Raw genomic sequence first — 54282 nt, 5'->3', positions numbered from 1 at the left:
AAGTGGCTGGGGTTGCAGGTGTGTACTACCATGCCTGGCAGATAGCCCCCCTTTTAAATATGATATCCTTTTTTGTCTCTTGTAGCAGTTTTTGGCTTAAAGTTCTTGCCATCTATCTCTGGGTACTGGTTGTGTGGAGTATGCCTTCCGTCCTTTCACTTGCAACCTATTTGTGTTTTAGGCTCTAAACGGCATGCCCTGCTGTCAGTATAGAGTCAGATCATGTTACTATTCGCCAGTCTCAGCCTTTGAATTGGAAATTTTATTCCATTGATATTTATTTACACTGACCTTTGTCTCTCACGTTTTATGTCTTTATTGTTTTTCCTCATTTCTTCCATTATTGTTTTGTGTTTTTTATTTTGTTTTGATAGTGTATCAGTTTGGTTCCCTCCTCAATTCCTTTTCTGAGTATCTTTAGAAATGTGTATTGGTTAACATATTAGCTTTCTTCAAATATAGCAAATGTGTAAGATAATCGTGTTATAAAGAGAAATGACATACATCAGTTCATAGTTTACAAGGTTCCAGTCCAGGGTTGATTACCCCATGTTGTCCTCATTGCTTTATGCCTTTGGCAAGTGGCACATCATGGTGAGTGTATGTGACAGAGCAAAAGCACTTGCCTCATGGAAACAAGTCAAAGTGGAAGAGAAACAGGAAGTGGCAGCACACTCCAGGTCCGGTTCCGGTTCCGGGGTTTGCCTCTGTGACCAAAGTACCCCTCACTAGGCCACACCTCTTAAAGGTTCCAGCCCCTCCCAGGGGCACCACTCTGGGGGTGGCCTTTAGCACATGGGCCTTTGTGGGGCCTCCAACATGCAAACTTTAGCACCTAATCTGGAGGTGCCAATTAAATCTGAACTATGCAACAATTTAGTTTAAATTAATACAAAATAACGTCTGATCCTTGGCATAGAAAATTTGAATCTGAGTGTTTTGTTTTGGTTGCCAGCTGCCGGGGGGGGGGGGGGGGGGGGGGGGGGGGGCGGGGTGAGCTATGGCCTACTTCTGTGATGCATCTTTGGAACATGTGAGCAAGAAATGCCCAAGCACAGGAAATGAAAAGAGCAGGCCCAGGCACGTAGTGGAAGCATTGGCTTCTGGTGAACGGCTTTGGGCATTATTTGCCCTGTGGCCATGTCACCCCTGCTTCTGGCTTCTTGTGGTCTTTTCCTCTGTGTTGCACCACCTGTAACCTCTTCTAAGCATCCTTACTGCTGGGTTTGGGGCTCACTTGGGTGACCCTGGATCTCATCATGAGATTCTTAACTGAATTATACCAGCAAAGACCCTTTTTCCAAATCAGCTATATTCATGAGCTCTGGCAGTTAGGATGTGGACGTAATATGTGGGCCACCACTGAACTCACCATTGGGAGTCAGCGAGAATGGATTCTGTAGCTTTCACCAAGTGGATACACTTGGCCTTAGAAGTTCAGGAACTACCGGAACCTACAGAGTCTGGAGGACATTCCAGATACACGTGCCTGGAGTGAGATTTTCCCTTTCGTGTCATTATAGCACTTTAAATCTAGAAAGGACCTCAGAGAGGAGCATCACATACTACTTAAGATGTAATGGTAGTCATAGTAACCACAGCAGGAGGAGCCAACATGTACTTAGCACCGATTGGACACCTGGCCGTGTTCATATATATTTCATATATATTCACTCATGAAGTCCACCCAGCAAAGCCAACAGGTGGGTGTTATCATTACCATATTTTATAGAAAAGAAAATGGGCACAGAAAGGTTGGATACTTGTTCAAGTTGACACAGCAAGGGAGTGGCAAGGCTGGGATCAGAACCTCGACCATCTAGCTCCAGAATCTGCGCTCCTAACAGCTGCACAGGCAGCAGAAAGGAGCCTTCTGGGTTTTCCCAGAATACATCTCAGCACAGCCCCTTTCCCCAGGCCCAGAAGTGAGACTCCCTTCATCCTGAGCATGTGGACTGCCCAGACTAGAGGGATTCCCGCAAACCTTCTCCACTCTAGGGTTAGTGATTTTCATGGCAGGGAGGAAAGGCAGGAGCTTGTCTTCCAAACTCATAAAGGACCTTGAAGATACTAGGACCAGGGTGGAAGCATCTGATTGGCCCATGTTGGGTCAGTCATGCTGAGATGAATCAGCATTGACTTTGTGCCTAGTTCTGTGCTGGACAGAAGGTGGGAAAGGAGAGGCAGTGAGGATACTGTCCCTCTTGAGAGTTTGCCATCTTGGGAGAGATGAGATTTCTGAGCTTGAAATTATCAGCTGTTTGTGTTCGCTAGTGGCAGTTGAGGCTATACTGCTGTATAGCACAGTGCAGGCAGGCATGGAAATTCCAATGGGGCCTGGACATTTTAGCTTGGGGATTTGTGAAAGGAAGCAACCCCATTTAACAGATGGGAATACTGAGGCCAGAAGGCATAGGTGCCTGAACTGCAGGGCGTGGGCTCCCAGATCTGGGTTCAAACCAAACTTCGCTGAGCTTCTGTGTCCTCTTCCTGTGGGTTACAAGGAGGGAGTGATGTGAGCGCTGAGTGAAATAAAGACAAGGAAGGTGATTATTTCGGCTGGGCTCCCCAGAATCAGGCTCCAGATGAAAACCTGGGGATGTGTACTTTATTTGGGAGAGGCCCTCAGTGGGCCTTGGAAGAGGTTGGGGAGCCAGGTGGGACGCCTGGGACCTGCTTTCCAGTGTCCATGCTCACCCTTGCAGCCTCTTTGCAAGTCCGCACAGCAGAGACAATGGGAGCCCCCTGGCCTGGCAGTCTGTCACCAGAGAAGGAAAGGAACGCGGGGTAATTCCTTTCTCTCCCAGGATGAGTTCGGGGGGCATCCCCTCTGATGTGGGCTCAGGACTTGCCCTGTCCTGTGTCCTTGTCCCACAAGCCTATGATGATAAAAGGGAAAGTCACATTTATGAATATTTTATTAACACATGATTGTGGCAATAATTTCTCCCCCTTCCCCCTCCTAAGTTATTTATTTTAAGAAGAGCAGCTGTTGGTCTGCCTGGCGGCCCTGCCCAATGATCTATCCACTATATATTCTGCTTTGGAAGGTTTCGTGATAGGTTGTTCCAAAGTCAGCTATTAAGAATTTCACAGTCATATATAAATCTCTGTGCTTTGTGTCATAACGGATCATTTTGAATTACATTAAGAATCATCTTCAGGGCCAGGGATTTAGCTCAGTGGTTTAGCTGCCTGCTTTGCAAGTGCAAGGACCCAAGTTTGATTCCCGGCACCCCCCCCCCAAAAAAAGAATCATCTTCATTAATCAAGCCTCTTTTTTTTCATGAAGATAGTGCTCTCTTCCCAGTGTGCCTGGCTTCCTTAACTGAGTTTGAAAGCCCTGGTCCTATTTTACAAAACCGGTATCGTCCCTGTGGGGAGATGTGGGGCCATATAACCACAGTCAGGGTTTTTGAACCCATAAAGGAATAACAGCCACTGCTAGTGTGGGTTTAGTGTTTGATGTTTTCAGAAGCACTTACACCTCAGTGATGTCTGTGATCTGATCAGACTCAGGCAATAATCCAGTGAGAAAAACTGCCTCCCACTAGCTGGGGGCAGGTCTGAGCCTGTTTCCTCCTCTGCACAATGGGGCTCCTGCTGGTGTGATGGCCTACCCGACTCCATCTTGTGCCTCAGTGCCATTTTGTACCTGTGCTTGAACAAAGTGATTGCACATAAACAAAGCACCCAAAGCCCCCCGCATCCTGCTTTGCAGTAAACTTGCTACAGTTGCAGAATGTTTTGTAGCTCACCTAGTGTGTGTGAAACTTCCTTGAACCCCCCACTAACCTGGCATGATTCTGCTTCTATAAGATTCCGCTTGCTCTCCCCTGAGCCCTCCCCAACTGAAAGCATGATTTGAAAGGTGAAATCAAACTGCTTCCCATTGCCGAGGAAAGATTCTGGGCGCTAGTCCCCCGCGGCCGCTGGATATAATACATGGGCTTGAATCTGGCACAGAGTGTGGCACATCTCTATCCGAACTCGCTCATCCACAACAGCTGGAGGCCCCAGCGAGATGGCCACAGTGGGTGGACTGGCCTCGCTGTGATCCCTCCCATCTGCAGCAGCAAACTACAGGGGAGGCGCCCCCTGAGATGTTCCAGGGCCCCGTATTCTCACTGCTGACACTGAAGGGACTGCACACACCTGAGTCGCCCTCCAAATTTTCTGGAGCTCATCTGGTCTGGTAAGGATCCTTCTGGTTCTGGTGGGGAACAGTAGTCCTTGAGGAAAGCATTCCCTGGGCCCCTCCGTAAGGTCAGGACGCTGACTAAGGTGGCCCCCTGGTCTGGTCTGGTCTGGCTATAAGCCAGCCAATCTAGTAAATCCCTGGGAATAGGGTTGGAATGTCTTTACCCTCTGAATGATTGCTGTATGAGTGAATGAATGAATGACTGGCAACAGGCAGTGCAAACAGTAGACTGTTCCATCCATGTCCCACAGCACAGTGGGGGATTCCCCGCTCAGAGTTACGGGACTTGTTTGGGGTCATACTGTGGTTCCTTGGATGTGTCTAAGAAAGGCCAAGTGGGTGCTCTTGCAATGAGATAAATACACCCTACAGCCTGGGCGGTCCTTAAAGCGGCTGAGAGGCCCTCAGCCAGTCCACCGACTGAGGGCTTCCTCCCACAGAGGAACACCCCCTCCCTTGTCTGTCACAACATCATTCAAGGGTGCACCACATAAACACTAAGGCCTCTTTCCTTATGTCTGGACGCCCCCACTGTCCCCAAACCCTTGGACCTGTCTTCTTTCTCTGAATTTCGACTGACCTCTTGGAGCCGGGACTCCCCCGACTGCTCTCCCACCTGTCTTATTCTCCCCAGCACTGTCCCTCCTGGGCCTCACACATCATATTTTGGGACAGACCTCACGGGCTCCCACAGGGCCACATTCTCTATCTTCTGGCCCAATGTCCTCGGCATTCTTCCCTTGACCCCAGGCCGACTGATTGACATAACAATGGTGCCTTTCAGTTTTGAGATCAGCCCAACTTTGAGTCTTGTCTTCTGGTCCATCTCTTTTGTCACCTTTCTGTCTTCCCTGTGTCCTGCCCGCAGCTGAGCATAGGTGAATATTTAATTCAGTCCGTTTTCCCTCATCTGCTTTTTATTGACCTCCGTCTTGGGTGGCCCCTGCCTGACTATGTTTGTCAGTGCTTTCCCTCCTGGGTTTTCGACTCCTTAAACAGAGTTTTGAGGACATCCTCTGACCACCGGTGGCTTTGTTGTCCTAAGGGTATTTTTCCCCTCCCTCTGAACCCCACACCCATATTGACCTTGCAATTGAGGCCACCCTACGACCCTTACAGGAGGAAGCATTTTGGAGCCTCTTCACCTTTCTCCAGTGGAAACATCAGTGGCTTCTGAGCCTTCGACGTCAATACAGGGGTCCTGGTCCTTTCCTTTAAGCCCCAATCGATGTGCAGTCAGGCCCCTCTAACCAGTGACCCTTTTGATATCCTCTCCCTCGTGCTGCTTTGTCTTCTTTTCTTTTTATTCGTTCTTGCAGCTCCTGTTCTTGGGCATCTCCTGCCTGCCCTAAGTCTCTCTACCATGGGGGTCACCATCTTCACAACCCGTTACACCCCTTGGTCTGCATGCTTAGAAATTTTCCTCAGGGTTTTCTGAAAATTATGGAGTGAAACTGTCAAAGGACAAACTGTGCACTTTTTGTGAGCTAATTGGCCCTCTTTTGGTGTGGGCTGGCCCTCCGAGGGCTCCCTGGACCCCGCCTTTGTTCAAGCAGTTTGGAAGGTAGTTACCAAGTCACCAGGACACACCCATCAGTTGTTCCCTTACATTGATTCCTGGTTTACTCTAGTGCAGCACCCTTCTCCATGGCTAAAGGCTTGTGCTGTAAAAGCCTATTCAAAGCTGCTTGTTTCTAAAAGCTGTTCTCCCCCTCACAGGCGAACTCAGGAGAGGCAGAAACCAGTCAGATGCTGAGGAAGTCCTCCCCAGTCCACCTCCCTATAACCCTAGTTCACCCCCCTCTCCTGTCCGTCCTGACCCATCTGCCCCCAACTCCCTCCTTTCTTCCTCTACTTCCCCTGCCACTTCTCCCCCCATATAAGAGTGAGTAGAGCTAATGTCTCCGAGGTCACCACCTCAGGAAGACGCAGTCCAGAGATTCTCTTACCTTTGAGGGAGCCCCCTCCTCCGGATGGAGCAGGACTGGGAACCAGCCTGTTCCTGGTATATATCTCCTTTTCCACTTCTGACCTCTACAACTGGAAAACCCAGGACCCACCATTCTCTGAGAAGCCCCAGGTTTTGATGTCCATGATAGAGTTGATCTGTAGCACTCATCTACCAATTATATGTGATTGCCATCTCTAGGTGCTCATGTGATCTTTGCACAAATGTATGGAAAGAGAGAGAATGAGTAAGCTGTTTTGTGTCACTTTTGGGGCAGAGGTACTAGGAATTGAACCCGGGGTGCTCTACTCCTGAGCTACATTCCCAGCCCTTTTTATATTTTACTTTGCAATAGAGTCTAAGTTGCCCAGGTGGGTCTTGAACTCACAACCCTCCTGCCTCAGCCTCCTGTGCTGGAATTACAGGAGTAACTGAGGGAAGAAATGGGGGGGGGGTGCATCTGAAAGAGTCTATTCTGCCATGTGCCCAGGATGGGGAGAGGCTGAGTCTGTGGGGTGAAAGGGTAGAGAACTCCAGAGGAAAAGGTTTTTTCTGTGACCTCCTAAAATAACCTGAAGCCATAAAAGCCTCAACTCTCAAATTAGCCACGCTGGGGAGAAAAGTCACAGAGAACTCACCAATTAAGGGAAACACTTTGTTTTTTGATTTTCTACCCTGAATTATTCAAAGATGCTGTGAATTTTTATGGAGTCTCAGTTCCTTTCAGGTGAAGACACGGATACCAGAAAGGACAAACGTGGCCCAGGAGAAAGTGGTCAAATCAGGAAGGAAATTTGGTCTGTGGAGTCCTGGTGTGGTGTGATCTCCTTGTCCCCAGTGGGACTCCGGGCTGCACTCCACTGGCACCTGCTACACCATGGGTTCCTGCCTCAGTGGCACACACCTGACACAGCCTCTGCATACCCATCTGCTTGAGGATTAAGTGGGTGAATCATCCAAAGAAGGCCGTGAGTATGATTCAGACTGGTTGGTCTAAATTCTCCGGGCTGAGTGTCCCAACAGGTGAAACCCACCCTTTCTGAAAAATCCTTTGGAGTAGCCATGAATGGGTTTAAACTTTAAATCTTCCTGCCTCAGCCTCCCAGAACTGAGCTTAGAGGCGAGCACCACCATATCCAGCCAATTCTACTCTTTCAACATCCCGTCCCTCCAGTGACTTAGTTCAGGGCCACTATTCTACCCAAAATGAATCAGCTTACCGACTGCCATCCCAAAGTCAAATCTCGCACCTTCACATGCGTCTTGGAATTGGTTCCTTTCAAATGACTCCTCTGTGCCTCCAAGCACTATCTCTGTGAGGCCAGATTTTCTTTATGCATCTCAGCCAAGGCAACGTATTACACCACACAGGATGCAGAAGCAGATTCAAATAAAAGAGGAAACAACTGCCTTGTGTCAAGCCAGACATTAGATTTGCAGATTGAAAACAATACCGTTTGTTTTTAATTCTTGAACACTTTAAATATACACTTACATGTAAATGATTTCATAGTATTATGTACAGTTTAATACATAAACATTCCGTTTTAATTTGAATATTGTGGTATATTATCCACTTAAAAGCTTTTTGAGATCAGTAACTTCTCATAGCATGAAAGGATCCTGAGACAAAAATTTGAGAGCCGCTGAGCGAGGAAAGATATTTACACAAAAAGGAACCAGACACTTTGCCCAAGTGGTGAGATGTTTGATGATAATCCTTTCCTCTGGGTATGCTTTTTTCCTCAGGTACTGAGGTCGAACCATGGCTTTCGCACCGAGCTACATTCCCAGGCCTTTCATTTAGAGACAGGACCTTGCTAAGTCGCTATGTTGCCCAGGCTGGGTTCGAATTTGCCAGCGATCCTCCCGCCTCAGTGATAAAATTCATAAACGATGGACGAAGGGCGACCCTACGGCCCGCCTCGCGTCTGAGGGCGCCCCCTGCTGCCCATTGTGACGCCGGCCGCGGTACGAGTCCCTGCCGGGGGCCGGGGTCTGGGCACGGCCCTGGGAGCCATGGCCGAGGCGCAGGAGCAGCGGCTGCAGCTGCAGAAGGACAACTGCGACGGCCGCCTGCGGAAGCAGGAGCTGGAGGAGGCGGTGCGCGGCCTGGAGGCCGAGAGCGAGAGCCTCGCCGGGCGCCTGCACGAACTGCGCGAGCAGGGGCGCAGGTGGGCGGGGGGCGGCGCTCGGTGGGGCGATCGGGCTGGGGGGGGGGGGCGACGGCCGAAGACGGTCAGGCTGACCCGCCCGGCCCGCACCTCCGACCTAGGCCCGGGAAGGGAGGCCGGCGCCTGGTACGACCTGGACCCGGCGGGTTCTTCTTCGGCTCCAGCTCTCAGCCCACGCTGGTCCTTCCCGGGGGCGACAGGAGCCCCAGGATCTTGAGCGCCCCGCACCCTTGCGTAGCACCGGCCTCAGTTTCCCTTTGCAGCTTGCAGCGGAGGCGAAGCCAGGCGGCACCGGCCGTACGAGGGAAGGTGCGCGGAGCGGGCGCAGAGACTGCTGGAGGCTGTCCAGCAGCGCCAGCTGGAGCTGGTGAGGGGCGGGGCGGGGCGGGGTCCAGGTGAGGCGGGGCTGGCGGAGAGCCCAGGGCCACTCCCTCCACCCCGTCCGCGGGAGCAAAGGCACAGACAATTGCGGGAACAGTGGGAGGAGCTGTCCAGTCAGGTACGCAGGGTATGGGACGGCCTCTGTCTCTGGGTTCCTCTCCGAGGTCCCGCTCTGGTCCCCGTCCCCACCCGCTCTGGTCCCCGTCCCCACCCGCCCTTGGGAACCCAGTAAACCCCGCCCTCACAAGCCCCTCCCCCAGCCCTTTTACTTTGGCGGGGAACAGCTGAGTCAGCAGCACGCGGAGCAGGTGGGGACTCAGCTGGTGGAGCTGCAGGTGCTTGGGAGGGGGCCTGAAGGGCGGGAGGGGCGGGGCCAGGACCACCAGGGGCTGCCGCGGGCGGGGCCCTGAAGGGCGGGGGCGGAACCCTGAGGCACAGCGTGGCTCCCCGGCAGTGCTGGTTGCTGATTCTTGGCTCCTCTCGAAGCAGCAGCTGGAGCTGGTGGAGTCCAAGTACGCCACGCAGGCGGAGGGCCTGCGGCAGGTGCGAGCGGAGGCGGGATCTTGGGGAAGGGGGTCGGCGCCGCGCCCCCCCCCCCCCCCGCCGCTGAGTCTGATCGAGGCTCCGGTACCTCAGGACCTGCAGCGGACGGAGGAGGCCTGGGCCAGCTTCCAGAAGCAGAGCGGAGTCCTACAGGTGCGGTCGCTTTCCACCCTGAGAGCTGGTCACCTCCGATGGCACTGCGGCCCCTCCCCTCGCCACCGCCCCCCCCCACCTGCGGCGGCTGGGACCGGGAGCCCCCTCGCCTCCCCTCCCCTCTCCTCTCCCTGAGTCCTCTTTCTCTCCCGCCAGAGAGAGTAAAAGTAAGAAAAGAAGTATGCCCTACAGCCTGAGGATGGGCCGCTATGGATAGAGAACACAGTTGCAAAAACTCAATAGCGACTGTCGTTTGTGTATTACCCACACTTCAGGCTGACATCAGGTCTGGGCTATCCTGTAGAAAACCTGCTCAAGTTCTTGTAAGAAGTCTACGTGCAGGGTTTGGGGAACTGTTCTGCACAGGTGTTCTGGAATCTTGCAATTAACAGGTCACACATACATCCTTAGCCAGCTTTGCCTTGCCCTAATCTCCTGTCTCATTTCCCCCTGAGGGACACATATCTCCATAATTCTTTATGGGGTGCTGAGGGAATGGAGGCCTCTGTCTTCTATAGCTTCTTCCAGCTGGCAAGGCTACCTTCCCACTGGGGATCATGTGCTCTCCAACTCCCTTGGGGTGTTGTGGCTTGCTGAGTGGGTCAAAGGGGAAAACCCGTCAGAAGACAATGAGAAAAGAATTAGTGACCATTGAGCTGCCTGTTTGATGGGAGAAACTTTACTCTTACCCCAAATATGAGAAGCAGATTTCCACACTTCTTATGGAGGACAAAGTGTGGCAAAGAGGGAGGTCAAATAAATTATCGAGAGCCTAGGGCCGGGGCTTTAGCTCAGTGGTTCTGCTGCCTGGCTCACAAGTGCAAGGTCCCAAGTTCAATCCTCACTACCAAAAAAAAAAAAAAAAAAATTCAAGAGCCTGAGAGCCACAGCCTTACAAGATTACCCATATAATGCATCTGATTAAAAATGGAGCCTCAATATAGGTGCCCATTTAAGCTATGGTGAATTAGGGTCATTAGTGATTATATTTATCTGTACCCTGAGCAGTACTAGAATCTTGCTCTCTAAAGAGAAGGCTAGAGTCATCCAGAGGTTCTGAAGAATAGCTTTCTTCTTAGTCCTGTGAAAATTCTAGTGACCATTTACCATGTAGGCTTTTTATAGCTTGTCACTGCATTCCTTGAGGAAGGATGAAATGGTTCCTCAGGTACTGGGAATATTATCTCTAGGGTCTTAAAAGGCTGTAGGGCTGCCCTTCTTGCCTCCCTATCTGCCTTTTGATTTCCCAAGGAGATTTCAGACATGTGACTTTGGGATCCCTTACAGTACATGACTGCAAAGTGCTTGGGAAGATGGACGGCCTCTAGCAGTTGTAGAATTTCCTGCTTGTGTTTTATAAATGATTGCTTGTTAGTCAGTAAACTCCTTCTTTCCAAATTGCTGCATGGGGGCATGTAGTGCCAGAAAGGTGTATTTGGAGTCTGTATAGAGCAGTAATGGATAGGTTTGCCACCACTGATATAGATATATAGCCTAATATCAATGCCTAAGTAGGAGCTATGAGCTCTGGCTTTTGAGGAGAGGTCCCTGGGTGAACTTGGCCTCAATGGCTTATCGTGGACTGACAACTGCATAACCTGCCTTTCAATGTTCTTCTTGGACAAAGCTACTTGCATCAGTGAACCATACCTCCTTAGGGCCTTGAAAGGACAGGTCACTGATATCCTGCCTGCTTGCATAGGTCTGGGAGATTACTTGTTCACAAGAGTGGCTAACTTCTAGGCCTGTAGACATCAAAGAGGCAGGATTATGAGTAGTGCCAACCTCAAGGGTGTCTAAGAACAAGGGTGTCCTCATATTTGGCAAGCCATTCTCCTGTTAACCACAAGTAATCTTTAGTCTCAAAAATCACTCTGACCTGATGGGGAGTCAGAACTTCTAGTTTCTATCCTAAAGTTAGTTTTGTAGCTTCCTCCATTAGCATAGCTGTAGCTGCTACTGCTCACAGGCAGAATGGCCATCCAGCAACTATTCCATCCAACTTTTTGAAAAGCATACCACAGGGAAAACTCTAGCCTCTTTCTTTGTCTTCTATAGGTTACCTTTTCTGTTCCTTAGGTCAGAGTATCAGCCAACATGGTGTGCACATCTGGGTACCTGTTTTGGTGAGTTGACTTGGGATGGGTTAGCTCTGGCCTTTTGGTCATACCAGCACTGCTGGATGGATGCTGCGCTCAGGCTATCTCTTCTTGAGTGGGTGTTAGCCCACACCAAGCTCCCTGCCTGTATGTTGGGCTTTACTGTCTATTTCAAAGGAGTCCATTCTAAGCCCTTGCAGTAATTCAAGCATGAATTTCAGCCATCACCATGCCACAGCAGGGCTGAGGCTCTTTCAGGACAGATAGGATGATCGCAGTCATTTCCCAGTACATGAACCAGCTACTCATATATGGGACCTCAGTATTTCACATTCCTGACCCCCCATCCTCCATCATCCCTGAACTCTTATCTATATTAGGAGTTCTTACACAATTTATTAGTTTTGATTCAAAACTCAAATCCACTCTATACATTAAAAAGATAACTTATTTCTACTTAGTGTGTACTGTTTCCTGTACTAGTCAGCCCCACCTCTTATTATTCCGGAGTGAAAGGCTCTCAGGTATTATGAAAGTCTACATAGTGAGAGACTGTTAGAAACATTGTTTTCCAAAAGTAAATCATATGTGACAATGTCACTGTGTTGGAGATCTTTGCTATCATCTTCCTTTGAGCTCCATATTTCATTTATTTTTTTATTCTTGTCTTTTGTATTAAAAGCATTTCTGTAAATAAATGGGGACAAATTTCTGATCTAGGACCTTCTGTTACCAGGTTAGAGCAGTTTGGACCATTTCCATATAAGAAAAATATTTCTAAAAAACATTTTGTATTTAGCCTATCTTAATACTGACCAGGTTAACTGATAAAGTATTTGAAATATAGCAGTAGAAGTAATTTTATAGTGCTGAAAAAACAGTATTTGTGTTTTTTCTTAAATTCTTTTATTGGTAAATTTTAGGTATACATTTACATTTATCATTGGGAACTTGTACCTTTACATCATGTATCTTGGTTCTTATTTTTTTCCCATTCCCCTTCCCTCCCTTCAACCTCTCCACGGCTCCCTATTTACAAAGACTTTGTTTCCATTTTTTTCTTTTCTCATATTTTTTCTTTTCCTTTCTTTCCTTTCCCCTACTCCTCCCACTTCCCCTTCCCCTTTGGACCTTTTCTTCCTATTTCACATTATCAGTTATTCATTTTAATCCTTATTTACACTTTCAGTTTCGCATACCAGAGAAACTATTCATATTTATACATTTGTGTCCTATTTATTTCACTTAAGAGTATTTCTTCATTGTGCATCCACTTAGCTATAAATGTCTCTAGTTTCTCGTTCTTTATGGCTGAGCAGTACTCCATTTGATTAAAAAACCACATCTTCTTTATCCAGTCTCCAGTTGATGGGCACTTGGGCTGTTTCTAAGCTTTAGCTATTACAAACTCTACTGCTATAAACATGGGTGCGCATAGATCGCTGTGATATGATTCTTTTTCTTTTTTTTTTTTCTTTTTAATTCTTTAGGGAAGATACCCAACAGGGAATAGCTAAGTCGAATGGGACCTCTAATCCTAGTTTTTTGAGGTATCTCCATATTGATTTCCACAGTGGTTGCACCAGTCTGCACTCCCACCAACAATGGAGAAGGGTTCCTTTCTCTCAACAACCCCGCCAGCATTTGTTATTGGTTGATTTCTTGATAGCAACCATTCTTTCTGGGGTGAGGTGGAATCTCAGTGTTGTTTTCATCTGCATCTCTCGAATGACCAGTGATGTTGAACATTTTTTCATATGTTTATTTGCTGCTTTTACTTCTTTGTCTGAGAAATGTCTGTTCATTTCAGAAGCCCATTTTTGAATTGGGTCTTTGAATTGGGGGGGGGGTCTGATTTTTTTAAGTTCTTTATAGATTCTAGATAGTAGTCCTTTGTCTGAGGTACAGCTGCTAAAATTTTTTTCCCACATTGTAGGTTGTCTCTTCACACTGCTGGTGGTTTCTTTTGCTGTGCAGAAGCTTTTTAATAAGAGATCCCACTTGTTGATTCTTTGTGCTAGTTCCCATGCTACTGAGGTTTTGTTCACAAAGTCTTTTCCTATGCCAATGTCTTGAAGAGTTCTACCTCACTTATCTTCCAGCAAGCTTAGTGTTTCTGTTTTAATATTTATCTCTTTAATTCACTTCAATTTTAGTTTAGTGCATGGTGATAGATATGGGTCTAGTTTTAATCTTTGGCAGGTTGAAATCCAGTTTTTCAACACCAATTATTAAATAAGCTATCTTTCCTCCAATGAGGGTGGTTGGCTCATTTGTCAAAGATGAGGTGGCTGAGTATGTTGGAAGTCGTTTCTGCATCTTCTAATCTAGTCCACAGGTCCTCAGGTCTGTTTCTTTGCCAGTACTATGCTGTTTTTATCACAGTAGCTTTGTAGTATAGTTTCAAGTTGAGGATTATGATACCCCCCTGTCATGTTTCTGTTGCCTAGTATTGTTTTTGCCATTCTAGGTCTCTTCTGGTTCCAAATGAATATTTGGATTATTTTCTGTAGTTCTGTGAAGTATACTGTTGGGATTTCAATTGGGATTGTATTAAATCTATATAGCAGTTTTGGAAGTGTGGCCATTTTCACTATATTGGTTCTTCCTACCCAGGAACAAGGGATGTCTTTTCATTTTCTTGTATCTTCTTCAATCTCTTTTTTCAGAGTGCTCTAGTTTTCAGGGTAGAGGTCTTTTGCTTCCTTCATTAGATTGATTCCTAGATATTTCATTTTTTTGGATGCTATTGTAAAAGGAACTATTTCCCTAATTTCTCTCTCAGTCTGTTATTTGTGTACAAGAAGGCTATTGATTTTTGAGTGTTGACCTTGTATCCAGCTACTCTACTGAATCTGTCGATTAAGTCTAGAAGTCTTTTGGCAGAGTTTTTTGGGTCTTCTATGTAGAGTATCATATCATCACCAAATAATGACAGTTTAACTTCTTCCTTTCCTATCTTTAGTCCTTTTATTTCTTTCTCTTTTCTAATTGCTGTGGCTGTTTCCAGAACTATATTGAACAGGAGTGTCTTGTTCCTGATTTTAGCATGAAAGTTTTCAGTTTTTGACCACTTAGTACGATGTTGGCTGTTGGCTTTTCATAGATAACCTTAATCAGGTTGAGATAAAGACCTTCTATTCCAATTTTCTGTAGGGTTTTTATCATGAATAGGTGTCCCTTCCATTTTCTAATACTTGCTTCTTTAAAAAGTAATTGTTAATTTGCTGAAAATCTTATACCTCAGGGATTTCTTGCTAACCATACAGTAAGAAAATGCTTTATCACCAGGTTGTCAGCCTCACTGAATACTTATGCAATTGTTTTAACTTTCTAAATAAAAAGAAAAACTTACCTCACATTGCAAGATAAATTGCTTCCCTTCTTTTATTCTAAACAAGATGCACTTTTTGTCTTTAATCTGAGTTTCTTCCACAGAGAGGATCTGTTCCATGGTCAGTAAATTTTGCTAACCATAAAAATAAAACTTAAAAATTACTTAAAATTATTTCATGATCTAAGTTATGTTAATACGTAATGATACCAAGAACTCAGAATAAGTTAAAAATGACATTTTGAGGTGATATTTTATAAGTGAGGGGGAAATGGCTATAAAGGAACATGTAGAAAAGTTTAAATTATAACATTTCAAAGAAAAGTGCAAAGAAAGCAACCTTTCTACTACAGAGGAAAGCAGTAAAGTGTTCTGTCTTCACAAAAGTGATTGGAATGATGTTAGGATTTGCTGGTGAGCAGCTTCCTGTGCTCTCTAACTGTTCTCCATCAGGTCAGGAGGGGACAGTGACGCACTATGTGAGATTCTCTCCAGCAAAAGGGTGCGGCTCTGTTGGAACCCAGCAACTCAGAAAATGCCTGGTGATGCTGGCTTGTAAACTAAGAATATTTTGATAATATCAAAATGAAGCTCTAAGTACAGGTGACATCCTTCAAAGATTGTCACACTAGGTCTATAGCATGCTATAGTATGATGAGTTCCTTACCATTTTATGGGTTTTTTGGATAAATACTCCAGGAATCCTAAATGAAAAACAATACCATCATAAACTCTCAAGTTTTCTTTTTTACTTGTTTATTCTTAACAAACCAACCTATGTACTAAGTGCTAACTCTTTTAAAAACCAAGATAAGTTTCTGTATCTGATGTTAAAGTAAGTCTTTTTTAAAAGTTGTCAAATATTCTGAAAAGTGGGACAATTTCCCTTTCACCTGCCCAATAGTGACTTGCCAGTAGACAACACAGTGAGTGAATGAATAATATCCCCAGGTCCACTCATTATCTGGATACAGATTGAGCTTTGAGGAGCTACTGTAATACATACCAGCCCCGAGTTAGAACTCAGAGCCCCCAAAAGAGTCTTATTAATTGTAACTCAGATCTAGACCTAGATATAGTCTTTTTTTTTTGTATTAAATTCTTTTATTGGTACATTGTAGGTATACAACACAATTAGATTTCTCATTGGGAATTGTACCTTTACATAATGCATCTTGGTTCTTATTTTTTCCCCATTCCTAGCCCTCCCTTCACGCCCTCCACCCTTCCCTATTTACAAAGACTTTATTTCCATTTTTTCCATTTCTCATCATTTTTTCCTTTCCCTTCTTTCCTTTCCCCTGCCCCTCCCACTACCCCTACCCCTTTGGACCTTTTCTTCCTATTTTACATTATCGATTATTCATTCTAATCATTGGTACATTTTAGGTATACAACATAATGACATTCATCATTGGAAATTTGCACCTTTACGTAGTCTCTTTTGGTTATTTTTCACCCTTGCCCAGCCCTCCCTTCAACCCCTCCAGTCCTCCCTATTTACAAAGATTTTGTTCCTATTTTTCCATTTTCTCATATTAATCCCATTCCCTTCTATCCTTTCCCCTAGCCCTCCCACTTCCTTCCCCTTTGCCCCTTTTCTTCCTATTTCACATTACCTATTATACATTTAGTCCTTATTTACACTTTCAGTTTCTCACACCAGAGAAACTATTCGGTATTTACACATGTGTGTCCTGTTTATTTCACTTAAGAGTATTGCCTCAATGTGCATCCACTTAGCTGTAAATGTCTCTAATTTCTCATTTTTTATGGCTGAGTAGTACTCCATTTTATTAAAAAACCACATTTTCTTTATCCAGTCTCCAGTTGATGGGCTGTTTCCAAGGTTTTTTTTAGTTTTAGCTATTACAAACCGCTGCTATGAACATGGGTGCACATATATCACTGTGGTATGATTCTTTCAGTTCTTCTTGCTCCAAATGAATTTTTGGATTGTTTTCTCGAGGTCTATGAAGTATGCTGCTGGGATATCAATTGGAATTGCATTAAATCTATATAGCAGTTTTGGAAGTATGGCCATTTTCACTATATTAATCCTTCCTACCCAGGAGCAGGGGATGTCTGTCCATTTTCTGATATCATCTTCAGTCTCTCTTTTCAGAGTGCCATAGTTTTCAGAGAAGAGGTCTTTGATTTCTTTCGTTAGGATGATTCCTAGGTATTTCAGTTTTTTGGATGCTATTGTGAAAGGAATTATTTGCCCTATTTCTCTCTCAGTGAGTCTGTCATTTGTGTAGAGGAAAGCTATTGATTTTTGTGTGTTGACCGTGTAACCAGCTACTTGACTGAATTTGGTTATTAAGTCTAGAAGACTTTTGGTGGAGTTCTTGGGGTCTTCTATATAGAGTATCATGTCTTCTGCAAATAATGACAATTTGACTTCTTCATTTCCTATCTTTCTTCTTTTTATTTCTTTCTCTTGTCTAATTGCTGTGGCTAATGTTTCCAAAACTATATTGAACAAGAGTGGTGATAGTGGACATTCTTGTCTTGTTCCTGATTTTAGTGTGAAGGATTTCAGTTTTTGACCATTTAGTATGATATTGGCTATTGGTTTTTCATAGATGGCTTCTATCAGTTTGAGGTAGAGACCATCTATTCCAATGTTTTGTAGGGTTTTTATCATAAATGCATGTTGGATTTTGTCAAATGCTTTTTCTGCATCTATGGAGATAATCATATGGTTTTTGTCCTTGGCTCTATTGATATAGTGTATTACATTGATTGATTTTCGTATATTGAACCATCCCTGCATCCCTGGGATGAATCCCACTTGATCAGGGTGTATGATCTTCTTGATGATCTTCTGCATTCTATTTGCCATTATCTTATTAAGGATTTTTGCATCTATGTTCATTAGTGAGATTGGCCTGTAGTTCTCTTTTTCAGTTGGGTCTTTCTCTGCTTTGGGGATCAAGGTGATGCTTGCTTCCAGGAATGAATTTGGGAGTATTGCTTCCCTTTCAATTTCATTGAAGAGTTTAAACAGTAGTGGCAGCAGTTCCTCTCTAAATGTCTTGTAGAATTCAGCAGTGAAGCCATCAGGGCCTGGGCTTTTCTTAGTTGATAAGTTTTTAATTACATTTTCAATTTCATTGGTTGATATTGGGTTGTTCAGAATTTTTAGGTCTTCTTCGTTCAACTTCGGTAATTCATATTTATCTAGGAATCTGTCCCTTTCTTCTGTGTTGTCCATCTTATCGGCGTATAGGTTTTGGAAGTAGGTATTGATGATCCTCTGTATTTCTGCTGGGTCTGTTGTAATTTCACTCTTTTCATTCCTAATTGCATGGATTTGGGCCTTTTCTTTCCTTTTTCTGACAAGGTTGGCTAAAAGTTTGTCAATTTTGTTGATTCTTTCAAAGAACCAACTCTTGGCTTCATTGATTTTTTGTATCATTCTCTTAGTCTCCATTGCATTGATTTCTCCTCTGATCTTTATAATTTCCTCCCTTATATGAGCTTTGGGGTTGTCCTGCTCTTCTTTTTCTAGAAGCTTGAGGTTCAGCATCAGGTTGTTTAATTGGGCTCGTTCTGTTTTCCTAATATGCATATTCACTGCTATGAATTTCCCTCGTAAGACAGCTTTCATTGTGTCCCATAGATTCCGATATGTTGTATTGTCATTGTCATTTAATTGAAGGAACTGTCTGATTTCTTCTTTAATTTCCTCTGTGACCCAGTGGTTATTCAGAAGTGTGTTGCTCAATTTCCACATGTTTATGAAATTTTTTGAGTTTCTTTTGCTATGGATCCCCAATTTCATCGCACTATGGTCTGATAATGTACAGGGGACAACTTCAATTCCTTTGCACTTACTTAAACATGTTCTATGTGTGAGTATGTGGTCTATTTTGGACAATGACCCATGTGCAGCTGAGAAGAATGTGTATTCTGATTTTGTGGGGTGGAAGACTCTGTAAACATCTGTTAAGTTCATTTGTTCAAGAGTTCAATTGAGTTCTAGTATTTCATTACTTATTTTTAGTCTAGTTGATCTATCTATTTGTGACAGTGGGGTGTTGAGGTCCCCCACTACAATTGTATTAGTGCATATATGACTTTTCATGTCCGTTAGTATTTGTTTTATATAGTTGGGTGCACTAGTGTTTGGTGCATAGATATTTATGATTGTCATCTCTTCCTCTTGTATTCTTCCCTTTACAAGGATGTAGTGTCCTTCTTCATCTCTCTTAATCAGTGTTGATTTGAAATCTACTTGATCTGCCAAGAGAATAGCTACTCCTGCTTTTTTTTGGGTTCCTGTCACATGGAGTATTGTTTTCCACCCTTTAACTTTCAGTCTATGAGTTTCCTTTTGAATTAAGTGTGTTTCTTGTATGCAGCATATTGTTGGATTTTGCTTCTTGACCCATTCTGCCAGTCTATTTCTTTTGATTGGTGAATTGAGACCATTAACATTGATGGTTATAACTGAAACATATTGACTTGTCATTGCCATGACTTTTTCTTTTTGTTGGGTTCTCCCCCTTTACATTTAATTTCTTGTCATGCCAGATGGGTTCATTCTGCTTTGCTTCCTAGGGAGTTGTGATCCTCAATGTCTGTTCCTAGGATATTGTGTAAAATTCTTTGGAGTGCTGGTGTGGTATTCACGAAGTTCCTAAGGTGCTCTTTGTCATGACAGTATCTTATTTCTCCATCCATTTTGAAAGATAGTTTTGCAGGGTACATCAGTCTGGGTTGGAGGCTGTTTTCTTTTAGGTCTTGGAATATGTTGCTCCAAGCTCTTCTTGCCTTGATGGTTTGTGTTGAGAAGTCTGCTGTGATTCTGATGGGCTTTCCTTTGTATGTGATTTGTTTCTTTTCTCTGACTGCTTGGAGAACTTTGTTCTTCTGTTGTGTTTCTGGAATCTTAACAATTATATGCTTATGTGTAGATTTTTTTTTTGATCAAGGCTATTTGGAGTCCTATATGCCTCACTTATCTGTATGTCAAGCTCTTTTCCCCTGCTTGGGAAGTTTTCTGCCATTATTTCTGTGATGAGGTTTTTTATGTCATCTCCACTCTGTCCTGTTTCTTCATTGAGCCCAATCAGTCTTATGTTATTCTTCTTTGCATCATCTAGCAGCTGCTGGATTGAGTTCTCATGTTCCCTTATAATTTTGAAGCAATTTTTCTTTTCCTGGTCACTGATTGCAATCTTATCTTCTATATCTGAAATTCTGTCCTCACATTGGCTCATTCTGCTGTGTAGACTTTCAATGGAGTTTTTCATGTCCTGGAAATCTATTTACATCTGTTTTATGGATTCCATTTGTTTCTTATGTTGGGATTCCATCATGTTCCTGAGCTCCTCTCTAGATTTATTAATCATGTCTTGCACTAGGGGCACAATTTCTCCTGTTATCTGAGAAATTATTTCTGATTTCATTTTTTCCAGATCCCCTTTTGTTGCCAGTTCAGTGGGTCCAGGTGGTTGAGTATCAGAGTGTTCCATCTCATTTCCCTTTGGGGTTGCTGTAGGTGATCTGGAAGTCTGGTTTTGAGACTTATTTATGTGTTTTCTCATTTAGACTGGGTTGGGGGGCTGTTAGCACCTGCATGGATTACCTCCTCTGAGGTGGGTGAGGTGGGACAGGGGCCTCGAGCAGTGGTAGGGATGGTGACCCAAAAGCCCTTTCCTGTGGGCTGGGAGCAGCCGGAGGGATGGTGGCTGGGAAACCCCTTCCTCTGGACCAGGAGCAGTGGGATGGTGGCTCAGAAGCCCCTTCCTCTGGGCCAGGAGCAGCGGGACAGAAGGTGGCCCAAAAGCCCTTTCCTCTGGGCTGGGAGCAGCGGGAGGGATGGTGACCGGGAAGCCCCATCCTCTGTACCAGGAGCAGTGGGACAATGGCTCAGAAGCCCCTACCTCTGGGCCGGGAACAGTGGGACTCAGTACCTTGGTCTGGTGGTCTGGTGTCCTCTGCGTCTTTGTAGTGTGGAATCAGGTGGCTGTCTGTCTGCAGTGGGGTGATTCGGTGTCTTCCGCATCACTCAGGACCTCGGTAGGGCGTGCACAGACCTGCCTGTCTGCAGCAGGCTGATTCAGCTTGTTCTGTGCGACTCAGGACCTCGGTAGGGCATGGGCAGACCTGCCTGTCTACAGTGGGGTGATTAGGCGTCTTCCGCGTGACTCAGGACCTTGGTACGGCATGCACAGACCTGCCTGTCTGCAGTGGGCTGATTCGGCCTGTGTTCCGTGCGACTGGGGACCTCGGTAGGGTCGATATATTCATTTTTAAGAAATGACATTATGGCACAAGGAATATTGAGATGATCTTGTTGATTTTTAAAGGAATGTAGTAATATGCAATCACAATCATTTGTACCAAAATGGCAACTTTCCCAGCAAGGGTTAGAAAACAATCCCAAGGGCCGGGGATTTAGCTCAGTGGTTTCGGCACCTGTTGCGCAAGCTCAAGGACCCGAGTTCAATCCCTGGTACCCAAAAAAAAAAAAAGAAAAGAAAACAATCCCAAGTCTAACACACAAGGTCTAGGGCTCCCACTTTCCTCACTTTTGTTTTATTTATTTAATTTTTTATTGGTGTACTTTAGATACAATGATCACATCCATCATAGGGAATTTGTACCTGGAAATGATATTTCTTGCTTCTTTTTTCCCCATTCTCCTCCTTTCCCTTCAACCTCTCCTCCCCTCCTTATTTACAAAAGCTGTTTCCCTTTTTTTCTTTCTCTTTTTTCTTGTCCCTTCCTTCCTTTCCCCCTTCCCCCTCCCTTGTTCCCCTTCTCATTTGAACATTTTGCAATATCTATTATACATTTTGGCCCTTATTTATACTTTTGGTGTTTCACACCACAGAAACAATATGGTATTTAAACATGTGTGTCCGATTTATTTTACTTAAGAGTATGGTCCCAAGGTGCCGCAGACCAGCTGCAGTCGATGTCGATGCAGGGTAGGAAGGGGAGGTGTCCTGGGCCAGCGATGAGAAAAGAACCTTCTCAAGCAATGTTCAGGTTCCCTCTGAAAAGTCTCAGGGTCTGATTTATTTTTATATCTTTAAGCAATAGCTGGGAGGCATTGGGCGGAACATGTTTACATTTTAAGTTGCCTTAGCAATTTCTATTGAAGTAAAGGTTATTTTTTGTTAAACAAAGTACAATTCCTCTAAGCTGTTTCATTTCATTGAACATCACGAATACATATTTAAAAATTACAATTGTCCCCTTATTTACCCACACCTAAACAGAACAGAAAGTAACTTAATCAAAATCTTTATATCAGCGGGGGTACAAGCAAGATTTAATCAACTAAGTGTCAAACTTGTGGTCACCAGCTGGCCCTTGAGAAACTGCACAGTGGTTAATATAGTTTGCTATTAGCTCTTTATTTTTCTATACCTCTATTCATCTTAACTAAATGTCATTTAGGTTCATAGTCCATGAGCAGGAGATATTTACAGCACTTTGAGAAATATTGAGTAACTTCCCTCCTTAATGCATTTACCTGTCTTAACGTTCTTTCTATTTCCCATTTTCCACTATTTCTTACATCTAAAGTCTGTCCTTTCAACCTCTTCATAAGACCCCTTTAGTAAAAAGAATGTCAGCAATAAGAGGGGGAGTCGTAGTGGGGGAAACAGGGGGTTTTAGGAGAGGTTTTTTTAGAAGTGGATGTGGCAATAGAACTAAGAGAAACTGGAATTTGGGACTTGTGAGCCAGATCAGATTTCAATACATCATTGCCAATTTGCCTCATGGAGAGTTTGTTTTTAGTCACAAACACAATGACTCCTATGATCAGAGTAACAATTATAAACATTATGGCAAGAAAAAATAAAACATGAGGGTACGATGTGTTCCACCCTTTCTTTCCCCCAGCTGGAACTTTGTCAAGCAGCAATGGAGGTTGGTTGGGCTTTGCCACCAAGGTGCATCCATTTAGCTAAATATGTCTAGAGCTTATCCCTCTTTATGACAGAGTAGAACTCCATTGGGTGAAAAAGCCCACATCTTCTTTATCTATTCATTGGTTGATTTTCTCTACTTCTGACTTCAAGAGAAATGATGGGCAGTATCCACATCACTAATACATAAACTCTGTGCCTGACACTGGAGACCACTGTCCTCCCCAGGAGTAGACAAACTGCCCTCCACCAGGGTTGGCTCTGTGCATGAGGACCAGTCCTGGCACCACACACAGTAGCCGCTTACTAAATGCTGCTTGAGTTGCTAGCAAATACAGCATGGATTAGAAAATTTTCTATCTTGTTCACCAGCATGAGCTGTAGAAGGAACCCAACAGGGCAGCTATGTCCTCCTACAGGACCCACCCATAGGTGGGTTTGCATAAGTTTCCAACAAGGTGCAAAGGGAGATACGGTTTGATGCCCTCACCTCCCCAAGTCAAGTATCGCAAATGACATTCTATCTGACTGGACTTGAGAGACCAAGTGCATAGGCAGACCTGGGTTCCCATACCTCTGCACCCACATCTGTCCAGCTATGGCCCCTGGGTGCTAGACTCTGCCTCTTTGAACTTTGGTGTCCTCTTCAATAATCTAGAGTTGGACCTTCAAAGGTTGCTAAACAGACTGAAGGTTGTGTGTGTGTGTGTGTGTGTATTTTATAGCATCTGGCCTCAGATAAACATGTAAAAATTATAGTAGTCCTTGTGATTTCTGTTCCTTCTTTTTCCCACATGAGGAAACTGAGGCTCTGAGGGGCAATGGAATGGGCTCCACGTCTCAGAGGCACTAAGCTGTGGATGTGAACCTGTCTGACCCCACTGTCCAGCTGTCCTTTTCTCCTGTGACCTACCAACTGCTCAATCCATCTGAAGACTCAGGGATTTTGACTGGTTCTCTCTAAAAGAAGGAAATATTTCAGAGACTACATAGCCCTTCTCTGATGTGGACCTGGATGTTTAACAGTGAAAGTTTGAATGCTGCAATCTTGTGATATACATTGAGATACACAGGCCTTAGGGAGATGCTTTGGAAAACATGTTGGCAACATGAGGTCACGGAACATGCTGGAAGCAGCGCTGGGCGCACCCCCCTGGGACTCACCCGTGACTCGCCTTCTCCTCTCCACTCAAGCCTGTTTGGGAAGAGGTAGGAGTAGTGGTGCTGCCACTGCATAAGGAAGGGGTTGCCCAGCTTCAGCATGTGCCCGTGCATGATGCAGTCCTTGCCCAGGGCATAATCTGAGGGTGGAAACACTGAGAGTTACCCAGGGCCCAGGCCAGGTAGGCCTTGAGGCAGGTGTATTCTCAGGAATACAGAATGACATGCTTTTGGGGAAAGTCACACTTCTATGACTCTAACACATCACAGAAACCATTATTTTCATTTGTAAACATGTGGGAACTGGGCATCTAACTCAGAAGTTTCTGACTCACTCTCTATTAATGTTACTCAGTTGCTTCTCAGGATTCCAATGAATTCCCAGTGCTCATTTATTCCTTAGAGAGGTCCAAGTTTGTTCCAAACCTTTTTTTTTTTTTTTAAACTGTATATAAATAATGAAGACATAGAGTCAATGTGAGCTATCCCTGAAGTACGCTGGCCCTTTTGGGGCACCGAGATTGTCCCTTTAGTCTATCTTTCATCCTATAAATACTATTAGAGTGGGGACTTGTCCCAGTCAGCTGAGGTCAAATGTGGTTCATCCCTTAGCTTAAGAACAGGTTTGTTTCCCAGTCACGCGGCTGTGTACAGAGACAAGTCACTTTCATGTTGAGACCTGATTACCTTGAGATACTATCTCTTAAAAAAAAAAAAAACACCTGATTTTTAGCTTTCACAGAAAGCTTTGTGATTATGTTGAAATCAGCCAGTTACTGAAAAATTTATTCATTCAACAAGTAGTGTGTGAAAGCCCAACAAGCCTGGACATGTTCTGTATTCAGCAATGCACAAAAAGGACAAAATCCTGCCCTCGTGGAGCTCACAGTCTAGTGTGAGCTTCAGACATTAAGCAAAGAGGCAAACCCATGCTGGGTCATCAGGCCACAGGAGAGGAGAGGACCCAGGAAAGAGGGGGGTAGGGAGGGTCACTGGGGACCAGGTGCGGCTCTTGGCATTGCCATTTTAATCTGAAACATGCTTACATTTCCAAAGTAGTTAAAATATAAGTATATTTTTTCAGAGATCTAAGCCTAGACTGTAGATTTTTCTAAAGAACAATTTTTGAAATCATTAACCAAGATACATGCAAAGTATTTACTAACATTATTAATATATAAAAAATCAGTTCACTCATTTGTTACATGTTCTGTTTAATTACAGTTCTAATTAAAGGAATACATTCAGCAGTCATTAGAAGACATATTTTTCCTGGGCTATTCTGTCAGGATCCTAGGACCATCACGGCAAATGACTGCTGGTTCAAGTTCCCTGGGACATCTGTCATGGCAAGCACACACGAGTGTGACCTCAAGGACAGGTACTCTGAAGAGCAGCTCACACACAAAGGCTGTGTCCCCTGGAGAACCGAGGTGGGGGACAGTTAAAGGTGTGCAGCACTCCCTTGTTATATTCTGGCAGCAACCATATAAGGAGTAAGTCACCCAGTACTGAAGCCCTGGTTCTAGGTAGATAATAAATGCTCCTGGGAGTGTCAAAGAGGACCAGACACTCCTACACCAAGAAGCTTCCACCAAAGTAACCTTTAATACAATGAAAATGTCTTTGGTCCTTCTTATGCATATGTGATCTCACCTGTGCAGGTCTTAGCTGAGAGAGAAAATGAAATGACATTTTACCTTAATCATCAACTATAATAAATTTAAATGTCTTACAAAAATAAGTAAATCTTAGACAAACCAAGAGTAACAATATTTAGTGAATCAAGAATGAGTCATTTTTAATACTTGATGTTATCTTCCATCTTCAAACTCCTATTTGGCTATTCATAAACACATTTTGTAATATAAATATAATCACACATTTCTCTCTCCTGAAAAGTGACAGGTCATACCAAGTTCCTCCCCAGGACCAGCTACCCGTGTCAGGGGCCCTGTGCAAAGTGAACATGCAAACTCTTCTTCAAAACTCTGCACCCAAGTTTGCACTTTGAGACACTCAAGATGGTGATGGCAGAGCATGCATCCTGTGCCCTGGGTGACTGCACAGGACACACACCAGTTAGGCTGGCCCTGTTCTCAAAGCTGTCCCACTCTATTTTCAAGGAACAAGCTTCCTACCTGGCCCCCACTACTCCCTGATAGATGACCTAGATGAAATAAGGCTGGCTGTCTCAATACACTTTTGTTTATATGTTGACTGAAGACTGATACTAACCAAACTCTTCCAATCCACATAAAACTATAATGACCAGCCTTTTTTTTTCCTCTGCTGGGAAATACTTTATGACCCAAATGGTTTTTTAGCTTCATAAGAAATTGTGAAAGTTCCTTGCATTTAAAACATATCAAGACACAAGAGCTATTTCACCTTCCTCATGACCAGGTTGCTTATTTTTTGTTCTCTTCCTGGCTTCGATTTTATCAGTGTCTGCGTTTACTGCCTCATAAACTGTCTCCATCACTTCCTGTTGCCAGCGCTCAGAGACAACCAAAGGGAAGTTCTTGTAGAGTTCTTGGTCACAATCAAGCAGCTTATTAGGAAATAAAATATTTGTGATTTACCATATTTTCAAAGACAGTGGGTCAGGAGCACCACACCCATGGTGACTCACAGCTGTACACAGGAAGACAGCTAGAAGATAGCACATAGTCACTGAGAGCTTTTAGCTGTGACAGATCTCCACTGACAATGAGTCAAGCCACCAGGACTTAGGGTTACAACTGACTAGCACGTCACTCCACCTGGGTCAGGTAGACTGGGCCTCATCTTCTGTACCATCTTCATGGCATTTTTGTCAATGAAAACTAACACACATAGGGTTCTATTCAAGTATTAAAAGATTCTGATGACTAAGTAAAATTTTAATTATCGAGGATATATTATTTATAAAAGTAGGAACATGGTTTTAGAAACAATTGTAGCACATATTATAATATGCTTACAATTATGAGGGCTTTCCAACCTGCCTTCATTAATCTGTAAAGTTAGGAAAATACAAGCTAAGCTAGGCTGAATTTAATAGTCCACCTAATTAAACACTACAATCACGTGTATAAATAGAAGGTGCAAGACACATGGAGTTTAGGCAACATGGCCTCCAAGCGTTGCTGTAATAAAAATTACATTTAACGATAGCATTTTTCTTTCCAGTAATTACTGAGATTCTTCATTCTGCCCTTTTAAGTGAGATTGCACTTTGAAAATGAGCTTGTTTTAGGCATCAAGCAAGTTTTCTGGGAGAAGACTGAGCCATTCTTCTGATAGAAAACACACATCTTGTCAGAAGCACAATCTCTGTAGAGTCTTGATCTCCTTCATAAGCCATTTTTGTCTGGGAGAACAGACAGACACAGGTGCTGTAGCAAGGTATTTAGAAGGAAAAGACAGGACAAGGAGGTGGTACCTGCCCTGGTACCTCAGCAAATCAGTGAACATGAAAAGCACCAGTGTCTTGCCATCCCCCATGGGCCATTGCCTCTCCAGTCTGACGTCTGTTATAACAAGGTCCCCTTTTGGTCAGCTGGATTGGCAGAGCCTTCCCCCTTTCTGCTTTCTTCTAATCTCCAAACCATGCCTAGAGCAGACATCCTCCATAGTTATGAACGGGAAGAGAGGCATGTGCACACCAGTGTGTGAGTGGGAGTGAGCTGGGGAGGTGTAGACACCAAGCCTGCAGGTACCTGTGCTGGGCGCACAGATGCACATTTGTAAAGGGCATGGCCTGAGTCCACATGGACTCCCTTCATATTCTTTGGGTTGCTTAACAAAGATAAAGAATAGATCATTTTGTAAGATGTTACTCGGATGGGTGTGGTATGCATTCCTGTAACCTCAGCTTTTCAGGAGGCTGAGGTAGGATAGTAAGTTTGACCCCAGCCTGGGTAACATATCGAGACCCTATGTCAAAAAATGAAAAGCACTGGAGATATAGCTCAGTGGTACAGTACCCCTAGGTTCCATCCCAGTTCCACAACAAACAAACAAACACCAACACAGATCCCTTCACTGGACTGAGCCTCCACACTCACGGTTGCATAAGGAATGGCCCAAATTTATTCTGCTGCCAAGTGGCAGCTTTGAGCTAAGTCTGTTGCCTGCAAAGTTTAGATTCTTGTTTATAAAAATTTTAAGTATGAGAGACTTTTTTTTTTTTGGTACTGGGGATTGAACTCAAGTCCTTGTGCTTCCCCAACAGGCGAGGAAACCACTGAGCTAAATCCCCATGCCAGAGACTCTTTTTATTTTTTATTTTTATTTATTTTTAAATTTTATTTTATTTTTTTCCAGTACCAGGGATCGAACTTGGGTCCTTGCGCTTGTGTAGCAGGCGGCGAAACTACTAAGCTAAATCCCCGGCACAGAGACTCTTTTTAATATGAAAACATTTGGTGAGATCTCACATTAATAGCAGTTTTATTTTTAGTACCCTTTGATGGGTAGTAGCATGTCTGATGACAAAGTTCTACCATGACAGGAGCAATCCCTTTATGTAGTTCTGTCCATGCCTTACTCCCCATAGCCTACTGTGCAGCAGGCCTTACACTCCCAGGTACTGACCACTGAGGCTGCAGATGATGCCCAGTGATGCTGGGTCTAGGCTCTGTTCTTGCTGCTGTCCCTGGGACAGCTACATCCCAGATTACAGGTGTCTCTGAGCCACTCAGCAGTCCCCCACCCCTGCCCTGTGACCTCAGCTCTCCCCACTTTGCCTGCACCCAGCCTCACTTCCTGGAAATTGCTCCTGGGAATATCCTGATGGTCCTTCTGGCTCAGCCCTCCTCTCCGGATGCTATCACCAGCTCTACCCAGCAGCTGCTCCCTTCCCCAGCCACTCAAGCACTTGGTGTCTGTGTGCCACTTCCCCCACTTTCCCATCTGCCTATGTGGTTCTAGATGTTTGTAGTGACAACTCCTGGTAGGCCCTTGCCTTTTACAGCCCTCCTTTTCTTTACATCTGGAAGGTGAGTGTTACCACAATATCCCAGTCTTCTGGGGAGTAGGTACTTGGAGGGACAAATGCAGGGATCTGCAGAAGAGGATAAAAGAAGGCAGCTGAGAAGAGACAGGGGTTCAAGACAGTGGGGACACCTGGAGAAGCAGTTAGAGTGGGGACAGATAACAGTGTGACATGTAGTGATACACTGACTTAGCATTCTAAAAACAGTGATTTTTCTCTCATGACTTACCATGTGTAATTATGTCTTGTCTCTTCTTGGAAAAATAATGGTATGAACAGAAGTTTGAAAAATGCAGAGGATGATGTAAAAAACAGTGATTATTTTATCTTTGACTGACAAGTGCAAAATGATTCATGTTGACTGTACTTTTCATCCTGACACAAGGAGATCCAAGTACTCAGCAGGATTCAAACAACTGGCTCTTTTGCACTAGGTGAAATATGTTTGATACCATAGCTGTTTTTCCCTGCTTTATATATGTTCAAGTTTTCTTTTGATCACAAATATTCCAAATCAATAAAGATTTGACCATTTTGTAATTCATTAAAGATAAAATTATTAGTACAATGAAAGCATTCATGGTTTCTCCCTAATTTAGGTCTTTTTTTCCTCCAGTACCAAGGATTAAACCTAGGGCCTTCATACTGAACTACATCCCAGTCCTTTCTATTTTTCATTTTGAGGCAGGATCTCACAGACTTGCCCAGATAGGACTCTAATTTAGGTCTTAAATTTACAGAGTTTCAAATATATGATACTCATTCCATAAAGAGCCCAGATCTAAAACAATGACTAAGTTTAACTGATTCTCAACAGAAACTTCACACATAAAATAAGTAAAGCAAAAACTGTCACATATGTACCTTAATGCCTTTAGTATCCTCTTCATCAAATGAGCCAATATCAAAAGCATCCGTAGCATCGACTTCTCCCCAGGGAGGAATTGGGGGGGGGTGGATACTGGAAGAGCCAGAGAGGCAGGGCACAGTTATGAGAAGGCCTTTACAGCCCAGTCCCCCTAATGGTCTGACATCAATCTGCCCCACTGTACAGTGCTCTACCCGGCTCCTACAGCCACACTGCACATGTCACACTTGAGCCTTGGCAATGAAGATGGAGAAGACTGTTAAGAAAAAAAGACTCATGTCCAAAGCTTAAATAATTTTTAAACATGATGAAGCCTCCAGACTATATACCCACAGCTGAGTTATGAGGAAGTGGCTGATCCTGGACAAGGGTTGCAACATGCTTTGGACTTGCTGGGGCCGCACAGAGCACCACCCCACAATCATCGGGTGGCGCTACTGAACGTGTGGACATGCACTGATTCTAATTCAGCAGGACTAGGAGCTCACTCTTTCTTTACTAGGGGAAGTCCTCACTTCTCTGCAGGGTTGAGTTCATGTAGAAAGGAGTCCAAAGATGATAATCAACATTTAAAAAAAATTTAATTTCAGGTGTTTCTTGTATCAGTGAGAATATAATAAAGCTTCAATAAGGGAAGTGGCTGAGGTATGGCTCAGGGGTAGAGCATGTGCTTAGCATCCATGCAGCCCCGCGTTCCATCTCCAACACCAAATACAAAAATAAAGAATAAGGGGCCGGGGATTTAGCTCGGTGGTTTTGCTGCCTGCTGCACAAGCGCAAGGACCCAAGTTCGATCCCCGGTACCAAATAAATAAATAAATAAATAAAAAGGGAAGATAATTATTTTGATATAAAAGCATGTTAATTCTTAAAATTATGTGGTGCTGGGCTAGCAAATATATATAAATTTATATCAGAAGTATCTGGAATACTTTTATATAGGTTTGTGTAAAAATATAGTCACATTTTGAGAGAATTTAAAAGATAAGTAAAAAGCTAAAGAAGTCTCAATTACATGGGTATTTGATTAATTTATAGAAATGACATTTTCAGAATTTTTATAGTTGTCCCTCAGTATCTGTAGGGGATGGATGGGCTCTAGGACTGTCAGACACCAAGATTCATACATGTTTAAGTCTCTGATCTACTATGGCATAGTATTTGAGTATCACCTACACAAGGCTCCAATATACTTAAATATCTCTAGATCACTTATGTCTAATACACTGCAAATGCTGTGTAAGTAGCTCTTATGCTATATTGTGCAGGGAGGGATAATGACAAGAAAAGGTCTGCACATATTGGATACAGATACAATTTTCTTCTTGCGTTCCACTTGTGGCTTGGATGAATCTGTGGATATAGAACCTGCAGATACACAGGGGTGACTGTACAAAGAAGTGAGGAGGAATGTTGCCCCTAGGGAGTTGGGGAGTGGTAACACTCGGTGGCAGAACTCTGTGCACATGGGAAGCTGAGGTGGAAACCCTGGGGGACAGAACCAGGAAGTCAGCAGAGATAGAGAGGAGAGGAGGGTGCAGAGGGACCTGAGGGAGTACCTTTTGTAGATAGATGTGCTGCCAGTCGACGCCCTTGAAGAAGCTGTGCTTTTACTTCCTGTGCGCTGGTGAAGAAGAAGTTCTCAAAGTGGTGAGCACGCATTTAGAAATACAACAGAGACTTTGCAAAAAGTGTCTCCTGTTAAGAACACATAGGAATTATCTCCCACTCTTTAAGGAAGCAAATAAAGAAGGCTTCTTTCCAAGCAGCACAGGAAGTGCTGCAATGTTCAGGAACACTGCAGGCTGCACCTGGGACTACTGTTCCATATGATCCTTTATGTGGGATGCTTCTTTCAGTTTGGGATAATACAGTAGTTTTCACAAGCATATACACATATGTCTCTCTCACATATCACATGGATACATATATGTTATATGTAAAACCCTTAAAAGTGGGCAGTAGAATGCACATATATATATAATTATATATGATGCATATATATATGATAATTCTGTGGCTGTTAGAATGTAAGTGAGAATTAAACTGGAGATCCACACATTAAAGAAATTTATGGCAAGTAACTACAAGTTTGACAAAGAAAATAACAGGAAAATGACAGGAATATGAAACACCAAGTGTTTAAGTGCAAACTAGAAATCTAATAACACAGTGCACGCCAAACTCCTTTATGGGATAAACCCCAAATTTCTTGAAGGTCATAATTAAGACCCAGTGCATTCAGAACCAAGGTTGTAGGCTGAAGCAAAGCCCATGTCCTTGTGGCCCTAGCAAGTTCCTCTCAGTTCAGTCTGTGTCATATAGCCCAATGCTGCACCTCAGCTCCATCCTCCAAGCTCCTTGGGGCATCTGGCCCAGCCCAGGCTCTTCTGGGCCTTTATTTGTCTTTATATGATTCCCCATATCTCCATGGCAAGCACCCTGGCTCCAGAAGGTGCATGTATCCAAATGCCCTACACACCTTGCTACTGGGCCATGTGGACAGAGGGGAGCGACTGATGGCAGAGTGGCAGAGCTGCTCCCCTGAGGACAAGACCAGTGTACTGACCTCCTAACTCATCACAGTTCATGTGTGTGTGTGTGTAAGACACAGGACTGGAACTCAGTGCATGGAGGCTTTGACCTTGGTGGACATGTGAGCATGTATGAAAACACACACACACACACACACACACACACACACACACACACACACCCCAAACCTCCTTCCCCCCACCCAGTGTCCAAGTACCCACAGCTGGGTGTTTAATAGGAGGGGGAAGAATTTCTGAAACCTGTTTTTAAGAAATTAAATTTGCTAAAGATTTTTAAAAAGAAATCAGTTAAGGATTGAACATTTAAAAAGTCAGAAAGTAAAACAAAGAACCAAAGCAATGATAATGATAAAACAGAAGGTCAGAAGCATAGAAGACCTGAGAAATCCCAATATTCATCTAATAGGGGTTCTAAGGGAAACAGAGGAGAGGAAATGTCAAATTAGTAAAATAAAAGTATTCTCCACACTGAAGGACATGAGTTTTGGAATCAAAGTGCCTGACATCATGAGGGTTGTGATAATTGAGCTGTGACCAGCACTGATCATTCATTTAAGTGGGATAAAGCGCCATCTTCACAGTTCTAGGGTAAAAGTAATACTGATTTTGAGTTCTCTATCAAGCCTAGAGAGCAGTCATGTTTGAGGACAACAGGAAGACATTTCAAATAACTAAGATGCAGGAACCTGAGCCTCTCACACATCTCTCTATGGACTGACTTTGGAATGAGCTCTGGCTAGAAAGGAGGGGACCCCGAAAAGCAGAAAGCATGGGGTCCAGTAAATGGTAGTCAAATGAGGAGCATGAAAAGGAACGATGCTGATTAGAGGGGAGAGAGGAGAAAGTAGGGAGGAAGAGGAGGGGAGGGGAAGGGGACAGGGGAGAGGGGAAGAGAGGAGAGAGCTCTGTTCTCAGCAAAGCTGGTAGACTGCGCCCATCACAAAAGAAAAATAAGGTAAAAGTGAAAGTACACAATTGTGACACATACATAATAGCTTAAGATACATTACTAGCAAAGTAGAAACTATGGAATGAACAACATGGACATACTACTACTTCATTTTTATGCAGAGCACAAAAATTGATTATGATCCACTATGCTCAAAGAACAGGGAGAAAACCATACCAAGTCAATATGGCAAAAGTAAAAAATAATATGACAAAAATGAATGACAGAGAAGTAGACAATGAATGACAAGAATATCAAAATCCCTTCCCCCTCAGCATCAAGTAGGGACTCAAGAGACACTGTTAATTGTTGACGGAAAAGACACAACTGGCTAAATACATAACTTAGAAGTATAAGGTAAACACAAGAACCAAATATAACATTTCAACTCTTGAGAGGTGAGGGAAAAGGAAGGCTGTAGAGAGTGTAATAAGTGAGCTACATCTTTATTTGTTACAATCTCCCAGATAAACTAATAAATAAGCAAATACACATGAGGATAATATTTAGCTATCTCTATAACATATATATACCATACAGGTGTAATACGTGTACATACATACATGCTACTCTAAAGAATACACACATACACACATGTGGCACACACACAAGTAACATGTTAATGGTGGCTTCCATGTAAGGCAAGCCTGGGTGTGAGAAGAAATGGGAAGAATGAGTGTAAGCTCTTCTCTATAGGCTTTGCAGGTATGACTGGGGAGGGAGGAGGGGCAGAAAGCACGTATAAGTTGGCAGTTAGTTGGTTATGCATGAGAGAATATATGTGAGAACCTGATAACATCAACCTCCCAAAATGACAAATAAAAGCATGACTAAAACTTATGGAGATGGACTATAAAATATCAGAATTCATCTCCATCATCTACAAGTTTGATTGTTCCAGTTAAAAAGTTATTGACTCCTTCCACCTCTTAATTATAAAACACATAGGGAAATATATATATATATTCCCTGTGTGATTTCTCCCCGCTTAGGTCAGAATGGAATTTTAAGGACTATGAATGCCGTCTGGTATATTAACAATAATTGTCCTGCTTTTGGGGTAGAGACTAAAAGGCAGGTACAGGGCCTACCTGCCTCCATGGCAGCCCAGCCGCTTGCCCACTTCACGCTGTACCAGGCCCTCCAGTAGTGACTTCAGCTCGGGGGAGAAGGCGTGAGAGCTCCACATTCTGGGAAAAGAAGAGAGAGACCTCATAAACCCTCACGCCAACTAGATGCTATGCTGCTTCTTGTAAGTACAGCAGGAAAAATTGCAGATTCATTATGGATTAATACTGCCACACAAACAAAAAGAAACATATAGGGCCAGGGATTTGGCTCAGTGGTTCCACCGCCTGCCTCGCAAGCTAAGGACCCGAGTTCAATCCCTAGTACCAAAAAAAAAAAAAAAAAAAGAAACATATAAAGATTAGTAATTGGTTTCAAAACTGGTCAAGAGTCTGGAGCCAGATCTGAAGACTCATATGCCACCTCCCTGTTCTGCATCACAGTAATTGCTCCTTGTATTTGATTTCCTTGGTTTCTTTTTTTAATGTCTTTTTTATGCAGTCTGTTTGCAAATCTTGATTTTTATCCTGGGATCTAGTTCATTTTATTTTCCTTTTAAGATTCTTCCAGGAATTTTATCTTCATTGATTTACTTCAGGAAGGCAAATTTTTATGCTTTCTATATTTACATATTATATATATTATTTTTAGCCTATTTTTTATAATATAGTAATTTTAGTATTGGTGGAATAAAACATGAAAACACTATGATGCAAGTAAGAATATAGTTTTTAATCCTCTTACCACGGTGAGTGTCATTCAGTCTACCTCATGCTTATCTTTGGTTTTGAGTTGTCTGAAAGGGCTGTGACTGTAGAAATAAAGAACACTGTTAAAATATGGCAGCAGGGTAAGTTAGCACATGCACTAATATTTGGGTGAAGTATTATTTGAAACTATAGAAATGCAAAAGTCATAAACACTTATCATTCCAGAAAAAAACTGGTGAGCAAATATATTAGGCCCTGAACAAGCAAGACTCCACCTCACCTGATTTGTCTGATCTTCATGTCAGTGAAACTGTGGCACTGAAATGTGGTTTTCTAATTAAAATATCATTAGAGGGAAAATCAGTCAACAGATAACCATGAAAATATGAGTCATTTACAGAAAGTGTCATGAGCGTTTAAGCAAGCAATAACTTGAATACAATTAGTTTAGCAAAGGGGACACTGGCCCTTAAAACAACCCACGGAAAGACAGTCAATCTAAAGCAAGATCAAGATGAACAGGAGTCACCCACCCCTAAAGGCCAGTAAAGTTAAGCAATCCATTCCTTTATTGACAACAGAGATAAACAGTAATACACCACCAGGTACCTGGAGACCTGGGCTCACTCTTAGGTTTTGCTCATGCAGAACCCTGGACTTCAGAGACAGAAAAGTTGGGAAAGTTGTGACCCAGCTGTTTACTGGTTGTGAGCCAGGAGTTATCCTTCAGTACTAATGTGTTTATCTGTAAAATGGGAATCATGCCTCACACTTCACAGAAGAGAAGGGAAATTAAAAAGGGAAAGGGAAGAGAAACTAAAAAGTGAATGTTTGAGTATTCAAGATGACAGCAGTATACAGTAGGCAACTACTATAGTAATCACTTATAAAATTAATAAACAACTCTTACTTTATAAAATGAATCTTCAACTTGGTAAACTATTTAAAACAGATTAGCCTTACTCTCTGCCATGTTTAAAAAACTCTGGAGAAGCTGACTTTTATGGAAAATTCTATCATTAAAAGACATGCAAATTAGAACAGCATAGCCTATTTACTTGAAAATTAAAGGGATACAGTCAAGTTTCTTATACTAAGTAACACATGCCTGCAGAGTGACTAGCCCTGTCAGTTTATTGATAAGGTATTTATGATATAACCTGAGGCAAGGTATTATAAAGTATTTTAATGTTAACTTTACAAATGGATTGGAATGTTGAGCACATACATTAAGGGGATTTGAAAAGAAAACAGAAATAGAAACAAAGGCTCTGTAAATAGGGAGGGGTGGAGAGGTTGAAGGGAGGGCAGGGGAATGGGGAAAGAATAAGAACCAAGATACATCATGTAAAGGTACAAGTTCCCAATGATAAATGTAACTGGATTGTATATCTAAAATGTACAACAATCTTAATAAAAAAAAAGAGAACAGAAATGTCACTTGTCCTTTTGCTGCCAATTCCTGCTTTGGAGCTGGTCACCCCACTGAGGCAGGTAGGGTAGGCACTGACCTATCCCTTGGAGAGGTAATATTTGCTTAAATACAGTAATTTAATTTTCCCTTTGTACAACAGAGGGCACTCTCATACTTTATTTTCTTTCTCATCATGCAATGAAATACAAAGTAATTTCCATCTCTTAAAAAGCATTAATCTGAAAAACAAAATGAGAATTGGAACTAAGCAAGCACTGCTAATCTTTTAAAATAGACTTTGACTGGAAATATTCTTTTCACTTTGTTTCCATGGAGGAAAATGCACAATGAGTACATTAAAAAGCAAATAAGGTATTTGTTATCCATAAGATATTGTGATTTTTTTTTAAAGAAAATCATATTTTTATCATTTTCTTTTATATAAAATCAACAGAAACAATAACACGTTGCCTGTTTCACAGAAAGGGAATAGAAGTTTATTAAATCTTATTAAGACATCAGTCTCTCTCCTTGACACTTAGCTGTTGTTGACCAACTGTGTTTCTCAGATATAAAAAGGGGTCCAGGGAAGATCTTGAATTTTGGCCAATCTTTCTGACCTGGCTCCTGTGTGCAAAGCCAGAGGACCCCGCCCTGAACTTGACCCTGCTGTGGTGTGAACAGTGAAATTTAACTGTCATCATGATACTGAGAGGTGGGATCTTTAAGAGGTGATGAGATCACAATGACTCTATCTTCATGAATGGATTGAAGCCATTATCATGGGAGTGGGTTAGTTATCAAGGGTGTGGGTTAGTTATGGCAGACATGGGTTAGTTATCAGAGGAATGGGTTTAGCTATGGCAGGAGTGGGTGGGTTGTTACAAAGTGAGCTTAGCTTCCTTGGCTTCCTCTTGCTTTCTGGCCACAGGATGCCTGCTATCCTGTTAGGATGCAGCACAAAAGCATTCACCAGACAACAGTGCCATGCTCTTGGGCAGCTCACACTCCAGAACTGTGAGCCAAATAAAGGTCTTTTCTTCATCAGTTTCCCAGCCCATGGCACTCTGTGGTAGCAGCACAAAAGGGATGAGGACAGCCTTTTGTCCTCACTCACTCTGAAGGCACAGCCATGCCCTGACCTTGCAGAACACCCGGGCTAACTTGAAAGCCTTTCATGAGACCACAGAGAAGCCTGCAAGGGGACTGGAGTGAAACTTGATGGTGCTAAAAACATTGCCAGCACATGGGGCCAAGCACTGTAACTTCCCATTTATAAATATAGCGATCCATGTCCCACTCAATAAAGAATTATCAGAAATTGCTTTTCAGCTATTCAACTCTATGCTGTCTTGTTGAGAAAGTTTGGGCTTTCAAGTTAAACTCTGCACATCTGTTTCCAATGTAGCCTTGATTATTCTTTGTGAACAAACCCAAAGATTTGGCTTCTATTTTGGGAAATGTTAAAAGAAAACCTCGGATAGTGATAATCTCCATTCCCAGTGGGGCACGTGGTGCTCACAGAACCTGTGTGATGGCAGCTGCTCCCTGGTGCAGCCTGCTTTAAATGCGAGACACCAACAGGCCTGTCATCAGCTTGCAGTGCACAGCCAAGTTCCCTGGGCACCACAAGTGACATTCCAGCATGAGGGAAGTGGGAACAGAATTCTATGTGCAGTGGTCAAGTGCAGCTTCTGTGGAACAGACAGCGGGAAAGCTGAAAGTGTCCTCCTAAGGAGTTGGGAAATCATTCAAGAGGATGAGGACGCACAGGCACACCTCACATTAGTATAGCAAATTCATAGTGCAATAGTGAGTTCAAAAACTAGACAATTACAAGAGATTAAAAACTCTCACATCAAAAATTAATTTTTGAATACCAAAAAGATTGGATGTTATATCAGATATGCTTTTTGAGTCTGAGCCCATAGCTGCCAAAATATTTACAAACATTCCTATTTTTTTTCCCACATGGAGCAAACTCAGTAACCCCAGGCAACTATCAATTCTTCCCAAGCCACCACCCACCCAAGCTCTTGCCTGATGCCTGACATCTCCAGGCACAGTCAATAAATGGTGACAAGCTTATGATTGAGCCCACTGCCACATCAATTCTTTTTAACAGACATCTTCAATCCAGATGAAGGATCATGATGGCAAAGCCACAGAATTGCAATGCAGACACATATTCATACACAGCAGGTGCTCTTAAACATCTGACAAGGTCATCTGAGACAGATACAGTGACCATACCCATAAACATGATGTATGGATGGGGCTGTTCATTGCTGTGAGCTCAGGGATTCAAGACACCTTCTAGAGCCTGGCAGCGTCCTCCCATCCAGAATCCTGCTCCAAATGCCTTGTGCTGCTGCTGTTTCTCGGGCAGTGATGGGGAATCATTTAGAGCTTTCAATGACACAAACAGCCCGCTGCAGCATGTGTGACACAGGTTTGCCACCACTGTTCTGGGGCATCAGGCAAAAGGACGTATGCAGATCAGTGTTTTGGCAGAAAAGACAGGACACACTGATCAGTGGGAGGAGGAGTAAGTCACAGAAAATAAAAACTGCAAATGATACCTCATGACTACTGGCTCAACCTTACTGCGTAGGTGTGGGAAGAGGCTGAAGGGTCTTGACCCAGAGCAGGTTCCTTATCTCAGCACTGCCAAAATAGGGGTTGGTACAAGGGACCAGCCTGGGTACTTTAGGATGCCTTGGCCTGTACCCACTATATACTAGCTCTTCTCCAAGTTATAACAACCAAAAATATCTCCAAGCAGTGCCATGTGCTCCCTAAAGGTTGAGCACAAGCCCTGGGTGGCTGCTAGCACAGTGTCTGGCTATAGCTGCCCCATGACCGTGTCAGGAGGCAGAGGAGACAGGCTGTCCAAAGCCAGCATGCAGGAGGCCCCACTGGTGCTGGTTCGGTGCTCTGGCCACTCAGCCTCCTGCTTCACTCGTTTCTGTTTCTTGTGTCATAGAAAGGACAGCTGTTGGGGCTGGCACCCTTCTAGATGATGTATGAACACACAGGGTGCTGCTAGACACCGTGCTGAGGTTTTCCACACAAATCTTTGTTAGGAAGTGGGACAGGTGGCACCAGGTGGCATTCTCCTGCATTCACAGCTCAGAGAATGAAAGCTCCTTTGCATGGCCACACCTGCCAGCCCCATCATAGGTATCTGCTCCTGAAAGGCCCTGGGCAACAGTAGTTTACTCTGAACCTCTGCAATTTTATAACTGTTGATTCTGGTAATGGTACTACTCTCCTCCCTCCCAATTACTTAAAGCGGCATCATCTTCAACTCCTCTCCTTCCATATCCATGTGTCTGTGAAAGGCTGTGGCACCAGGGATGCTGACTCTGTAGTGCTGATTGTCACCCATCCCTCTGCCACTCCCTGCACTGATGTGCCTTCGTAAGGTTCCCATGCCTTCCCCTCCTTCAACACGCTGCCTACTGCTACCAGAGCCCTCTTCCTGGCAAACCTTCCAATGACTACGTCACTCCTTGGCTTGAAAGCCTCAGCCTCTGGGACCATGAGATAAAGGCATTCAAGGCCCCTCAAGTGCCCTTGACCCAGTCTTCTCCCCTCCTCCCAGCAACCACCCTCCCGAGACATGGTGCTCACCAACCCCTGGACACCAAGGAGAACAGCAGCCTGGTCTTTGGAGTCCCCTCCACATAGATACACCTGGTGCCGCCCTGCCCCATCTTTGTAGTGTCATCCTGTCTGTCCTTCACAGCCCACTTTGCACTCCATCTCCCACATGATAGGTGGGCCTGCTCTGACTCGTCTGGATTGTGCTCCCATTTCTGTGCCCCCAGCACATGGCCACTGTCCGTACATACCTACGGCACAGCTCATGTGGCTCCTGTCCTGTGTGAGTGGACCCCTCCCTCCCTCCCTCCCTCCACTGCATCCAGCAGCCTCTTCTGTATTCTGAGTATTCAATAGATGTTTATCAACTTATTTAAATCACTTAAGTCAAAACACATTTCCTGCTCTTTGGTTTGAGTGCTGTATCCTTTTCATGCAGGTCATTTAAATAAGTAATAGAAAGGACGGTGTAAGATCATAAATCCTGGTGGGTATATCTGTCATATACAGGAAGGATTCTGCCATTTCAGGCTTTCCATTTCAGGCTCAATCCACGGTCACTAGACAGCAATGGGGAGCTTGTTATCTGTGAGAGAATGCTCCTTCTTCGGCAGCTCAGATGTTTCAATGGACATTCTTGTGTCAAACTGCAAGCCCCCTTCCCCCAAGCATGCCTGCAGTCATGTTGCAGTAGGGCAGCATGAAAACAATCCCCTCAGTAAGATGGCCTTCTAATGCTGGGGTTGATTGTTCTGGTCTGTAGGGAACAGGTAAAGGGGAGGTAACTAGAACCTCTGCAGTAAGTCCTAGTCTCCTGCGAGCCATGGCAGTACAAGGTGAATCACAGGAAAGGTAAAAAAATGAGATTTTGAGAAGAAGCTGAGCTTTGGGTCTGATCGGTGCTGCTCTGGGCAGCAAAAACAAAAGGCCCCAGCTTACGCACCTTTTAGGAGAAACAAATGTAACAAATGACTTGCAGAGAGTTCAGTATATCCAGGTAAACAAGATGTGACAATCCAGGAACAATGAGGAACTGAGTAGATGAAGATTTTGTTCCTCCCAGGATGTCTTCAGCTGGTGTAATCTTGTCCTGGAGAATCACAGCAACACCGGATCATTGAGGTCTCAGTTGTGACCAGAGGCCAAAATGGAATTAGGTCTCAGAATTCCATAGCTGGGCTGTAGGCAGGAGAACTAGGCTAACCAAATGATTTGTCCCTAAAATTATGTAGCACTGCTCCCGACAAGTCTCTAAATTCTGTGGCTGGCTCTTTCAACCTTTCCATGGGAGCCCCAATATCTACCTCAGTCACCACTCTTCCCACCCTGTCCTTAGGGCCATCCTCTGGTGTCCTCTTACCTGCCAAGACTCCCCTTGATAGGAGCCACATGGAGCATAATGCTCCCAACAAGCCTGATCCAGGACTTCACATAAGGGTCTAATATCTTCTAATTCAGTAGTATCGCAAACTTGATGGCCAAGTAAGAGTAAATTCACTTACTTGTGGCCAAATATGAGTAAATTCACTTTATTAGACACAAATCACAGTATTGGACCAAAAGTACAAAACCCTCCAGTCATTCAGGAAATAAAGTAATACTATACCAGATGCTTCCCAATCTATATGCACTGACATTTTTACAAATAGAACAAAACGAAGCAAACAAAACCCTAAATGCAAGGCTTCGTGGGCAGCCCTGTTACACTTCACTGCTGACTGTTGCCTTCAACTGGCTGGGTGATGCTCAGTCTGTCTTCATCCCCAGATTCTGTTAGGTACAGATTCTTAATGTCTGACCCCATATCCAGCAGGAACCAAACCAAAGACTACTGGTGTCTCCCTGGACTCACAAGGGACACTATCAGGGAGAAAGGCTCTCAGGGGGGAAATGGCTTGCTCTAGTTCATTTTACATAAACTCTCTAATCAATCAGGTCACCTAGTCTGAGGACAGGAATTAAAGCCATGCAGGCTCCACAAATGCAGTGATTTGATTATGGAATAACAGACCTGACTTTCTAAGCAATAGGGTAATTTTAGCTCTCCAGTGAATATGGTGAGCAAAGAACAAACAGATTATCAGTGTCCTGAGGAAACAGTGCAAGTGTTTGGACCCTGGTTTTGAGGTGTGTAGAAATCAGCCTCTCTTCAGAGCATGCTAAACAGATTCAGAAGACGCACCCAGGCTCCATCAGCCATGCAGATAGAACCAATCAGTGCAAGGCAGGACCGTTCACAGAGGAAATGGTATGAGGGAAATCTTGATTGGGAAATTGCAAGGTAAAGTGCCTTCTGAATCTTGTGCAGAAGAATGAAAAACATTTAAGTTCTATTAAAACAGTTTACCATTAAAATTATCTAAAACTTCTTAAAATTCATGGAAACATCATCACAACTTGAGCAATATGAGAACAAATTTTAAGAGTGTTTTCCTTTCCTATCTTCACCATAACTTATCATTTTCAGTACTTTAGAACCAGGTCAAATGCTGTATTAACCTTAAAAACATGAATTAGTTTCAGTGTGTTTACAAATAAATTCAAACCTTTAAAGTGGGTTTATTTTAGTTCTTCATCTTTTTTGGTGGGTAATCCTCAAAATGCTTTTGGCTCGCAAGAGAATCTTAGCAATAATTGGCAGGGAGAAAAATTACCCCACATTCAATTATCCACATTTTAATAAATACTGTACTTACTCCCAGAACATGGCCTATCAATGAAAATATCCCAAAGCAGTCTCACTTTAGGGTTAACCATACTGGGATTCCTGTGCTTTGATCTAGAAGCTTATGGGAAAGCGGCTCTCATGTTGTAAGGCACAAAGAGCTGCCTAGGCATCTTTCAGAGCAGCCTATGGCTGGAGTATCACTGTGTGATTTCAGATATAAGGGTCTAGTAATCTCTAAATACCTGCTGCTTTGGTGCTGGGATGGGACTTAGGGCACTGAGTGTGGTAGGCCAGTGCTCTAGCGCTGAGCTATAGCCCAGCCCAAAGCATTACTGATATTGGTCCAAGCACTTGGCAGCACGGTGGTTCCACTCACCCCCTCAGAAGTTTGAAAAGCATGCAGCCCAGGGAGAACCAGTCGGCACTGCTATCATAGGCTGTCCCCTTCTGCAGCACCTCAGGAGCCATGTACCCATGGGTGCCCCTACAGAGAAGACAGGACAAGTGGTCATCAGAGCACGCTCACCTTAGGACAGTACAATGACAGTTGACCAGGAGGTACAGACGCTGTGTGAGAGAGCAATGACTATGTACCAAGGAGAGGGCACACCTGCTTCCATACACACTATGCACCACATGTCCAGTCTTCTCCACATTTAGTATGAGTAAATTCACATAAATGACTTAATCCAGCATGTAAATGTGCAGACGGGAGTCCCTGAGTCCAGGAGGTTAAATCTGAATCTCAAAGTCCCTTAACTCCTTTTGTCCCATCACAAAGGGCTAAAGGTCTCCTGCCTTTTCAAAGGCTCTGGTACAGGATACCTGGGGACCAGGGAGGAAGGAGAGGCAGTGGGCAGGTGACTGTGGTACAGTGCTGTACACCCGAGGGCAGGGAAACATCCACTCCTCGCCATGCGAGGACCTCACATGTGCCAACAGTAGGGCTGCTTGTTCAGGGCAAAAAAGGCCCAGGGGACTGGGGTGGGGTGGGGAATAGAAGCACCAAGGACATGAGGTAGAGATGCTACATCAGGCTTTAACACTTGCTAGAAGTCTAAGGACTCAGTACTAAGCACACATGAAGATGATTAGCAGGATGATGAGAAATCTCTTGGGAGGATACCCATTTTTATATGGTCCCCTCTGTCTACACCAGATCATTAAGAGCTGAGCACACACACTGTTCCATCATGAGAGGCCAGAGGAGCTCTAGGGAGCTCTCCAAGATACAGCCCAGGGTGGCCTTGGAAAATCCATTCTCTGTATGCCCTGCAACCTTTCCAGCCCTCAGTAATTTCCCTCATCAATAGAATGGGTAATAAGATGCTGCTGCTACCTCTCAGGGGTGCTGTGAAGATATAGCACAGGGTAAGAATGGTGCTGGAATATAATAAGAGCTCAATCCATGTTGGGGATCTAATCTTTTCTCTTACCTGGTATAATCATTTGTAACATATTTATGCTTAGGCACAGCTAAAGATCTGCTCAGAAGCTTACTCAGGATCCCAGATCATCACGGAGCCAGCAGCCCCTGTCTAAGACGGATGTTTTGAAAGAGCTTTAGTAAAAGGTAGCAATGGGCTTTGGGCCACGAAGGCAGATCCAGCTCTTGGAAAGGTCCAGGGTAGGATCACTGAGGCATGCTGAGCATGCTATCAGGGATCTTTACAAGGGCATCCAAAGCCTTTACTGGGAAGGTTTAAATTTTCAGCGTTGCCTGGAAAAGCCCTTTGTGGTGATCTCTTAGCCCATAATTCTCACGATCAAATAACAACTCTGGAATGGACAGACATCTAGAAGAATAAACACAACAGTTAATGCAGATCAACTCTAAGTATACACTGGATGAAATTAAAGCAAAACATTGGATTGCCGGCACTGTGCCTTTCTGATTCTGCCTACCAGCAGCTACTAATGCTCTGTAGCAGTTTGCTAAAGATTTGGATTACTATTAATACTGAAGAACACTTGAACATTTAAGACACTGTGACATGAGACACAGCTTTATGTTCCTAAATAAAATAAGCTAGGAACCAAATTAGTCACAATCTGTCCAACTGCAAAAGTTTTCCTTTAAATTCTTGTGGCTAATGGCCAGGCATGGTAGTGCACACCTATAATCCCAGCACTCAGGAGGCTGAGGCAGGAGGATTGCCAGAGTTTGAGGCCAGCCCAAACTACATAACAAGGCCCTGTTTCAAAAATAAAAAATTCTTGTGGCCATTCCACAGTTGAATGAATCAAGTTTATAATAATTTTTGACTCTGGCACTAAATGGACCAAGTCTAAGCTCAGATCAGGAACTTCAACCACAACACTAACCAAAAAATGGAATGTCCAGCAGATGAAGTCTGAGCATCACAGCTACAGCTTTGAATAGAACTGAGACATCAAATGCAGGGTGAAATACTGGACAAAAATCTTTAATCTAGCATCAAGCACTATAGATGATTTCAAAGCCTCAGGGTGTTCACCCATATAATGTAAAGAGCACGGGCTTTGGCATCTGACAGAGGTGGGTTGTAATTCCAGCCACAATGTGGACAGTCACATGACCTTGGTCAAGGGACTTAATTTCTCAGGACCTCAATTTGCATACCACAAAAAGTTGGTAACAATAACCGTGATTTATGGGGTTTCCATGAAGATATATTCAGAGCAGCTGGCGAGGCCTAGAACAGCTGGCATCCAACTGATGACACAGCCAATGCTGCTGGTTTCACTCCCTCCCTTCATGCTGGTCACTTAACGAACAAAGTTCCCTGGGCTTCTGGTTCCAGGTCAGGGACCAGTTAGTTCTGTCTCACTGCTGTACCTGGCACAGAGTGAGTGTGAAATACTTACCGAATTACTTATTGGGCTCCTCACTTCACACCACCCCAGGAGGGAGATGCCATGGTGCTCTCCTCTTTATAGAAGAGAGAAATGAGGTTCAGACAACCTGGAAAAGAGATTCAAACCCAGACCAAGTGGCTCTGAAGCCTTTGTTCTTAGTCACAAAAAGCCTCCTTCTTTTGAAAACGTTGCATGTCAAGCGGTGGTAATTCCAGCACTCTGGGAGGCTCAGGCAGGAGCATCAAAAAATTCAAGATCCTGTCTTGAAATAAAAAATAAAAAGGGCTGAGGATGAGGCTTAGAGAGAAGGCCCTGGGTTAAAAAAAAAGATTAGCATTTCACTGTGCACTTAGCTTTGTAAAGCAATGGTATTTCTCTTATCAATTAACATGCAAACTAGCCTTCTTGGTCCAACCCTTTCACAGATGCTATTCAAACACCGAGCTTCCCAAGGTGGGCAGAAGAGCCCACTTCTCGGAGATGATATGAAATTGAGCAAAAAGTAGGCTGGGCTGTAAAAGGAAATAACTCCATGTCTGAAAGTTAATTCTTTTGGAAGATTAACTCTTATGAACTCTTGGGTTCATAGTGATGATTACAGTAAACTGAAGAAATTAGCATACCAAATAGCTGTGGCATTAAAAATTCAAATGACTCTTAAAAACATCTGCTGAACTCCCGGGGAGAAGCTTATACAACCACGGGCTCTAGCCTAATAAGTGGAAAATGCTAGCAAAATGCTAATGCTTTTATTGCCATATCCCTCACTCTGTAGAAAAAAAGTATGTTTATAGAAATGCTACTATTCATTGTTAACATTTGATCAGAGCTTTAAAGGGCAATTTTGCTTTAATGCAGTTCCACATAAGGGATTGCAATTCAGAACTACTTCTAGTTACACAAAGAGATGGTCTGTAGTTTATTTTCTGCACGGAGGTATGCAATGAGACCTCAGGGAGTTTCCTTGAGACCATTCAACAGAGACCAATGTTCGCTCAAGAGGGACAATAAAATGTAATATTAAAAGATGCAGTGTTAAGAAGGTGACATTTAAAAGGACAAAGCAGAATTTGTCTGCTTTACCACAAATGGTATACAAATGTCTACTTTCCACCCAGATGAACTGATATCAAAGAAACAGAAATGAACAGCAGGGCAGACTCCATTCTGCGTTTGTAGACCAGGAGAGAGCTGTCTGAACATGCCTCCTGTCATATTCCTGAGTTAGGAGACAACCGTGGGCCATATCAACCAGCATGGACCAAACAGGGCCACCACCAGGAGCAATTCAGTGTTCCTGATGTGCCAGGAGCTGGCCCCAGGCTGCAGACCAGGAGTTACCCCCATGTGGTAACTTGGAGGACTGGCGAAATACCTGAATCCAACAACATGACCCACATTAAAAGCCTGAACTACAGAGAGATGATTAGCTTCTTCAATTTAGGAAAGAAAATGTCCTGATTTCTCTTCAGGGGAAAAAAAGTATTTTTAAAAAAGAAGAAAAAAGCAGATAGAGAGGGAAACTTGACCCTTAGACCCTGCCTTGGAGAGTTCTGTACAGCTGCCTGCACCCCTCTTTTGGCACTTGGGTTCTTGCATTTATCCTTATGACAATGTAAAGAGATTTATTATTATCATCGCTACTCTAGAGAAGAGACTGAGGCTCAAAGAGCTGAGCTGTCCTGCCTAGGTTCACAGGCAGCATGAATTCAGCTCTCTACCCAAGGCCTGAAGACTCTCCACAGAGCAGGGACCGCCAACCTTGTAGAGCTTTCAATGACATGGCCTGCTGCAGCACATGTGCCATAGGTTTGCCAACACTGCCACAGACCCTTCCTGAGCAGGCTAGTTCCAGTGTGGGCCAATTCACGCTCCTGAAGCATCTCACTCTTACCTCCACCCCAAACCTGCAATGATGGATCCTCCCCTGACTAGGTATTATCACCCAGTCCCACCAGTGGGTACTGAAAAGCACAGTTGGCAGGAGAAAGGGGATGGGAGACAATGGCTAAGCTAGCGCCTGATGGAACAAATGAACTGCAGCAGGGAAAGGGTAGCCAATACAGTGGATGTGCCACTTACACGCCTGCATGCAGCTTCTTTTTGGAAAAATCACAGGCCAGTCTGAGATCAGAGATCCTGACATGCCCATGCTCATCCAGGAGGATATTTGCAGGCTAAATGGAAATAGAAGATGCTCATCAGAAGTCGCGACAGGCCACGGGGCTTGGAGACCTTCTAAGAGCATCCACATTTGCTAATATATCACTTTGTCATGGTTTGTTCCTAAAAATGCAATTATACCTGTGTTCCCAACAGAAGCATGGCAGAGCACAGAGAACAACACTGCTCAGGTTAATTTTACCAAAGAAAAGGCAGTGAAAGAGGTGAAAGACTTTACGCCTTAAAAAATGACACATGGGCAGTTGACCTGGGCAGGTTCTGACCACAGTTCATCAGAGCGAACAGCAAGCAACTCCTTAACTGCATGCCAGGAGCCACAGGGTAGCCAGGTCAGGTAACTTGGCAATAGGGAGCAGTGCCACCTTCTGTGTGGCTTAGGTGAATCAAAACTTTAGAGGATGAAGCTGCACAGCACAGAACAGAAAGAAACCTTGCAAGAACACACAGATGCTAACCTAAGAAGTCAAACTGTTCCACACTGCCACACTAATCCTGATAAATGTCATTTCTGTTTTATTGGTATATCATCAAGTGAGGGCCCTACTAAATGACCAAATATGATTCTCACCACCACTCTGATGAGATGTATCAAGACTAGATTTAGTGTAATCATGGAAAACAAAGCTCCTCTCCCTAATGTACACTGAATTACTGTCATCTTAATAATATTTTTCTGCTGGAGATCAACTATTGTTTTGGTTAAAATAAAAATAATGGCATGCTATTTTAAAATTGAAGCATGAATAATCATGAGTGACTAGAATTCACTTTGAATAGAAATTAAAGAATAGCATTAAATAATAGCCAGCTAAATACCTTAGAAAACAAAAATATGGCATAAAGATGATTAGAAACCGGTTATAGGTTTAAATTAAAATGTATCAGAATAGCACTTCATGAACCTTCAGCAGCAATTTTCTGTAAAACCCACATGAGGAAATAAAATGTCATAAGCCAATTGACATCTAATTATATCTAATTCAATAAAAATACTATTTTTCTTTACTTATGTACACATGAAAACAAGGAAAAGCTTTGCAGAAAGCTTTAAAATTCACAAAATATTTTGTGGAAAAAATGTTCAAAAAGTACATTTATAACATTTTAGATTGGTAGAAGGTAAGTGAAAAAGCTAATCAACATCCCAACTCCTTAGAAAAAGGAACATAACCTGTGCGTTGGTCACTGTGGATCTGAGTCTCAGGAATCTCAAATAGGAGGCAAATATTTGCCACCATTCTCCTGGTGTCTTCTCATTTTTCTGGCAAACTGTTTTTCCTGTGAATTTTCTTCTCACTGTCATTTACACATTAACACATCTGTACAAGCCTATCTGTATTTCTTAAGGTCCCTTTTCTTGCCATCCCTGACTTTGGGCTGCTGAGCATCACCATGGACACACTGAGTAAGTCACAGGCTTCTTCCTCCATGGACAAACAAGACCAAGCACAGGGTTTGGAGTAGGAAAGCTTGCAATAGGACTAAGTCCTGGTACAAGAGCAGAGACCCAAGCATAGCATCAGGGGTTATAGAGTTCAGGAATCTGAAAATCTATTGGTGGTTTTTAAAGCAATCTCAACACAATAGGAAACTGTAAGACTGGTCTTTGGAGAAATTCTGCAGGCTGATCAGAAATTCACCCATCCTGACCAGCCTGGCCTTAAAGGAGCCAGCTTATAAATCTCAAACAAACAAACAAACAAACAACACTCCCCGCCCCCCCAAAAAACCTCCCAGTGGTATCTCAGTTCACAAACTTAATTCATTCCATGATTCTGGAAGAGAGAGCCACATTTGTGTTCTTGTGAGAAAGATAGTTGCAATCGTGTTTGTCACCCGATGCGGAGTTCACAAACAAAAATAAAATTTTGCCAAATGCTTTTGTTTGCAAACTAAACTGTTTGCAAACAAAAGCGTTCATGAACCAAGGTACTACTGTATGTTCTCTGCCTGTTCATCTTAGTATATTTCCATCTCTGACAAACAGCCACAGCCAAATCAGTTGTTTAGTGAAGATTAATTGAACTACAAGTAATTATATAATGAGCAACACCAAAAATATTCCTACCTTGCTTCTTCTTACTAATTATTAAATTTCTTTCTTCTTACTAATTATTACATTTCTTTCTTTTTTTTTTCTTTTTTGGTACCAGGGATCGAACTTGGGTCCTTCAGCTTGTAGGGCAGGCAGCAGAACCACTGAGCTAAATCCCTGGCCCTAATTATTAAATTTCTGATTGGCCTAAGTGCTATTCTGGGCACCAGAGCAGGGGCTGAGGTGATCACACAATGAGGATGGCCATGAATTCTGTCCCTGGAGAGTCTGAGTCAAAGAGACAAACATCACACAGAGAATGACTCTGTCAGGGATAGGATGGAGCTTTAAGGGAGGGGACAGCACAGATAGAGGAGGGGAGACCTTGGAGGGCATCAGTACAGCATCTGGACCCACCATGCAGAAGCAGCAAATCTTCTGTCCTCACCTTCAAGTCTCTGTAGACCACAAAGCGGCTGTGCATGTGCTCCAGCCCCAGAATAATTTCTGTGGCATAAAACCTCATCTCCTTCTCAGAAAACACTCCGTGCTGTGAGAGGTGATAATGCGAATCTCCACCTGGAATCAGGTGCAGAAGTTAATTCACAGTGTGTTTTGTTTTAAGGGAACAAGAATTACTGTCGTCCTAAGTAGTCAGGACACTAGCAGAGAAACCAAATGCTGCTCTGCCTTCTGTAGTTTGATAAAAACTTTAAAATGTTACAGAGAAAATGTGATCTTCAAAAGACTTAAATGCAATGATGGGTGACATGAGACAGCAGTGCAAAGTCACAGTTGCGCTTGGGTTGGCAGCTCAGCTGCCATTACTCCATCAAAGGCAGGACTAGCTAACCTACTTCGATTACTTAAACCCTGTTTGATGACTGAATCAACTCTGCAGAGATTCCAAGGCAGTTTAGTGACTGCCTCTACAGACAGACAAAACAACCAGAGAACTTTTGATAAAGCAAATACAGTAAAATTTGAACAGGTAAAACCCAGATGTGGGTGTCTGAGTGTTCCCAGTAAAATTCTTTCCACTTTGCCACATGTTTGAAATTTTTCATAATACAATGTTGGGAAAAGGAAATAATCATGTGGACTCAAGTTACAGGGAGCAATACTGTCAACAACAGGGCAAGAGAATAGTTTTATAAGCCATAGGGAAAAGTCTCTCGATTTATAAAATTAATGTGTCTTCCACTTCATCACCCTGGCCTTGATAGGTACAGCACTCCCCCAACACATACCAGTGCGTCTCTGTCCTCATTCAAGACTGAATTTATAGTATCCTGAAAGCTCCCCGGGGCCCTCTCCAGCCACAGCTTTGGTCCCTCTGCCCCGTCCAGTCCTAAGCAAATATAAGGTATGAAAAATACGAAGAATGTTTACATTTCAAAAAAGTTTATTACACTAAAAGACACATTGTTATTAATCTCCCTCAAAATGCTCCCCCTTACTTCAAATACATTTATTCTACTGTTCTTGCCATTTCTAGACCAGTTCTGCAAATCTTTTTTTGAGTCTCTTTAGTTGAGTTGTTGTGGCTACCTCAAAGTCCTGAATAAGTTCAAAGTATTTTTCTTTCATTGTCATTTTGACTTTGGGGGAAGACTCAGAAGTGACATGGGGCCAGATCTGGTGAATAAGGTGGATGAAGACACACTGCAATGTTTCTGAGCCTGCTTTCCCACTGGATGGCACTTAGCAGTGCTGTTCACTGAATTTTTACTCACATCTCCTAAAGACACTCATGAATAAGGTCTTGTAGAGCTGCTTCAGAAAGTGGCAAGAATCATGGGGTATGTGTTTTGTTTTGTTTTGCTGAGACAGGGTCTCACTATGTAGTCTAGGCTGGTCTTGAACTCACTATGCAGACCAGGCTGGCCTCAAACTCATGGTGATCCTTCTGCCTCAGCCTCTGAGTGCTGCATTATAGGTGTGCACCACCATGCCCAGCTGAGTGTGTTTAAAGTGAGGGGAAGTGTTTTGAGGGGGATGAATGACAATGTATCTTTTACTATAATAAATTGTATGTAAACATTCTCCATATATTTTGAGCATGTGTGATCTGTGCTGGTGCCTGGCTGATTTGGATCATGATTATGTCTGAGAAATTCCTTCCTGTTTTTAGATAAATCCTGTTTTAAATCAAACACTCAAAAGATGGGCTGGGGATTTAGCTCAGTGGTTTTGCCACCTGCTGTGCAAGCACAAGGACCTGAGTTCGATCCCTGGTACCAAAAAACAAAAAACAAAAAAACACTCAAAGGTTCAACTGAACTTAAAAAAATAAACTAAGCATCTGAATGGTTGAATTGTCTACCTCTTAATTTCAGCCCTTGTTACTAAAAATAGTTTGAATATACATTGTATCACTTTCTTATATTATAAAGCAACTTCTCCAGTTGGGCATTTTGGGCTCAATCTGGGCCACTGCTCAGTTTGAAAGATGAGCCGAGGATTCCGTGGATTCAGAAGGTGCAGAGGATTTAGCTAAAATCTGTACTGGGCCAAAGTCAACTCTTCCAAGTTGGTTTTTAAACACGTGTCTTTGGCCTATGTTCTTGGGAGGTGTTTCATTCCTAAAAATTGAGGGTCAGGAAATAAGCTACTTAAAGACCTAGACCAGCTGCATTCCAGAAAATCAAATTTCACTGACAGTATTTTATGAGAATATTTTCCAGAAAATCCAACTTCCTAGGGAGAGACTGGCAGGCCCAGAGGGAAATCATGGTCAATGTTGTAAAATGAATTTTGACTGAAAACTGAAGGGAAAAGGTTTTCTCAAATGTTGGGGAGGGGGAGAGCCTGATCACCAGAGAGGACTGAACACCAGCTTTGATGTTCACTGCCCAGATGGAACCTAATATAGAGGCCTTTCAGGGGACAGACTTTGGATTTGCTTACCATTCATCAGGTCAAGAATGAAGCAGAGTTTATCTGGAGTGTGGAAGGGATAGGTCATACAGATGATGAAAGGACAATCCTGCAGGGAAGGAACAGAAGCTAATGAGCAGAGCAAAGGCTGCCCTGGAGAGCACAAGTGTCACCAGACATCACCCTGTGGATATGGCCTGGCCACCACCTGCTTACTATGCATGGTCACCTCAGAGGTCACAGTGAGGCAGGTCTCGTAATGATGAAGTGCACAGAGACACAACCTGAGTCAGTGGGGCAGATGAACTTCAAGGCTCTTTCTCACCTGCATTCAATTTCAAAAGACTAGATTCTAGAGAAGAGTCTCATCTCACTAATCTTTTCATTGGGCAGCATTTTGATTTTGCCTAGTCAAATACCCATTTCCATCTCTGCTTCTGAAGTTGGAATGACTATATTACACTATAGGAGGGAAGACTATCTGTTATTGTTTTGAAACACTGAGAATAAAGTAATTAGCTTTTAAAACTGGAAAAACAGACCATGGTCAGGGACTGAATAACTTAATTATAAGCAGACCTGAATTAATTTACAGATGCCATGCAACTTTAATTAAAATGAACACTGACAAGCCGATTCTAGTATTTATGGAAGTGTAAATAGCCAAGAAAGTTCAGATACACTTGAAGACAAACAAAGCCAGAAAACTTAAGAGTAGCAGATATCAAGCCTTATTGTAAATCAGTAATAATTCAGCCCAAGGACAGACAAGTATACAAGTGAAACAGCACAAAGAAGTGGACCCATGCCTAAATTGGAACTTGAGTTGTGATAAGGTGACACAGTGGGGCAGAGGAAAGGATGGTTTTTCACTCAGTGGCACTGGAGCAACTGAACTGCTGTACAATAAAACATGACCCATACCCCAGACCTCACTCCACACACTAATATCCCCTCCACTTGATGATGATCTAAATGTGAAATTTTTATTTTCACAGCTTCTAGAAGAAAACACAATAGAGCGATCTTCAGAATCTTAGGGAAGGTAAGGCTTTCTTAAACAGGCCACATCAGTAAACACATTGATAAACTTGACTATAATAAAATTAAGAACTTCTGTTGAGCAGGAAACACAGTTAAAGAGAAAAGTCAAGCCACAGAATGGGAGAGGATATTTGTAATTTGTAATTAAGCAAAGGACTCATGCCCAACATATAAAGAATTCTTATAAATCAGTAAAAGAAAAAGGCAAATAATCCAATAGAAATATGGCACAGTAACTCATTCATTAAAAAAGCATTTTAGGGCCGGGGATTTGGCTTAGTGGTTCTGGCGCCTGCTGTGGAAGCACAAGGTCCAGAGTTCGATCCCCGGTACCAAAAAAAACCCCAAAAAAACAAAAACAAAAAAAAAGCATTTCACACAAGAGCATACCAAACAAGCCTCTGAGCAGATGCTCAACCTCAGGTGTCTCCAAAGAAATGCAAATTAAAGCCACACCTCCTACCACTGAAACCCACAGGAACAGCCAACTTTTAGAGTGACACTGTCAAGTGTTGGAAAGGTCTGCAGTGAAGGGAACTTGCACATATGGATGTGGCAGTGTACAACAGTACCATTGGAAGGAGTTTATG

At 43.4% G+C, this 54282-nt stretch overlaps 2 pseudogenes across 2 annotated transcripts; one reads left to right on the top strand and one right to left on the bottom strand.

Moving 5' to 3' along the window:
* Nucleotides 1-964: 964 nt before the first annotated feature.
* On the top strand, nucleotides 965-27050 carry LOC110347310 (transmembrane protein 191-like; annotated as a pseudogene). Its single transcript, XR_015447968.1, has 9 exons — nucleotides 965-4195; nucleotides 6877-7117; nucleotides 7899-8323; nucleotides 8587-8690; nucleotides 9191-9247; nucleotides 9341-9400; nucleotides 11480-11526; nucleotides 23494-23940; nucleotides 25117-27050. The product of XR_015447968.1 is annotated as a transmembrane protein 191-like (transcript).
* On the bottom strand, nucleotides 23530-50294 carry LOC110347320 (G protein-coupled receptor kinase 3-like; annotated as a pseudogene). Its single transcript, XR_015447934.1, has 8 exons — nucleotides 50217-50294; nucleotides 47632-47726; nucleotides 43088-43195; nucleotides 35058-35124; nucleotides 34337-34435; nucleotides 31301-31365; nucleotides 29738-29834; nucleotides 23530-24032 (listed from the first exon to the last, which is right to left on the bottom strand). The product of XR_015447934.1 is annotated as a G protein-coupled receptor kinase 3-like (transcript).
* Between the last annotated feature and the right edge of the window lie 3988 nt (nucleotides 50295-54282).

This window comes from Heterocephalus glaber, unplaced genomic scaffold (genome assembly GCF_053883595.1).
Source record: "Heterocephalus glaber isolate CG9 unplaced genomic scaffold, H.glaber_assembly_v1.0 deba00001781, whole genome shotgun sequence".
NCBI classification, from domain to species: domain Eukaryota; kingdom Metazoa; phylum Chordata; class Mammalia; order Rodentia; family Bathyergidae; genus Heterocephalus; species Heterocephalus glaber.
This window is presented reverse-complemented; position numbering and strand designations above follow the sequence as displayed.